The following is a 64,520-nucleotide window of genomic DNA, read 5'->3' on the forward strand; positions in this document are numbered from 1 at the left end:
GGGGCAGAGTGTGTGGCAGGGAAGAATATCTCTACAGTAGAGAAACCTGACAAACACTACTTTAACCAGGTGACCAAGGTCAACATCAATAGTCATAAATCATGCTAATAGTATATACCTATCATGATGTGACGAGAAGGGCACTTGACCTCTGTGACCTTCCTCCAAAAATCTATAACTTCAATCTGATCATGAGAAAAACATCACACAAATTCCAGCATAGGGACAAACTACAGTACAGCTGACTAATTTTCCTCAAAACTGTCAATGTCATCAAAACGAATAAAAGTCTGTAAAAATATCAGTAAAGAGGAGCCTAAGGAGACAATGATAATTAAATATAACATATCCTGGATAGAACCTGGAGCAGAAAATGTATAGTAGGTAAAAAAATTTAATCTGAATAATGTATGGAATTTATTTAATAATTGTCACTATTGGTTCATTAATTGTAACAAGTATAATTTGTTAACAATGTATATGATACACTTAATAGTAGGGGATATTAATAATAACAGAAACTGGGGGGGGAGGTATGAAACTCTACTATTTGCTCAAGTTTTCTATAAATCTAAAACCATTATAAAAAATAAATATATTGGGACACCTGGGTGGCTCAGTTGGTTAAGCGCCAACTCAGGCTCAGGTCATGATCTCATGGTTCATGAGTTTGAGCCCTACATTGGGCTCTGTGCTGACAGCTCACACAGAGTCTAGAGCCTGCTTTGGATTCTGTGTGTGTCTCTGCCCCTCTCCCACTCATGCTCCATCTCTCTCTCTTTCAAAAATAAATAATAAAACATTTAAAAATAAATAAATATATATTAATAAAAATTAAAGAGGAAATATTTACAAATATGTCTAGAACTTGCCTCAAAATCTAGATAGGGAATATGATAAAACAAGATTTTTGGCAATTTTTGAAGCTGGATAATACATTGGGTTCATTATACTGTTCCCCCTACTTCTGTTTATGTTTAAATATTTCATAATAGAAAGTTTAAGAAAAAAGAATGACTTAAATCTATATGCCCAGATATGGGAAAGAAAAAAAAGTCTGAGAGTAGGTTATAAAGAAGAAATGGGTTAGGAAAAGGAGTTTACTTTTCATCTTATATCCTTCTTACTGTTTATGTTTATACATGTGTGTTAAAAAATACAACATTAATTGGATAATTTGGCACACTTCCTACAGAAGGAAAGTCCATTTGAATGACAATTCCATTTTTAGTTGTTTCTCCCGTCTCAAGGTGTCTTTTTAAATTTCTTACACAGAATAACAGGCTTCCTTGTAATGAGCAGACTATAAATCCCATGAATTTCCTGCCTTCTGTTTTAGCAGTCTAACCGGTTTACCTCGTACGTGCCTGGAACAGTGTGGAATACAGACTCACTGAATTTAAAAAATTCAATCACACCTTGTTTCAGAAAAAAATTTGTTTTAAATATAATACATCATTTTTTGATACAATGAGAAAATAAATCTTCCTATCTGCCAGCCTAGCTTACTGCTTCATAAATTGGGATCCATGAAGGTGATGATGAAATATAGGAAGACATTTCCATAACTGAAAATGCCCAGTAAAAGTACATTTACAAAGAAGGGGCGCCTGGGTGGCTTAGTCGGTTAAGCGTCCGACTTTCACTTAGGTCATGATCTCATGGTTCGTGGGTTCGAGCCCCGCGTCGGGCTCTGTGCTGACTGCCAGCTCAGAGCCTGGAGCGTGTTTCAGAGTCTGTGGCTCCCTCTCTCTCTGACCCTCCCCTACTCATGCTGTCTCTCTCTCTCTCTCCTAGAAATAAATAAAACATTAAAAAAAAATAAAAAAAAAAAAAAAAAAAAAAAAGAGAAAGAAAGAGAAACAAAAAGAGANTTTCACTTAGGTCATGATCTCGCGGTTCGTGGGTTCGGGCCCCGCGTCGGGCTCAGTGCTGACTGCCAGCTCAGAGCCTGGAGCCTGTTTCAGTCTGTGACTCCCTCTCTCTCTGACCCTCCCCTGCTCATGCTGTCTCTCTCTCTCTCTCTCTCCTGGAAATAAAACATTTAAAAAAAAAAAAAAAAAAAACAACAAAAAAAAAAGAATAAAGCTGCTGAAGATAATTGAAGTACCAGGAGTTAGGGGTGCTTTTTGCTGTTGGTACTTGATGCTGTTCTTCTTGATTTGCTTTTGTCTGGAATTAGAGTAGCTGCTGTGGTAACTGCTCCCGTACTGCAGAGCCAAGGTTCGAAGCAGCTGTTGTACCATTGGAGCCCTTGAACTAGCCACACGCACCAGGATGAGACATCTGATTATTACTAAAAAATATCATGAGTAGCAAATAAAAAGATCTTTACCAAAAAAAAAAATTTTATAGTATCTGTCTATACAGTTCTCAATCTTATACTCACTGCTATTTTAAAAGAAAGAATCAGTGTAGGACCTGGTAAAGAAAATGAAATATTCTTGATTTTTGGCTACAACGCCACCTGAACCATGTTAGACGGATTGCAGAAGGCTGACTGAACACAGAACTTCCCTGCCTCTGAATACAGGTGTGAGACTCATCCCCAAGAAGAGATAGTTGTATACTGAAACGTGATTGGTAGATGGAACTTGCAAATTCTTCCCTTTATCCTTTTTTATCCTTTTTTTAAAAAATGTTTTTTCATTTTGGGGAGGTGGTGGAGGGGCAGAGAGGGGAGCAGAGGATCTGAAGCAGGCTCTGAGCTAACATCAGGGAGCCCGATGCAGGCTCGAACTCATGAGATCATGACCTGAGCTAAAGTCGGAGGTTCAACCGACTAAGCCACCCAGGCACCCCCCTCTTTATCCTTTATATACTGGATGATCTGGGGAATTTTTTTTAAGTTTTTTTATTTATTTTTGAGAAAGAGAGTGAGCACAAGCAGGGGAGGGGCAGAGAGAAAGAAGGAGACACAGAATCCTAATCAGGCTCCAGGCTCTGAGCTGTCAGCACAGAGCCTGACACAAGGCTTGAACTCACAATCTGTGAGATCATGACCTGAGCAGGTCAGAGACTTCACCATCTGAGCCACCCAGGTGCCCCCAGATATGTGGTGTATTTTAAGAACAAGGCTGCTCACTCTCCACAATAGCTAAAACATGGAAAGAGCCTAAGTGTCCATCAACTGACGAATGGATCAAGATGTGGTTTATCTATACCATGGAATACTACATGGCAATGAGAAAAAATGAAATCAGGCCATGTGTAGCAAAATGGATGGACCTTGAGGGTGTTATGCTGAGCGAAATAAGTCAGGCAGAGAAGGACAAATATCATATGTTTGCACATATAGGAGTATTAGGAGGAACTTAATGGAGGACCATGGGGGAGAAGGGGGGAAATGGTAGGGGAAAGGGAGAGAGGCAAACCATGAGAGACTCTTGAATGCTGACAAAAACTGAGGACTGATGGATGTGGGGGGGAGGGGGGATGGGCATGGAGGAGGACACTTGTGGGGATGAGCACTGAGTGTTATGTGGAAACTAATTTGACAATAAACTATTTGTAAAAAAAAAAAAAAAAAAGAACAAGCCTGCTTTGAAAAAATGTCTTAAAAATCGTTAAGACAGGGCAGCTGGCTATAAGTCAGTAGAACATGTGACTCTTGCTCTGAGGGTCATGAGTTCAAGCCCCACGTTGAGAGTAGAGTTTACTTTTTTTTTTAAATTTTTTTATTGTTTTATTTATTTCTAGGAGAGAGAGAGAGACAGCGTGAGCAGGGGAGGGTCAGAGAGAGAGGGAGTCACAGACTGGAAGAGGCTTCAGACTCTGAGCTGGCAGTCAGCACAGAGCTCGACGCGGGGCTCGAACCCACGAACCGCGAGATCATGACCTAAACGAAAGTCGGACGCTTAACCGACTAAGCCACCCAGGTGCCCCGACTAGAGTTTACTTTAAAAAATAAAATAAAATAATTTTAAAAATTGTAAGGCAAAGGTCAAGTTACCTCTTAAATGGGACACCCAGAAATAGGATACACAAGAATCAGCATACATAAATAATATTCTAGCTCTACCTAGTGGCCAACAGTGGGATTAACTCTGAAACTAGAAATTTGACAAATTTGCAAAGATGTGAGCATTATAACAGGAAGGGAGGAATGTCCATAAGGTAGGTTAAAGGGCAGTAGGTAAAACAAGTGTGGCCAAATGTTCAGTCTGGCAGTGCTTGTGTTTTTCACTATGCTCTTAAAAGACGACCAAGAAGAATTGACTGATTATTGCTCTAATGTACAATTTGGTCCCCAAATAAATATAAAGGAGAATTGGCTATTAGCAACGTAGAAGCATATTGACAGAAATAGTCTTTCACAGGAAACCCTTGCAAAGAGGAGGGTCTGGAATAGCAGAAAATCCTCATAGCCTAGATTGCCAAATAAAATACAAGATACCCAGTTTTATTTGAATTTTAGATAAATAATTTTTTATATAAGCATGTTTCAAATACCTAAAACTTGAGAAGTCCTTTTCAATGAATGAGAGTTTGGTAGAGGGGAGTGGGGACAGGAGGTGGGAGAAATGGGTGGGTGATCAAAAGGTACAAACCTCCAGTTATAAAATAAATAAATCATGGGGATCCAATACAGCATGGTGAATATAGGTAACAATACTGTACAGTATATTTGGAAGTTGCTGAGAGTAGATCTTAAAAGTCTTCATTACAAGGAAAAAAGTTATAACTACATGTGGACTTATTATACTAATTTTACAATATATACAAATATCAAATCATATTGTACACCTGAAGCTATTATGTCATTATATATCAATTACATCTCAATGCTTTTAATTTAAAAATGACAACACAATGTTATCAAATTGATGACAGACTTGCAGAAGATATTTGAAAACTTAAAAAAAAATTGCAAATAAAAACAAGATGGGGATCCCAATAGAAAAATGGACAAAGGAACATGATTAGGCAAATCACAGAAAGGGAAAATAAATGATTTACAAGTATATGAGATGATGGGGGACCTGGCTGGCTCAGTTAGTAGAGCATGAGTCTCTTAATCTCAAGGTTGTAAGTTCAAGCTGGGCATGGAGCCTACTTAAAAAAAAAAAAAACCAATGAAACACAAGTATATGAAACGATATACCTACCTGTTGAGAAGTGTAATATTAAAACAATAAGATGGAGAAAAAATCAGAAGAATGACACTACCTGACTTCAAGACTTTCTATAAAGCTACAGTAGTCAAGACAGTACAGCATTTGCAAAACAAAACAAAACAAAATGGACAAATAGATCAATAGAACAGAGTCCAGAAAAGAGTCCAAAAATAGACCCACACAAAATATAATCAACTTATTTTTGACAAAGGAGCAAAAGCAACACAATGAAAAAAAAGTTTTTTCAACAAATAGTTATGGAAAAACTGGACAACCACATAGCAAAAAAAAAAAGCATCACAGAGCTAAATAAAATGCAAAACTATAAAACTCATGAAGATAACATAGGATAAAATTTAAATGACCTTGGGTTTAGTGAAGACTTTTATTTATTTATTTTCATTGAGGTATAATTGACATACAACATTATATTAGTCTCAGGTATATAGCATGATTCAATATTTGTATACATTGCAAATTAATCACCATGGTAAGTCTAGTTACCACACAACAACAAAAAGGGTTTTTTTTCTTTTTCTTTTTGTGATAAGAACTTTTAAGATCTACTTTCTTACTTTTCTTAAGTTTCATACACGTAATACAATATTGTTAATTATAGTAACCATGCAATATATTACATCTCCATGGCTTATTTATTTTAAAACTAGAAGTTTGTACCTGTGGGTACCTTCACCCACTTTACTCACTCCCACCTTTTACCTTTGGTAACCAACAATCTGTTCTCTGTATCTGTGTTTGGTTTCTATTTGTTGTGTTTTTTAGATTCCACATACAAGTGAAATCATACAGTATTCATCTTTCTCTGACTTATTTCACTTGGCATAGTACTCTCAAGGTCCATCCATGTTGTCACAGTAGCAAGATTTCATTCTTTTTTATTGTTGAATAATATTCCATTGTGTACATTGGTGGTAACTTTTTAGATGCAATATCAGTGATGCAATCCATGAAAGAAATAGTTGATAAGCTGCTAGACTTCATTAAAATTTAAAATTTCCACTCTGTGAAATCTTTCATCTAGCATCTGCTATAAGAAAATATTTGCAAAAGATATATCTGATAAAGAGCTGTATCCAAACTATGTAAGGACTCTTAAAGGTCAACAATAAGAAAATTAACAGCCTGATTTAAAAATGGGCAAAACATCTGAACAGACACCTCACCAAAAAAGATATAAAGAGGACTGAGGTGCCGGGGTGCCTCAGGTGGATAAGCATTGTTCTCTTTTTTTTTTTCTTAATTTTTTTAATGTTTATTTTTGAGAGAGAGAGAGACAGAGCATGAACTAGGGAGGGGCAGAGAGAGAGGGAGACACAGAATCCAAAGCAGGCTCCAGGCTCTGAGCTATTAGCAAAGAGCCCAAAATGGGGCTCGAACTCATGATGCCACCCAGGCGCCCAAGCATCATTCTCTTGATTTCGGCACAGCTAATGATCCATGAGACCCATGTCAGGCTCGCACTGATAGCAAGGAGTGTGCCTGGGATTCTCTCCCTCTCTTTCTGCCCTCCCCTCCACTCATGCATGCTCTCTCTTTCTCTCAAAATAAATAAATAAATAATCTTTTTAAAAAAGAAGATATGGCAAATAAGTAGGGTGAGCTCAACCGTATGCCTCAGCAAGGCACTCATGTGGCTCAGAGACTCTGCCAGCCAGTGATTTCTGTGGATTCCAGCAGCAGGGAGAACAGGATTGAGGAGATGTGGGACCAATAATGCTGGTCCCCAGACGTCTGGAGAATGCGCCTTCCGCCTGCTGGGAACAGGAGTCCTGAAATTACAAATATGTCTGGAAGGCTGTAGTCCAAAGCCATTTTTGCTGGCTATAAGTGGAGTCTCCAGAGCCTGAGGGAGCACAGGCTCTTCTTAAAATTGAAGGTGTTATTCTCGAGATGAAACTGAATTCTATCTGGGCAAGAGATGTGCTCATGTGTACAAAGCAAAGAACACAGTGACTCCTGGTGGCGAGCCAAGTGAAGCCAGAGTGATCAAGGGAAGGTAACTCATGCTCATGGAAACAGTGGAGTAGTGGTTCGTGCCAAATTCTGAAGCAACCTTCCTGCTAAAGCCATTGGCCACAGAATCCGTGGGATGCTGTACCCCTCAAGGATTTAAACGAACTGAAAAGTACATAAATAAAGGTGTAGAAAAATAAATCAAAATTTAAAAAGAAGGTATACAGATGGCAAATAAGTATGTGAAAAGATGATTCACATCATTTTAATTAAGGAATTGACAATTAAAACAACAAAGAGGCATCACCACATATCTATTTAGAAGTCCAAAATCAAAAACACTGAGAACAACAAATGTTAGCAAGGATGTGGGGTAACAGGACTTTCATTCATTGCTGATGAGAATGCAAAGTGGTACATTCACTTTGAAAGACAGCTTGATAGTTTCTTACAAAAGTAAACATATTCTTACCATATGATCCAACAAATGCACTCCTTTGTATCTCCCCAAAGAAGTTGAAAACTTATGTCCACACAAAAGCCTACACACAGATATTTACAGCAATTTTATTCATAATTTCCAAAACTTGAAAGCAACCAAGATCTCCTTCAGTAAGAGAATGGATAAATAAATTGTGGTGTACCCAGACAATGGGATATTGCTCAGTGATAAAAAGAAACGAGCTATCAAGCCATGAAAAGACATGGAGGAAACTTAAATGTATATTACTACATGAAAGAAGCCAATCTGAAAAGACCACATAGTATATGATTCCAATCATTCTAGAAAAGGCAAAACTATGAGGCAGGAAAAAGATAAGTGGTGCTAAGAGATAAGGGGGAGAGAGGGTTGAATAGGCAGAGCACAGAGATTTTTAGGGCTATAAAACCATTATACTACAATGTATGATACTGTATGGTTGATACATGTCATTATCCTTTTGTCAAAACACCAAGAGTGAACCCTAATGCAAACTATGGACTTTCTCAGTAATAAAAATGTGTCAGAATAGTTTCATAAGGTATAACAAATGTACCTCTCTGATCGCTGGTAAAGATTTGATAGAAATACGGGGCGCCTGGGTGGCTTAGTCAGTTAAGTATCCGACTTTCACTCAGGTCAAGATCTCGCGGTTAGTGGGTTCGAGCCCTGCGTCGGGCTCTGTGCTGACTGCCAGCTCAGAGCCTGGAGCCTGTTTCAGAGTCTGTGTCTCCCTCTCTCTCTGACCCTCCCCTGCTCCGCTGTCTTTCTCTCTCTCTCCTAGAAATAAATTTAAAATATATATATATATATTAAAAAAAGATTTGATAGAAATAAGTGAGAGAGGGGCGCCTGGGTGGCTTAGTCGGTTAAGCGTCCGACTTTCGCTTAGGTCATGATCTCACGGTTCGTGGGTTCGAGCCCCGCGTCGGGCTCTGTGCTGACTGCCAGCTCAGAGCCTGGAGACTGTTTCAGAGTCTGTATCTCCCTCTCTCTTGGACCCTCCCCTGCTCACGCTGTCTCTCTCTCTCTCTCTCTCTCCTAGAAATAAAAAAAAAAAAAAACATTAAAAAAAATTTTTTAAAAGAAATAAGTGAGAGAACCTCAAAAGTACCACTCAGAGAGCTTGACCTGTATTCTCTAGAATTTGGTAATGAAGGGAGTGGTACCCATGCCTAAGTGGTCTTGAGGCAAGAAGCTAACTAGTTATTCTGACTCCTACAGGCAAGAAGTGTCTTCAGGAAAAACAGGCTACACTTCCACAGAAAAAGAAGCAAAAGTACTTGTTTCCTATGGGTTCCCTGAAGTAGAAGCATCCTTAGTGGTTTTGAAGACACCAGTAAAGCAACTCAAACTAGCCAGGTGAATGTGGTGGAAGCACAAGTCAGGCAAGAAAATAATAAAGAATTCGGGGCATCTGGGTGGCTCGGTCGGTTAAGTGTCCAACTCTTGATCTGGCCTCAGGTCATGATCTCATGGTTTGTGAGACTGACCCCACATCAGGCTCTGTGCTGACAGCATGGAGCCTAGCTGGAATTCTCTCTTTTGTCTCTCTCTGCCCCTCCACTGCTAGCTCGCTCTCTCTCTCTCTCTCTCTCTCTCTCAGAATAAATCAATAGGGGTGGCTCAGTCAGTTAAGCGTCCAACTTTGGCTCAGGTCATGATCTCACGGTTTGTGGGTTCGAGCCCTGCGTCAGGCTCTGTGCTGACAGCTAAGAGCCTGGAGCCTGCTTCAGATTCTGTGTCTCCCTCTCTCTCTGACCCTCCCTGCTCTCTCTCTCTCTCTCTCTCTCTCAGAAATAAATTTTAAAAAATTAAAAATTAAAAAACAGAGTAAATCAATAAACTTTAAAAAAAAGAGTTCCAGTTCAAGACATAAATCAAGTGCTTTTGAGAGATTGTTATATGCAAGCCCCCAAAATGATTAGACAGGATTTCTGTCTTTGCACTTTTGAGCCAATAGAAGATAAATAAGTATTCAAATAATTTTGATATAATATAATGCTGAGAAGGTTAGATTTTATACTGCAGGGACTTGATGCCACTGCTATTGAAGGATATAAGCTGTGGAAAGTGAATAAGATTTGGTGGAAATGTGGATGGATATGATGGAGACAAATATGGAGCCAGACAGAATACAAATATGGAGCTCAGATCACAGTATCAATTTCAAGCTCAAAGTGAGTGCTAGGGGACTGACCTAAGAAAGTGGGAGTAAGTATAGAAAAGAAGAGGCAATTCAGGTAAAATATGAGAAAGAGGTAAAACCCGGCTAAGCTTTAAGACTGGATAGATTTAGGGGTGCCTGGATGGCTCAGTCAATTAAGCATCCGACTTTGGCTCAGGTCATGATCTCACATCTCGTGAGTTCAAGCCCTGTGTCAGGCTCTGTGCTAACAACTCAGAGCCTGGAGCCTGTTTCAGAGTCTGTGTCTCTCTCTTTCTGTGTCCCTCCCTTGCTCATGCTCAGTCTCTCTCCTTCAAAAATAAATAAATATTTTAAAAAATTAATAAATAAAAAATAAACAAAGACTGGACAGATTTAGGAAATGAGGACCAAAAAAATAAAATAAATTAATAGGGGTGCCTGGGTGGCTCAGTTGGTTAACCATCTGACTTCGGCTCAAGTGACAATCTCACTGCCCTAAATTGGGCTCTATGCTGACAGCTTGGAGCCTGCTTCAAACTCTGTGTCTTCCTCTCTCTCTCTGTCCCTCCCATGCTCATGCTCTGTCTCCCTCTCTCTCAAATACAGAGAGTAAAACTTAAAAAAACATTTTTTTAATAAAATTTAAAAATATAGCAAACAAAATGAAGGACAACAAGAGTTGTTGTTGTTTTTGGTGGTGAAAGAAGAAAGGATTTACTGCAGAAAATACAAAAAGATTCCATTTTATTCATAACAGACTAGCAAAAAAACTAGACGTATCAAATTTTTATGAGCACGTAAAGAAACTGGAACCTTTATGCACTTTTGGTGTGCACAGACTGGCATGACTATTCTGGTGTACAATTTAGCAATATTTAGTGAAATTAAGTGTGAGAAGTACGAACATAACCTCCATCACAGAAAGCACATTACTAGCTAATTGCATGAGAAACTTCCCCACATATCCACAAGGGGGCATATATAAAGATGTTAATAGCATTGTTTGTGGAAGTAGGAACTAAAAACAATCTAAATGCCCATCATTAGGGGGAAACATAAGTAAAATGTGGTAAAACCACACAAAGCAGATGTCAAAAGCAATTAACTACAGATACGCCCAGATGATCTTTAGGACATGGTATTAGATTTTTTAAATAAGCTAGAATTAAATCGATAGCATAGTAACATTTGTGTAAATTTTACTCATCTATATACATAAAGCCATACAATATTTTTACAAGGTCTTACGACAGGCACATTTTAGTAGAAACCTGAAGAAATATGAAAATGGTGAGGAGTAAGAATCAATGTGAAGATCAGGGATGGGGGGTATATTCATATATATGAAAAGGAGAAGGTCTTTACAAGGACCTATGGTGCCCATGCATCCTCAACTGAGAAGAATCATGGCCTCAACATTTTCTGCTGAGGTCTAGGGGAAAAATTTAAACATCAGACAAACCTGCCTAACACATTTGTAAGGAAGTAGACAACAATTATATAAATACACAAGGAAGGAGGGAAGAAGGTAGAAAGGAAGGGGAGAAGGTACAAAGGAAACAAATGCATGCAAGACATCAAGATCCCTAAGTACAAGAAAACATAACTCTAGAGGAAAAAATAAGGAAATTCTTGACAATTAATTCAAATTATAGGAAAAAAATACCAATGTGCTTTTTTCTATAACTAGAAAAGTTGAAACTGAAGTTCATATGGAAAAATGAACATGTAAGAATAGTTAGTGAAATAGAAAAGACCATAAAAACACTGAAATGGAAGAACTCTGAGTGGGAACAAGCCCTACCAGATACTAAAATGTACTACGAAACTTCATAATTAAAAGAGTGTGGTATCACAACATGAACAGACAAACCAGGAAAATAGAATAGACTGTCCAGAAATAGGTACAACATATAGATATCTAGACTGTGATAAAATCATATTGCTGAGACAAAGATGGACTTTTCCTATCCATATATTAGGACAAGTGGATAGCCATTTACAAATAGAAAAAGCTAGATACATTCAAATAACAACAAAAGAATAAACTGCAAATGGATAAAAGATCTAATTTTTTTTTCTTTTTTCAGCCCTCAAAGATTTAAAAATTTTTAAATGTAACCACAAAAGTCCTAGAGGAAAACATGAGTGAATTCTTCTATAAGTTGTATATAGAAAAAACCTTCTAACCAGGACAAACAATTAATAACATTTATTTCATAAAAATAAGTAAATGTGGGGCACCTGGGTGGCTCAGTCAGTTGAGCATCCAACTTCAGGTCAGGTCATGATGTCACTGTTTGTGGGTTACAGCCCCCCTTGGGCTCTGTGCTGACAGCTTCAGATTCTGTGTCTCCCACTCTCTCTGCCCCTCTCCCACTCGCACTCTATCTCTCTCTCAAAAATGAATAAATGTTAAAAAAAACTTAAAAAAAATAAATGTGAGCATCAAAAGATAGCATAATATCAAAATTAAAAGGCAAATTGGAAGAAAATATTTGCAATATATATCATGTTCCCAAAAGAATGCTCTGATTCTTCCTCTGGAAAAGGAAGAAGATGGTAAAGGGGGGTGAAATTCAAAAGTCCTAACATCCCTAATATAGAAAAACTTTTAAAAATCAAGGAAATGGACCGGGGCACCTGGGTGGCTCAGTGGGTTAAGGATCTGACTTCAGCTCAGGTCATAATCTTGTGGTCTGTGGGTTCTAGCCCAATATCCAGCTCTGAGCTGACAGCTCAGAGCCTGGAGCCTGCTTTGGATTCTGTGTCTCCCTCTCTCTGCCCCTTGACCGCTTGTACTCTCTCTCCTTCTCTCTCTCAAAAATAAATAAACATTTAAAAAAGTTTTAATAAATAAAATTCAAGAAAAAAGAACCAAAAATCTGATAGAAAATGAGCAAAAGCATGAACAACTTACCAAAGAAAAATTTTAAAAAAGAAAAATTAAAATAACCTTTAAACATATCAAAACTGAAAAGATGCTCAATTGTACTCATAATAAATGCAAACTAAAAATACACTGAGATAGCATTTTTTTCAGGAACTCGTATTTATGATCAAAGTCATATTTGATGTCAACAAGATGCCAAAACTACAGAAAAAATTGCACACGCTGCAGTCTCAATGCAAACAGTCAAATGGAACCTAGTCATTAAAAAAGTAATTCAAATTACCCCAAAAAGCAACTGAACTTTTATTTACTTTTTTAAAGGTTTTATTTTTAAGTAATCTCTACACCCAATGTGTGGTTTGAACTCAGGACCCCAAGATTAAGAGTCGAATGCTCTTCTGACTGAGCCAGCCAGGCACCACAACTGAATTTTTAAAATATCTTTTTCTTTTTTAAATGTTTATTTATTTTGAGAGAGAGAGAGAGAAAAAAAAAAAAACACATGAGTGGGGGAGGGGCAGAGAAAGAGGAAGAAAATCCCAAGCAGGCTTCCAAGCTGTCAGCACAAAGTCTGATGCAGGGCTCAGTCCCATAACCCTAGGATCATGACTTGAGCCAAAATCAAGATTCAGACACTTAACCGACTCAGCCACTCAGGTGCCCCTAAAACATTTTTATACATCCAGCCAACAAATTGAAATAGTTAACAAGAAAAGATACACATCCAGAGGTCTGGCACTAATGTTTTAAAAAGGCAACTGCTTGTGCATTGCTATCAGTTTGAACCTCAATCTCTCTGTCAATCGGCTTCTTCACATTCATTATCAGAGGCTCTCTTAGCCACCTCTGGCAACACACACTTAACCACACGGCACGCACCCCTTGGACTTCCAGTTCTCCATCTTGTTGTCAGCATACAGCATGTGGCTGAATTCCTTGAGTTTTCTTTTCAGCATCTTCCACATAAAATGAAATAGAAGATTTCTCACAAATATTTAGCAGGTCTTTCTCGCCACCCCAGGAGCATGGGACAGGCCATTTCTTAAAAAAGTCAAAAGTATTGGGTGCCTGGGTGGCTCAGTCAATTAAGTGAACAACTCTTATTCGCAACTCAGGTCTTGATTTCAGGGTTATGAGTTCTTGCTCATTGGGCTCTTCAGTAGGGGTGAAGCCCACCTTAAAAAAAAAAATGGCATGATGGGGCGGCTGGGTGGCTTAGTCGGTTAAGCTTCCGACTTTCACTTAGGTCATGATCTCGCGGTTCGTGGGTTCGATTCCCGCGTCGGGCTCTGTGCTGACTGCCAGCTCAGAGCCTGGAGCCTGTTTCAGTCTGTGACTCCCTCTCTCTCTGACTCTCCTCTGCTCACACTGTCAATCTCTCTCTCCTAGAAATAAATAAAGCATTTTTTTTAAAAATGGCATGATAATACACTCAGAAGGTAAATACTGGGGCCAGGGGCCACCTGGGTGCTTCAGTCGGTTGAGTATCCAACTTTGGCTCAGGTCACAATCTCATGTTCATGAGTTTGAGCCCCGCATGGGCTCGCCACTGTCAGCACGGGGCCCTGCTTCAAATCCTCTGCCCCTCTGCCCCTCATGCTCTATCCTCTCTCAAAAATAAATATTTTCTAAATTCAAAAAAAGGGTGGGGGGAGTGCACCTGGGTGTCTCAGTCAGTTAAGCACTCAGCTTTGGCTCAGGTCATGATCTCACAGTCTGTGAGTTCGAGCTTGCATTGGGCTCTATGCTAACAGTTCAGAGCCTAAAGCCTGCTTCGGACTCTGTGTCTCTCTCTCTCTCTGCCCCTTCTACACTTGAGCTCAGTCTCACTCCCTCAAAAATAAATAAAAGTTAAAAAAAAAAATGTTTTTAATAGGGTAAAGGAGTCTCGGCCCAGTGGGGCAAAACTGAGCACCAAGTATCAAGGAAAGAAAGGGGTCACTTAGAACTTTGCATATTATCTGTGTATTTTTCCATTAATAAAACATTCTATTATCCCAACCTTCATTTACCTTAGATCACTCTGCTATACCCTTACAAAAACAAAGGGATATATGTTGAATCCCCTTCATTCTTCAAAACTCTTCTATCAGCTTCTGGCTCTGTGCTGGATGCACCTTATTCACTCTCCTCCCATCTCCACCCTGCTGTGTGTCCTGGAGGGCTGACCTGCATTGATAGCTATAATATATTACATATTCAAAGGACTGAATATATATTTATTCAAATTAATCCCTTATGAATCAATAAGAAAGACAAAGCAATAGAAAAGAGCAAAAGACATAAATAGTCATGTCAAAGAAAAGGAAAGACAAATAGCTTGTAAACATATAAAAAAATGTTCAACTTCAAAAACAAAAGGTCCTCAACTTCACTGGTAATCAAGAAAATGCAATTAAAACACAATGAAGCTTCATTTCATATCTACCTGTGATAAGTAAGGGAGATGATTCATTTTCAGAAATACCAAATAAAAGCTCTGCTGTCTAATTAACAATAGGTTTACAACCTATTAGAAATATGTATGAACCACCCTAACAATAGACTCCCAAATCCTTAGACACTTCACTTCCTGGTTCTTCTTCCCCTCTCCATTTCCCGGGGCTTGTTTTTCTCAGGCTTTGCAATGAGCATGCGCCAAAGAACTAAAGTCTCTGTGTCACCTCAAGGAACGCACATTTGTTCCAATCAGACTACTTTATGCCTTATGCAGATACAGGCAACTTCAGGGTAAAGCTGTAACCTCTGTAGTACTCAGCCAATGAGGAATCAGGGGAGCGACTTACACTAGGATATAAGTTGCCGCTGTACTGACCCGAGTGTGCCTGTGTATCAGTCACCTGCTCTTGCAAGGATGTTGATTAAAGCCTCCCTTCATGGTGCTCTGAGTCTCCACATCCCTCCTCTGATACCATATTGAAAGAAATTAAAAGTCTAATGAGACAAAATGATGATAGTTATGTGACCCAACATAAACTCTGAGACACTGCCTGTGGAAACACAAATTAGTACACCTATTTTGAGCATTTCCCAACTCATTTTAAGAGGCCTGTATTACCCTATTACTAATACCAAATGATAGTACCTAAGATCAATATCTGCCATAAATATAAATGCAATGTTGAGTTCCAGTTCAAGATGGCAAAGAAGAAAGACCCTGACCTCACTTCCTCCACAGATACAACAAATCGACACCAATAAATAGAGCAATTTCTCTTGAAGAAGAATTTAAGGCTGATTGAACAGCTTCTGCACAAAAGACATAGAGAATGGCAGGAGAGATGGTAACAAAGGGAACTCCCACCCCCAATGTTGAGAACTATGGCAAAGGGAATGAAGATACTGAGGTCCTGAGAGCAGACTTCTCTGCCCTGGGGCACAGGGAAAAAGCTGCAGTTTCAAAGGGCAACTAGAATATAAAGAAACGAGCCCTAGGACCTTGCCAAATGTCAGGGAGCTTCTGGAACTCTCTCCAGGTCAGAAGGGCTGATGAGCTCCAGAGTTTATGTTTCCCCTCCACCTTGACAGCACAGACAGAAATAGAGTCCTGGCACCATAGTTGGCCTGCCACCTCGATGAGCCCTGGGCCCCTAACCCCCACCAGTCCCAGTCCTTCCAGCAAGGCAGCTCCAGCGTGGAGCATACCAGAACTCCCCTAGTCAGTGCTCACTAGAGTTCCAGCCATCAGGACACGATGACACAGGTGCAAATCACCCAGGAACACTCCAGGCCTGTACCACTTGGGCTCCTGATAACTTGCCAGGGCACCCCGGAGCGAAGTACCCAGTAGCCAACATCTGCCTCAGCTCCAGCTGCTCCACCAGGTGCCCTCTGCCTGGGGCACCCTGAGACATACCAGCTTGTACCCACTTCCGCTTCAACTATCCCGCTAGGGTGCACTCTATGCAGGGAGCCCTGGGATTGCCTTACCCTGCGCTCCCTTCAGCTCCAGCCATCCCTCCTACGTGGCCCCAGAACGGAGTGTCCCAGGATTCCCAGCCAGTGTCAGGCAGCCAAAGTCACCATGCTCAACACTCTGAATAGGGGATGACCACATACAAGGCCATTCCTTCAAGTTTAGAAGCAGCTGTTTCATCTAATACATAGAAACAAACACCAAAAAAAGGCAAACAAAATGAGGAGACAGAGAAAAATATGCTCCAAAGGAAGCCAAGACAAAACCTCAGAAAAAAAATAAATGAAACAGAGATAACAATCTACCTGATAAAAAAATTCAAAGTAGTGGTCATAAAGAAACTCACCAGACTGGAGAGAAGAGTGAATGAATTCAGTGAGAACTTCAACAAAGAGATAGAAAATATAAAAAAGGACCAAAGAGAGTTGAAGAATACAGTTACTGAAATAAAAAATATACTATAGGGAATCAACAGTAGATTAGAGGATTAGTAATCTGGACAACAGAGTGATGGAAAGCACCTAAACTGAACAGCAAAAAGAAAAAAGAATTTTGGGGGGTGCTTCGGTGGCTCAGCTGGTTGAGCATCCGACTTTGGCTCAGGTCATGATTTCTTGGTTCATAAATTCAAGGCCCACATCCATTGGACTCACTGCTATCAGCGCATAGCCTGCTTTGGATCCTCTGTCCCCCACACTCTCCGCCCCTCTCCTGCTTGCCCTCTCTCAAACATAAATAAAACATTAAAAAAAAAAAAAAAAAAGAATAGTGAAGTTTAAAAGAAAAAATAATTTCTTTAAAAATGAGGGTCAGAAAAAAACAAAAATATAAATAAATAAATAAATAAATAAATAAATAAATAAATAAATAAAAATGAGGGTAGGTTGGGGCACTTGGGTGGCTCAATTAGTTGAGCATCTGACTCTTGATTTCAGCTCAGGTCATAATCTCGTGGTTCTTGAGTTTGAGCCTGGAATTGGACTCTGTGTTGTCAGTGTGGAGCTTGCTTGGAATTCTCTCCCTCCCCTTCCCTCTCTCTCTGCCCCTCCTCTGTTCTCTCTAAACAAATAAATAAACACACAAACAAACTTTTTAAAAGGTTTTTTTTTTTTTAATATTTGTTTATTTTGACAGAGAGACAGAAAGTGAAAGTTGGGTAGGGGCAGAGAGAGAGAGAGAGAGAGAGAGAGAGAGAACCCCAAACAGACTCCACACTGACAGCACTGAGACCAACTCGGGGCTCAATCCCAGAAATCATGAGATCATGACCTGAGCTGAAATCAAGAGTAGGACGTTCAGGGGGCGCCTGGGTGGCTTAGTCGGTTAAGCATCCGACTTTCACTTGGGTCATGATCTCGCGGTTCGTGGGTTCGAGCCCCGCGTCGGGCTCTGTGCTGACTGCCAGCTCAGAGCCTGGAGCCTGTTTCAGTCTGTGACTCCCTCTCTCTCTGACCCTCCCCTGCTCACGCTGTCTCTCTCTCCCTCCTAGAAATAAATAAAAATATTAAAAAAGAAAAAAAAAGCGTAGGACGTTCAGCCAACTGAGTCACCCAAGAACCTCCTTCAAAAAAACTTTTTAAGTGGGTAGGTTAAAGGACATCTTGGTCAACATCAAGTGAAGAATCATTTGCATTACAGAGGTCCCTGAAAGAGAAGAGAGAGAGGAAGGAGCAGAAAACTTATTTAAAAAAATAATAGCTGAAAACTTCCCTAACATGGGAAGGAAACAGGCATCTAGGTTCAAAAAACACAGAGAACTCTAAATAAGATGTGGACCAAAGAGGTCCACACCATGACACCAAATAATTAAAATGTCAAACATTAAATATAAAAGTTCCTCACCCAGAACTATGAAATGAAAAGCTCTGAGAGTAGACATGAAAATCCTCATTAAATAAGTGCTCCATGTGACTTTATGTTTACTAAAGAAGTACTTGATATTAGAATGATAGATTTTAAATTCCTTAAGGCTGCTTAATGTAGGTACCAGTTTATAATGAAATGTACATACGGTAGGGATGAGGAGTGATGGATAAGGAAGGAAGTGTGCTGAAGCTTTGATAGACCTAATAGTCTGGAAACTGGTTTTGAAAATGGCAGTTTTCCTGAGGGTAGAGAACGTAACAATCAGATAGGGTGACAGAGAGAAGGTAGAAGAACACACTGGTGACTGAGGTAGTTTAGGTTGTGGGTGCTTAACGTCTGTGGTTCATCACATAAGTTCTTCTGTGAAATAAACTGCATTTTGGTGATAGTTTTAAAAAACTACGATGAGAAATAAACTAGATAGACTGATATATAATATAAAATGTATTTAGGGGCTTCTGGGTGGCTGGGTTGACCAACTGGCTCTTGATTTCAGTTCAGGTCATGATTTCACAGTTTATGAGTTTAAGCCAGTGTGAGGATCTGCGTGGTCAGCACAGAGCCTGCTTGAGATTCTCTCTCTCCCTCTCTCTGCTCTTCTCCCCTCACATATGCACACTTTCTCTCTCAAAAATAAACATTTAAAAAAATATATATATAAAACATTTAAATTTGACTAATTCCTGGAGTGCCTGGCTGGCTCAGTGGGAAGAGTGTTTCTTTTTTCTTTCTTTTTTTTTTTTTTTTTAATGTTTATTCTGAGACAGAGACAGAGCATAAGCAGGGGAGGGGCAGAGAGAGAGACACAGAATCCGAAGCACAGCACAGAGCCTGACACGGAGCTCAAACCCAAAAGCCATGAGGTCACAACCTGAGCTGAAGTCAGACACTCAACTGACCATGCCACTCAGGCACCCCAAATGTGTTTAATTCTTGATCTCAGAGTTGTAAGTTTGGGCCTCCTGTTGGGTATAGATATTACTTCAATAAATTTTAAAAATAAATAAATAAATTTGACCAATTACTAATAGATAAATATTGAAATTTTCAGGACTGTGGTATCCTTTTAAAGCCAAAATATCTCATTACTCATTATTTTGGATAATTTTCATCGCCACCAACCACTCTCAAACCAATATATAACTTTAACTTAACAAGCTATAACCACCAGGTTAAACAATTCGAATAAACTGTTGATCTAATTTCTTAACATTGTTAGGTGGAAACTAGATATGAGCAGTGGAAAGAATGCAGGAGGCAGAGTCCCAAGTCCTTGAGGGGGGAATGACTAGACTTGAACAGGAGGAAAGGATGATGATTAATAGGTTATACATTAGAAGGTAAGGTCGGGGGGGACTCACAAAATCCTGACCTTGCAGCTTCCAAAACCTTGGGGCTAAGAGACCAAGAGCCACAGATGCAGAGCTTGCGCTCTCCTCTGAATCTCTGCCCCAGGGTAACCCCTACGTTCATTATCATTCATTTGCATTGTGGTTCAAACTCTCCCCCACCCCAGTGAGAAAGACTGCCATGACTGTCTGGTACAAACCTTGCAGGGTCAAAAACTGCCCCCACCGACCTGTAGCATGAGTCCCACAAATGATTGAAAGCAGCCTCCATTAGGGACCACCCCACTGTGCATCCCAGCCCTGGAGGACCCAACAAATAAAACCCAAAACAACCTAAGGGCAGTTGTGTCTTGAGGAACCTGTCTGCTGTCCCTTAGAAAGCGTACTGTTCGCTTTAATTAAACTGTTCTCTGCTTTCACTTTGAACATCAATCTTTAATTCTTTATTGCATTACTGCCAGGAGCCATGACACAACACTTTTCATGTTGACAACCTCAGTGTACATTAGCCTTAGAACTTCTCTCTTCAAAAGATAGATAAGGGTTTTTTTTTTTTAATTAAGTTTTATTTATTTTAAGAGAGCATAAGCAGGAGAGGAGCAGAGAGGAGGGTGGGGGGAGAGAGAATCAGCATGGAGCCTGACACAGGGCTCAATCTTAAGATGGTGAGATCATAACCTGAGCCAAAATCAGGAGTCAGATGCTTAACTGACTGAGCCACTCAACAGCCCCGAAGTAACTTTAAATATAGACAATATATAGTGAAGGTTTTCTACTCTATTAAAATTTGTCACCAATGTTAAGTTTATCTGTTAAAGAAAATGTATGTGATTTTTGACACTTTCCTAATTTCACAGAGCATGGTAATATCTCTCTTTTCTAGGGGCACCTGGGGGGCTCAGATGGTTAACTGGCTCAGGTCATGATCTCACAGATCATGAGTTCGAGCCCGGTGTTGGGCTCTGTGCTGACAGCTCAGAGCCTGGAACCTGCTTCAGATTCTGTGACTTCCATCTCTCTGCCCCTCCCTGCTCATACTCTGTCTCACTCTGTCTCTCAAGAAATAAATGTTAGAATTTTTTTTAATATCTCTTTTCTAAATTTAAATTTTTAATTAAGAGATAATCAGACCATTGAAATAAAGGTTTTTCGGGGAACCTGGGTGGCTCAGTTGGTTAAGTGTCCAACTCAGTTTTCGACTCAGGCCATGGTCCATTTGATTGAACCCTGTGGGCTTCGAGCTGTTAGTGGGAATTTTCTCTCTCTCTCTGCCCCTCACACACTCATGTGTACATGCCCACTCTCTCTCTCTCTCAAACTAAATAAACAAACATAAAATAAATAAAATAAAATAAAATAAAATAAAGGGTTTTTTACTGTCTGAAAAAAAGGAAGGGGGGGGACGCCTGTCTGGCTCAGTCAGTAGAACATGTGACTCTTGATCTTAGGGTCGTGACTTCAATCTCCATGTTGGGGATAGAGTTTACTTAAAAAAAAAATCTATGTTATCCACCCTGATATCAGACTAAAGAAGAAACACCACGCAATCATACCAATTGAAGCAGAAAAGGCATTTGATAAAATTCAAAATACATTCAAGACTTAAATAAAACAAAACAAAAAGCTCTCAGTGTGTTAAGAAAAGAAGAGATCTTCCTTAACCTGAGTATTACTTGATTTACAATAAAATGTATACATTTGGTCTCCATCCCCGTTTTGGTCCAGAGAGCTCCTAAAACCCTTAAAATTCCCTAAGAGATGAGAGTGATAAGAGTCTTTTGTCATGTTAATGAGGTGACTTCTGGATCCCATCACTGCTTAAGTTTAGAGGGTATTTTAGAGCGTTAAAAACATTCAGCCCCACCCCACTGACTTCTGGGGAAAGGAGAGGGCTGGAGGTTGAATCTTTTACCAATGCCCAAGGACTTAATCAATCCTGTCTATGCAATGTAGCCTCCATAAAACAACCAAAAGGACAGGGTTTGGAGAGCTTCCAGGTTGGTGGCCATGTGGAGATTCAGGGAGCAGGCTGGAAACTCTGTATCACTTCCCCATACCTTGCCCTATGCATCTGTTTCATCTGGCTGTTCCTAAATATATGTTTTATAATAAACCAGTAATCTACTAAATATTTTCCTGAGTTCCTGAGCTGCTTTAGTAAATATTATTGAACCTGGGGAGACGGCAGTAGGAACATCTAATTTATAATTTTTTTTAATGTTTTATTTATTTCTGAGAGAGAGAGTGTGTGAGCAAGGGAGGGTCAGAGAGAGAGGGAGATACAGAATCCAAAACAGACTCTAGACTCTGAGCTAGATGTCAGCACAGAGCCCGATGAGGGGCTCGAACCCACGAACCTTGAGATCATGACCTGAGCTGAAGTCAGACACTTAACCGACTGAGCCACCCAGGTGCCCTGGAACGTCTAATTTATAGCTAGTAGGTCAGAAGGGCAGGTAATCCAGACTTTCACTTGGCATGGCGGAGGGGATGCAGTCTTGTGTGGACTGAGCCCTTAACCTGTGGGATCTGATGCTACCTTTATATCTTTAGGTCAATACTGTCAGTGTCAGAATTTAGTTTAATGGGCACTTGGGTGGCTCAGTTGGGGCTCTGTGCCAATCAACTGAAGCCTGTTTGGGATCCTGTCTCCTTCTCTCTCTGCCCCTCCCCTACTCACACTCGTGCTCTCTCTCTCAAAAATAAATAAACACTAAAAGAAAAAATAACCAATAGCCAAAGTATGGAAAGAGCCCAAATGTCCATTGACAGATGTATACATTGACAGATGTATACACAATGGAGTATTACTCGGCAATCAAAAAGAATGAAATCTTGCCATTTGCAACAATGTGGAAGGAACTAGAGTGTATTATGTTAAGTGAAATTAGTCAGAGAAAGACAAGTATCATATGACTTCACTCATGTGGAATTTTAGATACAAAACATGAATATAAGGGAAGGGAAGCAAAAAATAATACAAAAACAGGGAGGAGAATAAAACATAAGAGACTCTTAAATACAGAGAACAAACTGAGGGTTACCTAAGGGGCTGTGGGTGGGGGGATGGACTAAACAGGCAAGGGGCATTAAGGAAGATATTTGCTTTTATAGGTCAGGAATGATTCACTGGAATCTACTCCTAAAATCATGATTGCACTATATCCCAACGAACTTGGATGTAAATTAAAAAATAAATAAATGAATAAAAATAAGATAAAATAAAAAGAATCTAGTTTAACTGTAGGACACCCGGGTGGGGTTGCAGAAGTGTGTGGTGTGGGGAAACCTACACACATTTCATAACGAGAAGAGGCAGAAGTAAAGCAGCTGCGGGAGAGTACTGCCAGTGCAGGAGACACACAGGAGTGGGGGTTTTTCCTAAGCAAGCTAATGAAAAGCATCGACAAAAACCTCCATCTAACATCATACTTAACGGTGAATGACTGAATGTGTCCCCTCTAAGTCAGATCCAAGGAAAGAGAGGGGCAGGAAGGAGGAATGACAAAGGAGCAAGAGATAACTTTTGGGGGTTTTGGAGATGTTCATTCTCTTGACGATGGTGATGGTTTCACTGGTGTATACACATAATATGTCAAAATTCATCCAAGTGTATACTTTTAGCATGCCATTTTTTTCATCATACCTGTTAAAATTTCTCAAAAACAAAACAAACAAACCACAATTGGATACCCCTATATATCTATTAAAAGGCTCGCCTTTTTAAAATAAATTTTCAGGGGCACCTGGATAGCACAGTCAGTTAAGTGCCTGCCTTCGGCTCAGGTCATAATCTCACAGTTCGTGAGTTTGAGCCCTACATCAGGCTCTGCGCTGTTAATGCAGAGCCTGCTTGAGATTTTTCTGTCCCTGCTCCCTCCCTCCAAAAAATAAATAAACTTTAAAAGATAAATAAACAAAATAATAACTGTTCATACTAAATCCTAGCAAGAAACATTAATGATTTATTTTTTTAATGTTTATTTACTTTTGAGAGAGAGACAGACAGGCAGAAAGACAGACAACATGAATAGGGAGGTACAGAGACAGAGAAGGAGACACAGAATCTAAAGCAGGCTCCAGGCTCTGAGCTGTCAGCACAGAGCCTGATGTGGGGATCGAACCCACAAACCACGAGATCATGACCTGAGCCGAAGTCAGACGCTTAAATGACTGAGCCACCCAGATGCCCCAGAAACATTAATGATTTATAATAGTAAAATGAGGACTAAGATATAAATAATAGCCCACATTCTTCTCTACACAAAATATCAATACCAAATAACAAAATTTCCCACCAAAGCCTGTAATAGGATGTTAAAATAGGACTTCTAATCTTTGTAGTTTTGTCTGAGCCTCCAAAGCTGAGAAAAATATATATAAAGTACTCTCACATTCAACAAGAGGAAGTTAGAACACCTATAGAGGGCTTGCAAAGCAGAAGGCTTGGCAAAAATCCAATTCTACCACCATTAGCCCATCACCCAATACCAGGCTATAGAAAGAAGGCTAAGATTTCAATGAGTGAGTAAGACTTTCTTTAAAGACTTGTGTCTGTTCCGTAGACAGATCTAGAGATATTTCCCCAACCCCTTCCCAAGCCAAGAGAGGGGTCTTCAGGAGAACTGCCAAGAGATTGTTTTCTGTGTCCTCTATACTTGATGGAACACAGAGACTGGTGGCTGAGTTTCAGATCTGCAAAAGTCTAAAGGCAAAGGGCCAGCCAGTTGCGCAGATGGCAAAACATGGAGAGAGGACTAGTGTAAAACGGAGAGGTGTTTCCCTGCCAGTGGGGCAAATATGTCTACGTCCTGTGGACCTAGAGCAAAAAGCCACCTTGAGTCAGCTCAAGTCACCCCACGAACTCCATTCCGGACTCTATGCAGTCCTCTTGTGGGTTCCCCAGAGATCCCTCAGCTGGGGCCCTTTGACTACAGGGGCCTGTCAAGGGTGATGCTCCTACTGCTGACCAGTGACCTCCTTCAACTTGGATTTTCTCATTAGGAAAGTGGGTAATAGTGATGTCCTATGGATTAATGAAGATAAAGATATGGAAGTGCTTTTTTATTATATATGTTTCATAGTTTAATCTTGTTGAATGGAGTAAGATGATTTATTAAATCAATCCAGACAAGTCTTTTCCAGTGTTATAAAATAGAGCAGCCAGTATGAAAAAAGCCAAAAAGATAATCCAAAGTAATCATTCATTTTGAAAAGTCAGGTTATCGGAGTGGAAAGGGGCCATACTGAGCAATTCATATCTTCTCACCACCCACAGGCCCTCCTGTTCCGTGGGCCCATCCCACGCACAAAACCACCATCCTAAATACAGAGGATGACACCTGACTATCTTCTACCCTTCACCACAGATGAACCTGGGACCTTTTCCCTCAAACTTTCTTAAACGTTCTTAAAGCTTCAAAAAGAAAGAGAGGGGACAGGCACCTACGTGGCTTAGTCAGTTAAGACTCTTGATTTTGGCTCAGGTCATGATCTCATGGTTCATGGGTTCAAACCCCACATCTGGCTCTGTGCTGACAGCTCAGAGCCTGGATGGATCCTGCTTCAGATTCTTTGTCTCACTCTCTATCCCTCCCCTATTCATTCTTTCTCTCTCTCTTAAAAATAAATACACCTTAAAAAAAATTTTTTTTTAAACAAAAAAACAGGGCACCTGGGTGGCTCAGTCAGTTAAGCATCTGACTTAGGCTCAGGTCACGATCTTGACATTTGTGACTTAGAGCCCCTCTGGGTTCTGTGCTGACAGCTCAGAGCCTGGAGCCTGCTTAATTCTGTGTCTCCCTCTTTCTCTGTCCCTCCCCCACTCACATTCTCTCTGCCCTTCCCCTGCTTGTGCACACACTCTCTCCCTCTCTCCTCTCTCTCTAATAAATAAGTAAACATTAAAAAAAAAATTTTAGGGGTGCCTGGGTGGCTCAGTTGGTTAAGTATCCAACTTCAGCTCAGGTCATGATCTTGCAGCTCGTGGGCTTGAGTCCTGCCCCTGGCTCTGGGCTGACAGCTCAGAGCCTGAAGTCTGTTTTGGATTCTGTCTCCCTCTCTCTCTGCCCCTCCCTTGCTCATGCTCTGTCTCTCTCTGTTTCTCCCTCAAAAATAAACATTTAAAAAATTTTTAATAAAAAATAAAAAAGAAAGAAAAACAAAATCCCATGAAATTAGGTCCAGCTTTTGATGACTGAAGTCAGGTTAGGATAACCTAGTGTCTCCAAAACTACCCCTGCAGAGATCACACTGTGGCTACAGGACCTGGCAGAACCAGGATAAAACAGATAACACGTCTTCCTCAATAGTTAACCGTACAATTGGATGTTTCTGATTTAGTTCGTATAAATCACACTCCAGATGCTTGCTTTCTGAAAATATTCCCTGAAATCCTGAAAATGCTCCCTGGCCACATCTTCATTTTTGTTTTCTCCCCAGAGTAAGGCTGCTGGGCAGGTGGCAAAGCAGACACTTACAAAAGTTTCTGGATTAAAGGAATTGATGGGAGCAGTGGGGAGGCCCGGCAGAGGGATTAGGGAGGAATCAAGATGTAAACAGTGATCCTAGCTGGAAGGGAGACAGAAACTGAATTCTGAGCGGTTGAGGAACCAGAGCTTCTTAGACAGCTCACCAACAGCTTAAAACCCCTGGATCACTTCCCCTGCTCTTAGCGTGGTCTGCAAAGCCCTGGGCCCACCTGCTTCCTCCCATTCCAGCCTTAACACCACCTGCTCCACTTTACTTCAGTCGAAGCCACTAGGCCCAAGCTTCGGGTCCCAAGGTCTCTACTGGGCGGTGCATCTCTTCCAGTCCCTTACACCTAACCAGGCTCACTGCTGACAGTTAACTTGGCTCTCACCCAGGATTGACTTACTCGGGGAAACTTCTCTGACACTCCTGTCCCAGTCCAGACCCAAGCACCCTCAAACTCCTCCAAAAACTTGGTGGCAAGGGAGCCCCACTCTCAGCGATGCCCTGGGTTCTGGAAGTCCCAGCCACACCTCCCAGGGAGCCCATAGTGAGAGGGAGTGGAGATCTCCTTGGGCGCTCCATGTGGTCCCAACCAGGAGCCTCTACACAAGCTAGGAATCTCCCCTTTCCCCGCTCCATGCAAAGAGTAAAACTGTTTCTTGTAATCCTCAAAATATATATACATAATTAAATGTGAATATATGAATCATGAGGAGGGGATATGACTGATGAGACTTGGTTTTCCCAATCTGTAAATGGTAACAATATTGAGAGAATTAGGGGAGTCACTAAATGCAAGAGCTTGATGGAGCTAGAGGCAGGTATGAAGGCCTTAATCAGCGATGGCTATTGTTAACCACCTTTGAACCAAAGGATTTCACTAGATTGGATTTTGTTCCTGTTCATCAACTCTGTTTTGTAAGCAATCCAGGCTTTCCTTGACTCTGCCCTAGATTTACCTCCTCTCCAAATCTCATCAGTGCTAATGTCTGACCTTCCCTAGGGCAGACCCCTCATCGCCATTACAATGAAAGCTGTTTTGCCTTTCTTAATGTTGTAATTTACCCTTGGTGGAAAACTGATCAAAAGCTTAAAACTAAAGGAGGGGAAAAGGTAGCTACCCCCAAAACAACCTTTTTTTTTTTTAATCTTCTGGTTATTCCAAAACTTTTCTTAAGAATTATCTCAAAGTTTTGTGTGTGTGTGTGTTTTTTTTTTTAAGGGCTAAAAATATCTTCGGTCCCTGGTGTGCATGGAGTCCAAGGCATATTCTCAAATTCCCAGATTTTGTTACTTTGACCCAGGTTAACCTAAAGATGTTTTCTACCCTTGGAAGCACACGCTCGGGACAAAACTTCCAGACTTCAAGTGTAAGGGCACTTTTTGTTGTCATTGTTGTTGTTTTTAATGTTTATTTTGAGAGGAGAGAATCCCAAGCAGGCCCTTGGTGGTCAGTGCAGAACCTCATGAGGGGCTGGATCTCACAAATCAGGACATCAGGCCTGGAGCCGAAGAAATCAAGAGTTCTGATGCTTAACCAACTGAGCCAACTTGCCCATAAGGGCAAGGACAGTTTTGTGTGTTTCATTCGCATTGCAGAATTTGGGTTCCCAACTCTCCAGTTTACATTTCCGCACACGTTCATTGCAAACTGATTGAAGGGTGCACTAGCCAACGGCAATTTGAGGGAACCACACCTGCTGGTCTATAAAGCAGACTCAAGACTACTAAATTCAGGAAGACTGCACCTTAACAGATCAGCAAAAAGAAAGTGTGCCAATCATCTCTGGGTAAGCTTGTGGAGAAACTGGCAATATTGCTGCTGGGGGTGAAATTACCCCTCTGGATGTCAATTTGGTAATATCTACCAAAATTACATATATTTTTTCCTCTCTGGACCAACAATTTTCCCTAGAATTTAGCCTAAAGTGTACTCGCAAACTGGCAAAACAATGACCTTCAAGTATTCACCAGACTTATGTAAAATTCAAAGATTGGGAACAACCCAAAAATCTTTTGATGGAGAACCAATTAAATGGAATAATGCCCGGGTATAAGGAATGAGGGAAATAATCTACATTTCTATTGTAATTGTATTAAAAAAACCAACACAACTCTGGGAGAGGACATAGATTTTTTATTTGGGGAGGGTAGATAAATGGATAATAATTTTATAATCCTATAAATGATAGGAGGGAGACCTTTCTATCATTTTGGGATTTTGATCCATATGACTGTAGTACCTATTAAAAACTGGCAAGTAAGTGTTAAATATTAGTGTTACTAAAGAAAATTCTGTTTATTCAAAGGTAACAACCAGTACTCTCCCCTTAGTCCATAGTTCTCATTACATTGCAACTGTTCACAGGTTTTCAAAAATATCCCACCCAATGCTGTTCCATTAAAAATGTGCCCAAAGCCATAGAGAACCACCATGAGGTGACCAGGATCCACTGGCAGCTCCTCCCCAGAGCCTGAGATGCCACTTGCTCACAGCCTACCTCATCCCAAATGAGCCCCTCCCCAGTCTATGGAGGCTTGGGCCCTGGTGTTGCCTCTGGTGCTGGCAACCAATGATTCTGCCATGACAGACCATAAGCTCTCCTTGCCTGCAAGGACCACACGGGCAAGGCAGACCCAGCTTTGTAAATAATCAAGCCCTCTTACCACGTGGAACTGCACCAGCTTCCCCTCCTGACACTTTAAATAGGAGGAAATTCATTTCTCTGTGTCTAGTTCTTCAAAATCAGAGGTACAATTGTTTTAACAATGATTTTTGGGGATGTGGGAAAGAGGAGACTGATTTTTCCTCCAAATGCTTGGGCAGGAGCTGCTTTCTGACCAGAGTATTGGTACAATTCTCAAGGTTGTAAGGGAGGATGTCAAAATGCCAATGATCTCTTGTTCTAGTCTCCAAATGAACTTCAACAGTGTGCCAAAATGCACCTTTGTTTTCCCGGTTACCCAAAAGGTGTATGGTGTGCTGAACACCCCAGAAAACAGCACGAGCATCCTGCGTTTCCTGAAGACAGAAAAACAATGCCCTTTACAAAGGACTTCCATGGTTTCTCCCATTGAGTCTTCAACAAAGAGAACCTTAAAGGATCGGGCTGGAGGCTGGAGGCCAGGAGGGGAGCAATCTAGTTCCAGTCCTGCAACGGATGAAGAGCAGCCTTCCTCCTGCATTCAGGAAGTATTTATTGAATGCCCATTGTATTGGGCATTGTTCTAAGACTTGACATTGTCTTGGCTTATTTAGTCCTCACTATGATCCATTGAGATAGTTATTATCCTCATATTACAGATGGGACACTGAAGCACAAAAGCCAACATGCTCATGGCTCCCAACCTAATAGGTAGCTGAAAAATTTCAAACCCAAGCAGTTTAGCTTGTATTGGTGTCTTCTAAAATCACCCTTAAACACTCTATACCACATACTGTCTGTTTGAAAAAAAAATCCCTCCCTTGCTCGAGTTTACATTCTAGTGGCAGAGAGGAAGAAAATGAGCAGCTAACACTGTCAGTCAGATTTATAAATGCCATGAAGAAAAATAAAGTAGGTTAAGTAGAGACTGTGAAGGAGAGGACTCTCCAGAGGTGAACATGGACCACCTGAGAGAAGGGAGCAGAACCATTTGAAAATGTGAGAAGTGTTCCAGGCACAAGAGAGAAGATGAAAGCCCTGAAGCGGTCCAAAATAGTTTGCTTGAGAGGCAGCAACAGGATAATAAACTAGATTATACAGGGCCTTACAGATCAGACTAAGGAGTTAGGGTTCTTGGATGGAAAACTATGGAGAATTCTGGAGTCCCCCCTTTTGAAGGAGGGGCCGTATAATTAATACTTTAAGAATTAAGACTGGCTGAAAGACAAAATGGTGGGGAGGGGGGGCACCTGGGTGCCTCAGTGGTTGAGGGTAGGACTTCAGCTCACTCAGGTCATGATCTCACGGTTTGTGGGTTTGAGGCCCACATCGGGCCCTGTGTTGACAGTCCAGAGCCTGGAGCCTGCTTCAGATTCTGTGTTTCCCTCTCTCTGTCCCTCTCCAACTTGTGCTCTGCCTTTCTCAAAAACAAATGTTAAAATATAATAAAAACCAGGGCGCCTGGGTGGCTTAGTCGGTTAAGCGTCCGACTTTCACTTAGGTCATGATCTCGCGGTTCGTGGGTTCGAGCCCCGCGTCGGGCTCTGTGCTGACTGACAGCTCAGAGCCTGGAGCCTGTTTCAGAGTCTGTGTCTCCCTCTCTCTCTCTGACCCTCCCCTGCTCACGCTGTCTCTCTCTCTCCTAGAAATAAATTTTAAAAAAATATTTAAAAAAAATTTTTTTAAATATAATAAAAACTAACTGGCTGAAGAACAGGTTGTGAGATAATGAAAAGAGAAACCACTGAAACCTCTTCTCCTCCAGGAGTCCTGGCAAGGGAGGGTGGCAGTGGAGACAGCAGGGCTGGACAAAATGCAGGTGCAGTAGAGGCTTCAATCTGGGGTATTTTTTTGAAGGTAAAGATGACTGGGCTTGCTCCTGGATTTCATGTCGGTGGTGAGGTATCAATGACAGCTCCTAGTTTGGGGCCGGAACCATTGGGATAAAATGGTGACAACATTCATTTACTGATAGTGAAGGGGGTGCAGTTATCTGATGCACACGCCACCTTTGTCTCTTATGGAGAACAGCTGACAGCTTTCTCTCCCATTATTAGTCAATCTCCCTTACTATGTGTGGTGCCTACTATAAGTACCCTACATATGTAAACAGCTAAACCTCACAACTTCATATGGAGTCAGATACTATTATCTTCAAATTAGATACTGAGGGGGTTGAACAACTTGACTAAGGTCAGAGGGCCAGAAATCTCCTTAAGTGCTTAAGATTCATTCAGATCTGTGAACTGCCAAGCTAATCTCTAGTAGGGAAAAGTGTAGTCCCCATTCTGACTGTCCCTCCACCCTCAGACTTGAGTCCCACCTATGGTAATGCTTTCATCTACCTTCCCCAATTTCACTTACCCTTTGGTGGGCAAGTGCAGTAATTTTGTGTTAAGTGTGGTGGAGAATCCCAGAGGCCCTTTTAAGAGGTCTGTATGGTTTTAGTTTTTCATATTCCTATCTGTAAAGCTAACTTTTATTCACATTCCAACCTAAATAACATTCAGCAGCAGACTAATTCAGAGAACTCAGCTAGTGGTCTATTAAGTTTACATGTATAGAAAAGTACTACATTGAAAACATACTGGCACTTCTATATTTGCTTTGAAGAATATTTTTCACTTTACACATGTTAACCTATTATAGTTATTTTAAAAAGAATCCAGGTCAGTTCCAGACAATATCACATTTCCCTTGAGATTGACTGGGTTTTGGTCAAAGCTGCATCTCAGCCTGACTCCTAGACCCCCCCCCCCTTTTTTTTTTACCCTAACCAAGTGTGCTCTTGGATCTTTCTAGCTTTAAAGGTTTTAATTAAGGGCCACCTTGGCTGTGATCTTATCTCCAATATCTTCAACCAAACACCAAGGAGCTATTTATTCAAGATTTTATTCTTTAATTAACAAATTTGGGCGGGGAGGGAGGAGGGTGGAGGGGGAGGCATGGGTGGCGATGATAGGACTCAGGGGCAAAGGCAGAGACCACAAACCAGCCGGTTTTTCTTTGCCAAGTTGGAGCAGACTTTAAACCAGGCCAGATCATTCTAGCTCTGGCCAGTCTACTCTCTAAATCCTGCTTCCAGGTAGTTGGTTGCAAACCGGCTTCACTTCATCCAAGGACCTAGATGCAGGGCTTTCATGGCATCCTCAAGCTTGAGCATCCCTGCACCAGAAAGCAACAGATGTGCATGAGGGGAGAGGGTAAAAGCCTGGGCCTCTTTCAAGGTTCATTTCTGGGATTTCCCAGCCTGGTGGTCTGCGCGGGGGATTCTTGGGACTTCTCAGAAGGTGGGGCCGCTGAGCCCATTCCGATATCCCCCAAGAAGCTAGGGGGAGTGTTGCAGGGAGGAGAAGAGCGGGGTTCAGGTCTCAGATAATCTTTCCTTACGAGGCCCGCCCCAAGCGGCCTCTCTTCGTAGTCTTAATCCAGGGTCTCTAGGACCAAGAGACGGCATTACTGAGGGCCACCCCGGTGGTGCCTGAGGTGCGGGTGATGGTTGCAAGTGGAAGAGAGGAAGGGAGGGTTGAGAAGGGGTACAAGAGAGGGAGTAAAATCACCCATGCGTCCCCAGGCCTCTCACCTCGTTCCTGGCGCTGGCGGTGCCGCTCAGCCATGGACTGGAGCATCCACTTGGCCCTAAGCTTGTACAAGTAAGAGCCATAAACCACGATCTCGGTGAGGCCCGAGGATTCCAGAACCTTTAGCTCAAGCATGACTTTGCTCACTTGCTCAATGTACGGGATTCGAGATCCACCTACGCCTGTTTGGGGAAGGAGATGAGCGCTCAGGACCACGGAGACCGAGACGCCTGGGTCAGGGCTGGGCTCACTTACCAAATATAGCTTCCAAGAGTCGTGTCTGGACCTGAAACACCTCTGGGTCTTTCAAGTCGTCAGGAGCTCTTACCCAGGGTGGAATATCTTTTCGTCTCGGCAATGTCCCCATCTGCAGTGTCTCAAAAGCAATCACACTCCAACCTAAGCTAGGCCTAAGAGTCTACCGTGGCCACCGTGCGCGCTGGAAGTTGAGCACCCGGGCGGGCCCCGCCCACGGCAAGCCCCGCCCCCTGGCTGGTGGCCGAGGCTCCCAGAGGCTCCCACTCACAACGCTCGGCTGGCCCGCCTGCGCTTGGGTCGTGCACGTGACCATCTCCGTCACCTTACTCCCTCCCCAGCACAGGTGGGCCCAGCGGCCTCCGAGTTTGTAAGGATTTCCACCTGCGTTGACCCCTTTCCTCCACACCACAATCTCTCGGCCTTGGGAGTGTGTGGGGGTGAGGGTGATGGCAACTCTTCCCCTGGGAACAAGTGGTTGGCCCTGAACCCCGGAAAGTCGAAACTCTGAGGTTTGAAGGTGCGAGAACCACACGGGAGCTGCCAAATCAAGTTTTTGCCTCCCACGTTCCAAAGGAAAGTTCCATTTCACCTGCCCTACAGGGGCCAAACTCTGAGTCTTCACTGAGACCCCTACAATTTCTGGGGACTCGAATAAGATTGCTGCCATTTAACAAATGAGAGAAGGAGATTCGGAAACTATTTATATTCAAGGAATGTGATGGAGGGCTCTAAACTGCCCCCTACGGTTCACATTCCTTGAAGCCCATGAGTCTGGAACTTTTAAATCTATCCAGATTTCAGAGCTCAGGTGTGCCGCACCTGGCCATTTTGGCCCAAACTGTATGGTCCAGACTTCTGGTTCTAAATAGTTTTATTTAGGGGCGTCGGGGTGGCTCAATCAGTTAAGCATCCACCTTTGGCTTAGGTCATGGGCTCCCTTTCCTGAGTTTGAGTCCCGCTTTGGGCTCTGGTCTGATAGTACGGAGCCTGTTTGGAATATTCTCTCTCTCTCTCTCTCTCTCTGTCTCCCCCTCCCCGCCCCCACCTTCCACCACTTGTGCATGCTTGCTCTCTCAAAATAAATAAATAAACTTAAAAAATAGTTTTATTCATTTAGAAAGCATATTGTTTGTAGTTGATGCACTGGATCCATCCCATGAAAGTGTGATTTCAGTGTTTCATAGCTTCATAGATGGGGAGATGAAGCTGACTTTTCCCAAACCATGTTCTGGCAACATCCAAGCCTATGAGCTATAATGTCTGTTTCTTAGGGCAGACTTCTTCATATTCAGTCAAAAACTGGGTTCTTGGGGCACCTGGGTGGCTCAGTTGGTTGAGTGCCCGACTCTTAGTATTGGCTCAGGTTGTAATCTCAGGGTTGGTGGGTTCAAGCCCCATGTCTGGCTCTGAGCTGACAGTGTGGTTGGTGCCTTCTTGGGATTCTCTCTCTTCCTCTTTCTCTGCCCCTCCCCTTCTCAAAATAAATAAATAACCTTTAAAAATGTGGGATTTTAGCAACCACCAATGTAATCCATTTATATAATTATCAGTGGCTAAAATTATCAAATATTTAACCTATTCACAAGGTCTGGCAGGAATGACAAAGGAGAGAATGTTCCTCTACAATATAGAGTTGGAGGATAGATGCCACCTCAACCAAAGACCAGAATTAGCGTCACCAAAAGGACAAATGGACTACTGGTTTGTCAATGTCATGAATACAAAAATGAAGACTTTTATTAATAAAGAGACAATGAAATGTAATGCATGATTCAAATCCTGAATCAAAGGCAGAGATAGAACATTTTAGAACAATGGTGACTGTTTTTTTTTTAAGATTTTATTTTTAGGGGCACCTGGGTGGCTCAGTCGGTTAAGTGTCTGACTTCAGCTCAGGTCATAATCTCACAGTTCATGGGTTGGAGCCCTGCATCCGGCTCTGTGCTGACAGCTCAAAGCCTGGAGCCTGCTTCAGATTCTGTCTTCCTCTTTCTCTGCCCTTCCCCCACTCATACTCTCTTTCTCAAAAATAAATAAACATTAAAAAATTTTTTTAATGATTTTATTTTTAACTAATATTAAACTAATGTTAACACCCAACATGGGGGGGGCTCAGACTCACAACCTTGAGATCAAGAGTTACATGCTCTACAGACTGAGCCAGCCAGATGCACCCAGTGGGGACATTTTAATATGGACTGTATTGTAAAGTATATTTGATTATATGTTCTATAACACAGAACTTCTAGAATGTGACAAGTTTTTTTTAATTTTTAATTTTTTAAGATATTTATTGATTTTGAGAGTTGGGGGGGGGAGAGAGAGAGAGAGGGAATGTGAGTAGGGAAGGGGCAGACAGGAAGAGAGAATACCAAGCAGGCTCCACCACTGTCAGTGCAGAGCTCAACACAGGGCTTCATCTCACAAATCCTGACATCATAACCTGAGCCAAAATCGAGTCTGACACTTAACCAACTAAGCCACCCAGGCATCCCAAGTATTTTTATTATATAAAGGAAAGTCCTATTTCTCATGAGAAATATGCTAAAATATGTAAAGTGAAGTGTTGATATCTACAATTTACTTACAAATATTTCAGCCCCCTGACAAAGAAACCCTATCATTTTCTATGTATATATAGAAAGATAGCCAATGTGACAAATATCAACATTTGATATTTGTGAGGACATTTGTGAGGACATACAGAATTCTTTTTACCTGTCGTTTTTATTTTTATTTTTTTAAGTAGCCTTCATGCCCAATTTAGAGCTTGAACTCATGATTCTGAGATTAAGAGTCACATGCTTTACTGACTGAGCCAGGGAGCCTCAGTTCAAAACCTGTGGTTTTGAATTTTAATAGAAGGGGGAGAAGTAATTGTGTGTTAGGTAGCTAATAAAAAGTAACACTATTGGGGGAAATAAAGTATAACCCATCTCTTCAGTGAGAATTTTCTTTTTTTTTTTTTTTTTTTTTTTTTTTTTTTTTTTTTTTTTTTTTTTTTTTTTTTTTTTTTTTTTTTTTTTTTTTTTTTTTTTTTTTTTTTAGTTCATGTCTTTTATTGACCCATATATAATTACTTGTCTTCGGGTTTGTTGAAGCAGTAGGTCAGACAACATTTGCCACAATAATGTCTATCAAAGTGGCTAGCCATAAAAACTCCAGCACCACATTCATCCGAAGGGCACTCCCGACGAAGGCGACTGATTTTGCCATTCTCATCCACCTTATAGTATTTCAGGACTGCCAGTTTAACCTTCTTTCTCTTACGCTTATTCTTCTTGGGAGTGGTGTAAGACTTCTTCTTCCTTTTCTTAGCACCACCACGAAGTCTCAACACCAGATGGTGAGTGGACTCCTTTTGAATGTTGTAGTCAGACAAAGTACGCCCATCTTCTAGTTGCTTGCCAGCAAAAATCAATCTCTGCTGATCAGGAGGAATTCCTTCCTTATCCTGAATCTTGGCCTTCACATTTTCTATTGTATCCGAGGGTTCGACCTCAAGAGTGATGGTCTTCCCCGTAAGAGTTTTCACGAAAATCTGCATCTTGGCGGCGGTTCCACCGCAGATGGCGGATCGGAAAGGCTTCAGTGAGAATTTTCTTATCATGCTTTCTAAATACTTTTCCATATCTGCCCCCACAACATTTCTTTGGCTGGAAGTTCAATATAGTATGTATGCACGTATGTATTTAAAAACTTCTATTTTTAGGTATGCCTGGGTGGTGCAATAAGTTAAGCATCCGACTCTTGATCTTGGCTCAGGTCATGATCTCACGGTTCGTGAGTTTGAGCCCCACATTTGGTTCTGCACTCTCTCTCTCTCTCAAAATAAATAAAAAGAAACTTTTTAAAAATTTCTAAAAGCTTCTATTTTTAAGCAATCTCCTTACCCAACATGGGGCTCAAACCCACAACCCCAAGATGAAGATTCTCCTGTTCCACTGACTAAGCTAGCCAGTCATCCCACCAATATAGTATTTAAAGAAGCAGACAGAGGGGCGCCTGGGTGGCTCAGTTCGTTAAGCATCCAACTTCAGCTCAGGTTATGATCTCATGGTTCATGGGTCTGAGCCCCGTGTCAGGCTCTGTGCTGATGGCTAGCTCAGAGCCTGGAGCCTGCTTCAGATTCTGGGTCTCCCTCTCTCTCTTCCCTGCTCACGCCATCTCTCTCTCTCTCTCTCTCTCTCTCTCTCTCTCTCTCTCTCTCTCTCAGAAATAAATAAAACATCTTAAGAATAAAGAAGCAGATAGAGAGGCACAGGAATTATGTCCAACTTGAGGGTATTAGAGATAAGTCTGCATAACTATACAAACTTACTTCAAACTTGTCAAACTGGACAGACTTAGAGGATAAACAACTAGGACTTAAACTGTTGGTTCAAAAAGTATGACCATGAAAAAATACTAATAATGACTAATGTCCCTTCTAAAGAGCTCATGCACAATTAAATCAGCACAGGTGTCACATCAGCAGCTTATAAGCACTGGCTTCCTCACTCCTATTAATGATTCCCCCACTGTCTGCCTGACCACTAGGATAAATGACCACAGAAGCCTTGTTGCTGTTTCATTTACCCATTTTGACTGCAGATTCATGAACTTCTGGTTTGGGGGCCTCGTTGGCAAGTGGTGTGATTTACTAAGGGGAGTTATATCCCTGTCCCCCACCCCTCCTCAGAAAGTATGCCACTACCAACTCCTTCTTGTGTGAGGGATACCTTTCTTAATTTTATTATCTCCAGGATGCAATTATTTACATGTCTCTCTTTAGCTTCCCAGTCTGGCCCAGAGCAACTTTTGTAAGTACACATGAAATGAAGACACGGAAAATTCACTCCTCAATTCCAAACATTATGTGTTTGCAGCTTTTCCTTCAAAGCAGGTGGGAAGCCCATCCAGAGGCTCTGAAATAGCCACCACAATCACACCCATCATAGGCCCTCTCTCACTCTGAGTACTTAGGCTGCTGGGTAGCAGAGTAAAAAGTAAGAGGTTTGCAGAGAGCTCATGGATGTCCTCCATCATAGGCCTCAGAGGCCAAGCAGGTAAGTGCCTGGTGCAGAGAATCAGAGGTGCCGGAGGCACCCAGGTCTTGATCCCTGAGCTTTCTGGAAACTCCCAGCACATTCTAGTCAGCTACACATGGACCAGAATCCAAAGGCTTCCAGCTACCCACCACTAGGCATGCCACTGTGATCCTTAGAGGAGATACCAGTGCCGATGTTGATGGCCATTCCTCACAAGGTTGTGCCTTCCAACCCAAGGACACACACTGGTGTTTATTTGGACCATCCAGGAATAGTCACAGGACCCCTCCACTTTGTCTAAGATGACCCTCAAGCAGGGCCTGACCTGACAGAAGACTTCAGAATCCTGGGGAAGCCGTAGCCGAAAAGGCAGTCCTCACAACACTCACACCCCTCTGCCCTTCTCAGGAAAAGGCTGCTATTGAAGGCCAGCATCTCTGTGGCCAGGGACCCTCGCCAGACCCCGGACATGAGATTTTACCAAAGTTTCCAGGAAATATTTCCTCAAGCCCAGAGTAGTCACCACAGCCCAGATAAGCTTGACCAGTCCATCTTCCCCTCTCTTTGCCCCCTTGGCTAAAATTTTAGCCCATCTCCTGGAGTTTTTCTACGGGTTGCACAGGGAAAGCATGGCCAACCCCAGGAACTTTGTGGTTGTGGCTAGAAACACATCCACACCAGAACTAACCTTCCATCAATCTGCTCTGGCTTCTTGGCTTCAGTCAAGAAGTCTTCTCTTAAATGTTTTGTAATGTTTACTTATTTTTGAGAGAGAGAGACATATGCAAGTGGGAGAAGGGCAGAGAGAGAAAGACAGAACCTCTCAGCTGTCAGCACAGAGCCCGATGTGGGGCTTAAACCCATGGACCAGACCGCAAGATCATGACCTGAGCCAAAGTCAGATGCTTAACCAGCAGAGCTACCCAGGTACCCCTATAATGTAACCTGATTTAAAAGGTAGAAGGAAGAAATGGTGTTGGTAAACCAAAACATACCTGTGGGGCATGAATAGGCCTTTGGAAATCAATGAGCAACCTCCAAAGAGTTTTGTACCTTCTAGGTCCATAGAAGTCTCAAGTCTAATCCCTCGCCACTTTCTCACCATCTCAGATGCTTCCCTGCCTTCAGAAGTACATAACCCCCTTTCATTGCATCTTGTCCTACATCAATTCTCTCCAAATTGATATACAGGGTTAATGCAATCCCTGTTAAAATTCCAGCAAGATTGTTTGTAGATATATACTGGACTATTTTAAAATTTATATGAAGGGCGCCTGGATGGCTCAGTTGGTTAAGCATCCGACTCTTGATTTCAGCTCAGGTTATGATCTGACTGGTCATGAGATCCAGCCCCTACAGTGGCTCTGCACTGACAGCATGGAGCCTGCTTGAGATTCTCTCTCCCCTTCTCTCTCTGCCCCTCCCCCATTCATGCACACACTCTCTCAAAATAAATAAACACTTAAAATTTATATGAAAGGGTGGCTAGTTGGTTGAGCATCCGACTCTTGGTTTCCACTCAGGTCATGATCTCAGGGTCATGGGATCAAGACTCACATTGGGCTCTGCATGGAATGTGGAACCTGTTTAAGATTCTCCCTCTGCCCCTCTCCCCTGCCCACTCTTGTTTTCTCTCTAAAATAAGAAATTAAAATAAAAAAATAAAAATTAATAAAATTCATATGAAAAGGCAAAGCAACCAGAATAGCTAAAACAATTTTGAAAAAAAAAAATGATTAGTCTGCCTAAATTGAACTATTACTATATAGCTATACTAATCAAGACTGTGTGGTATTGGTAGATCAAATGTAAAATGTATGGGCATAAAGTCTTTAGGGAAAAATACAGGAGTAATATTTTGGAACCTGGACTAATCGAAGAGTCCTTGGATTTGTCACCAAAAGCTTGATCCATAAAAGAAAATATTGATCGGTTGGATCTCATCTAAAGTAAAAACTTCTGTTAAAAATCTGTTAAGATAAAAAGGGTGGGTTCCTGGGTGGCTCAGTTGGTTGACTGTCAGAATTTTGGTTTTGGTTCAGGTCAAGATTTCACAGGTTTGTGGTTTGAGCCCCACTCAGGCTCTGTGCTGACAGCGTGAAGCCTACTTGGGATTCTCTCTCTCCCTCTCTCTTTGCCCCTCCCCTGCTCACTCTGTCTCTGTCTCTCTCAAGAATAAATAAATAAACTAAAAAAACAAAAAAAGATGAAAAAGCAAGCTATAACTGGGAGAAAACATTTGCAAACTACATATCTCACAAAGAATGAGTTGCAAAGTCAGTTAAGCTTCTAACTTAAGCCCAGGTCATGATCTCGAGGTTTGTCAGTTGGAGCCTCACATTGGGCTTTCTGCTGTCAGCACAGAGCCCCTTTGGATCCTCCACTCCCTCATTCACACACACTCTTTTTCTGTCTCAAAAATAAATAAACATTAAACAAAAAAAGAGGGGGCCTGGGTGGCTCAGTCGGTTAAGTGTCCAGCTTCAGCTCAGGTCATGATTTCACAGTTTGTGGGTTTGAGCCCCGCATCAGGCTCTGTGCTGACAGCTAGCTCAGAGCCTGGAGCCTGTTTCAGATTCTGTGTCTCCCTCTCTCTCTGACCCTCCCCTGCTCATGCTGTCTCTCTCTCTCTCTCAGAAATAAATAAAACATTTAAAAAATTTTTAAACAAAAAAAGAATATATAAGGGTGTCTGGGTGGCTCAGTTGGTTGGGCATCTGACTTCAGATCAGGTCATGATCTCACAGTTCATGAGTTTGACCCCCACATCTGGCTCTGTGCTGACAGCTCCCTCTCAGAGCCTGCTTCAGATCCTGTGTCTCCCTTTCTCTCTGTGTGCAACCCCTGCCCACTCATGCTGTCTCTCTCTAAAATGAATAAATGTTAAATATATATATATAAAGAACTCCCAAAAGTCAAAAGTAAAAAATAATACAAGTAGAAAATAAAAGGCATAAAGACATTTTCCATTTATGAATGGGATATAGCGATGCCTAATAAGCACATGAAAAGATGTTCCTCATCATTTGGTATTAGGGAAATGTAAATTAAAACCTAAATGAGATACCAAACACAACTATTGGAATGACTATAATTAAAAATAAAGACAACACTAAAGTAAAGCTTCAGAAAAACTAGATCACCTGTACATTGCTGATGGGAACTCTGAAGACAATCTGACAGTTCCCCAAAAATTAAACATAGTGTAACCATATGACCCAGCAATTACTATCCTAGGTATTCACCGAAGAGAAATGAAAACATATGTCCACAAAAAATCCTAACAGAAATGTGCAGAGGAGCCTTACATGTAATAGCCAAAAGCTGGGAAAAATACATGTCCTTCAACAAGTGAGTGGTTAAATAAACCGTGATATATTTTACCATAGAAGAGTACTCAATAGGGGTGCCTGGGTGGCTCAGTCAGTTAAGCCTCTGACTTTGGCTCAGGTCATGATCTCACAGCTTGTGGGCTCGAGCCCTGTGTCGGGCTCTGTGCTGATAGCTCAGAGCCTGGAGCCTGCTTTGGATCCTGTGTCTCCCTCTTTCTCTCTGTCCCTCTCCCATTCCCACTCTGTCTCTCTGTCTCTCAAAACTAAAAATAAAAATAAAAACATTAAAAAAATAGTTCTCAACAGTAAAAAGAAACAAAGTATTAATAGAAACAACTTGGATGGAGGTCCTTGGTGGCTCTGTGGGCTGAGCGTTTGATTCTTGATTTTTGTCTCAGGTCATGATCCCAGGGTCATAGGATCAAGCCCCACACTGGGCTCTGTGCTGAGCATGGAGCCTGCTTAGATTCTCTCTTCCTCTGCCCTTTTCCTCTGATCACTCTTGCTCTCTCTCTAAAATTAAAAAAAAAAAATTAATAATAAAAGTTATATGAAAAGGCAAAGGAACCAGAATAGCTAAAACAATTGGGAGGGGAAAAAAAAAGAATGATCAGCCCAGCTCCATGTGGAGCTTCATGCTGAATGTGGAGCCTGCTTTGGATTCTTTCTCTCCCTTTCTCTCTGCCCCTCCCCTGCTTTCTCCCTCCCCCTCTCTCTCAAAATAAATGAACATTTAAAAAAAAGAAAAAAGAAACAACCTGGATGAATCTCCATAGGATAATGGTGAGTGGGGGGAAAAAGGCCAATCCCAAAAGTTGACATACTATATAATACCATTTATATAACATTCCTGAAATAAAAAAATTATTGAAATGAAGAACAGATACATGTAAGTGGTTGCCAGAAATTAATGAGGGGTTGGGGACTGAAAGGATGTGGGTGTGGCTGTCTAAGGGCAAGACAGGGGATTCCTGTGATGGAAATGTTCTGTTTCTTGACTCCGCCAATGGTGATATACTGGTTGTGATAATGTACTAAAGGTTTGCAAGATGTTAGTATAGGAGGAAACTGAGGAAGAGTACATGGGACATCTCTGTATTTTTTTTTTTTTTTTTGCTCTCCGTATTTTTTTATTTCGACTGTAGGTGAATCTACACTTATCCCAAAATAAAAAAGTTTAAGTAAAAAAAATGGAATCAGAATTTAAAAATTTCAATATCTGTCTGAATTTCGGCCACAGTTGTGGGACCCTTCTCTAGCTTTCATTGTGCTCTGTTGGTAATGAAAGGTGCACAGTTAAGAGACTTAAAGAGAACATTATAGTACAAAATGATTAACAATATGGTCTTACACAAAGATCTTTTCCTGCTTACTGTCATTCCCATTAAAGTCTACTAGATATTATTTAAACGTTATCACTTCAGCTTTCTTATTGTCTAATTCTTTTTTTTTTTTTTTTTTTACAAATAGTTTATTGTCAACTTGGTTTCCATATAACACCCAGGGCTCATCCCCACAAGTGCCCTCCTCCATGTCCATCTCCCCCCCACAGACACACACCCATCAGTCCTCAGTTTGTTCTCAGTATTCAGAGTCTCTCATGGTTTGCCTCTCTCCCTCTCCCCCACTATTTCCCCCATTCTTCTCTCCCTTGGTCTTCCGTTAAGTTCCTCCTAATCCTCCTATATGTGCAAACATATGGTATTTGTCTTTCTCTGCCTGACTTACTTCGCTCAGCATAACACCCTCAAGTTCCATCCATGTTGCTACACATGGCCAGATTTCATTCTTTCTCATTGCCATGTAGTATTCCATAGTATAGATAAACCACATCTTCTTGATCCATTCGTCTGTTAATGGACACTTAGGCTCTTTCCATGTTTTGGCTATTGTTGAGAGTGCTGCTATGAACTCATTTGCTTTTCTTTTGTTGGAGAATGTTTATGTCCTTTTGCATTGTGTCTATTAAGTAGCAAATTATTGGATATTTTAATCCACTCAGGTTTAATTTTGGTTGAAAACTTTAAAAGCATCTGAGTGTGTTATTAGGGTAGGCTTTTCCATCACCTAAACACTCTCTACCCCTCAACATCTCTCACTAGCTATAAAAGTAAATACTCTCTTGACTAAAGAAGGTGGGATGGGAGTGACGCAGGGGGTTGAAGGGGGACAGATATCTTCCAAAAAGCTGAGGTCAGAGTTTTCCTGGGAGCAGCATTCCAGAGCAGCTGGTGGCTCCTTTTACCATTAGAAGAAATAATTTTAATTATTTACTTTTCAGGCCTATAACACAGTATATGGACACTGGAGCGAGATGCATCTATGTTGATAATTAGTTTGATTTATTTATTCACGTGTTTATTTACTTATTCATTCATTTGTTTACTTAATTTATGGGGGAAAGAGAGAGAGAGAGAGACAGAGAATGAGAATCTTAAGCAGGCTCCGCACTCAGTGTGGAGCCCAAAGAGGCACTTGATCCCAAGACTCTGGGATCATGACCTGAGCTAAAATCAAGAGTTGGACACTCAACCAACTGAGCCACTCAGGTACCCCACAACTTGTACTATTTAAAGTGGGATGTATGGAGGATGATAAAGCTTTCTTTACAGTGGACTTTGGGGTGTTATTTAATCTAGACCATACGAAGAGACACAAAGCAGGAGTAGAAAGGCCTAAAACAGAACAAAAGATGTAACTAGAAAATGCTCTTTTTCTTGTTGTTTTTAGGCAATTTAGTCTTTTAAAGTCAAGGTAATGAAGTAGAAGTATTTTTTTTCTTACATGTTCATACTCAAACATCACAACGGTTTTAAGACACTCTTAAGTTAACAAGGAACAAACACAAAATCAAGGTAGTTTCTGTGAACAGGAGTGATGTATTAAAGCTACATGATCAACCCTGGAAATCAGAAAATACAAAGTGATCTCATGTAGTGATTCTCAACTTTCTTGTGCGCAGAATCACCTGGATTGTGGAAAAAGCACTTTCAAGGGACTGAAGGCAAATCATTAGGTTAAGCAAGTCCTTGGTCTCAGAATAAATACCAAAAGGAGTAATGATACAAACTGTTCCTCAGGGAGGGGAAAAGACAAAACACACCAAGATAGGAAATTAGACTTTCACTCACTGTCTTACTTCTGTGAGCCTCAGATTCAGGAATAATAATCAGTACTACTCTCAAAATTGTTCTACAGATTGGGTCACATAGTGTGTAATAAGTGCTTCCCTAATTCATTCACACACAGCAACTATCATTATTTCATCATCATCATCACCATTATGTAATACAGAGGACATCCTTCTCCCACCCCCAATCCCACTCCCACATAGCTGTTATTATTTAAAAAATAACCACTGACTGATTTCAAGCTCATGGACTACTAGTACCATTTTTAAATTGGTACCATTTTTATTAGCTTCAAGTACTCATTAAGATTTCAGTACTTGGTTGAAATGACAATTTTTCTATCCAAACTAAGACAATGAATTCAAGGAAAAAGGGAAACTAAATCTTAAAAAGTGTATGTTGCTTCTAAAAGTATGCAGAACTCACTTAAAGGGCGGCCAGTAGAGAGAATACTGAAAAATCTCATGAGACTGCACTGGGGTTCCCACAAAAAAATTCTACTCATATCTCCCTCAGTAAATGCTGGGTGTAGACAAACCTACATGCTCAGAGCTTCTAACTAGAGAGCTTCTCTCTCTCCTCTACCTGCTCCTTCCCTGCTTACACATGTTGTGCACATGTGTTCTCTCTCTCTCTCTCTCTCTGAAAAATAAAAATATAAATATTAACAAAACTTCTAAGGCCAAATGTCCAACTATTGGACAGAATAAAAATATATTTCAAAATGCAAGGCCTCGAAATATGATTCTTCCTCAGAAAATAATAGAGGATTTACTCCCTCAAAATGAAAGGGAGTCTCTCTCAGAAGAGAAGTAAAATAATGAAACCATTGCCTCAAACATTACAAGTTTGGTGAGAGAATCCCTGGGTTCTCAGGCTGAATGCAGCCCAGGGTAAACTACCACTAAAGGTCCAAATTCCTTATCCCTTACCTGAACTCTCCCACCACCTTCCCTAAACCCATTCACTCCCCAGATGCAGAAACATTCCCAAGAATTTGGTTAAGGCAAGTAGTAAAGAGCAATGAAAAGGGTTCATCTTTTTACACTACAAACTCCTTTTTCAAGCTAACTTTTTAACCCAAGATAGACTCCAAAACTGAAGGGCCAATGAACAATAATGAAACAGCTGCCTATGTCATTATCATTTTAAAGTACTGTAGAATGAGCCAATCTATCTGACAGCCTTTGAAAATTATAGGAACTACAATATTTTAGGTAGGAACATTAGGCCAGAAAGGTGACAGCTATGAAATTTCTAAGTGAACTTCTTAACTCTAAGCCACCTTTACCTTGGTTCAGTAAAAGAAAACATTTTATTTCAAAAATCCCCTTGAAACTTGCTTTTGTTTTGTTGCTGTTGTTGTTCCCTAATGCTCTTAAGTTCCACCTGAAACTATCTATGTCTCATCTTACTGAACCTAGCACATTAGGCATCAGCATCTGTTGCCACAATTGCCTTCAATGCTTCCACTGCACGTTTCAGTCTTGTTATCAGCTTGCAAGTCTCTATTTCTTTGTTTAGCCTGAACTAATTGTGCCCACAACTCTGCCTCTAATTTTCTGCTGCCTTCCTGGAATCAGGCTAGCTCAGCCTCAGCTTCCTGGCAGCTAATCAGAATCAAAGTGGGAAAGATAAGCACAGCAGAAACCACAAGGATCCTCTTGAAGATGATTATCTATCAGCTTAATAATTTTTGCCCAAATGTTACTGCTACTACTATCAAATCTACTAAACAAACAAACAATAACAACAAAACCAAACAGTCACACGCACAAAGAAAGAAAGTCGTGGGATTCTGAGAGCCCAGGACCCAATACCAGAAAGGCTGTAGTAAACCACAGGATGATGGGCCTGCAAAGCAACTAACTTAGATTGGAGCAGGTAAGACTGAAGGAGCAATACTGTCAAGATGAAATGATAAAGTGCTTGCTGGGCTTGAAAGGACAGGAGAAAATTTACACAGTTGGGCAGTCTGGAGATAAAGGAGGAGCACATAGAAAAATAAGCATTTTTTTAAAGTTTATTTATTTTGAGAGAGAGAGAGAGATAGTGTAAGAGGGGGAAAGGCAAAGAGAGAGAGGGAAGGAGAGAGACCCCCAAACAGACTCTGTACTGACAGTGCTTCTTTCCTAGAAGGAAGCTCGAACACAGGAACCAAGAGAGAAGGAAACTCAAACCAAGAGACCATGACCTGAATTGAAATCAGACACTTAACTGACTGAGCCACCCAGGTGCCCAGAAGAGTAAGCATCTTAAAAAGAAAAAGGATGATTTGAACAAAAAAAAGCAATTAATAACACCCAGAAAAATAAAAATTTATCCAAGAAATCATATTGCAGCTATGAATATTGTTTACAAGGTCATAATAGTATAAACTTGAATACTCTAACAGAATCATATTACTGAGTTGGGGGCTGCGGGTACCAGGTCTGATATATACAGGTAGCCTGAGAGACGAGGGGAAGATGTTGGTGTATTTTTTCTTCTTTGGAACCCTGGGGGTGATTTCTGTGCATACAAAGGAGTGTTTAGAGATTTCTTTGAAAATTAGTATTTCCCAAAACTGTAAAAACCAAAGGCACCTGGGTGGCTCAGTTGGCTGGGTGGCTGACTCTAGGTTTCTGCTCAGGTCATAGCCTCACAGTGTGTTAGATCTACCCAGCGTGGGCTCTGTGCTGACAGTGTAGGAGACTGCTTGGGATTCTCTCTCCCCTGCTCACACATGCACTCTCTCTCTCTCTCAAAATGAATACACATTAAAAAAATTTTTGATTGTAAAAACCAAACCTTTAGTCCATCCTTCTTAAGCTTTCAAGTTTTTCTTTCAAAACTTGCTATCCTATTCTTAAGCCTAGAAAGTTTTAAGAGTTATGTTTAATGGGCTACTGAAGACACCAGGTCTCCTAGACAAATTTAATTAACTAAACAATCTCAAAAACAACAAGAAAAAAAACACAAAAAAATTCTCATACATGGTAAAGAGCATTGTAAAATACTTTAATAGCCTCAAATAACAAGAAATTCTCAATTACTAAATAATTCCTGTAAATAAAATAAAACTTCTGAATATATTGAAACTGAAGTTTTCCTCAGTGATCCAACACTGAATATAAACTAAGATTTCATCTTACAGTCACATATCTAAATCCATTACTTAATTATATATTTGATTTTTTTACTTATATATTTTAAATTGGAGTTCCAAAACTGTTTTCCTAATATAATAAATTTATCTAAAATATTACAGAAATATAAAATACTATGTATATGGTTCCTTTCTTTTTAAACCACTTTGAAGAATAAAGCACAATAAACTGCTTACGTTAAAATGTGTACAGGGGCGCCTGGGTGGTTCAGTCGGTTAAGCGTCCGACTTAGGATCAGGTCATTATCTCGCAGTTCATGGGTTTGAGCCCCAAGTCAGCCTCTGTGCTGACAGTTCAGAGCCTGGAGCCTGTTTCAGATTCTATGTCTGCCTCTCCTCTGCTCACACTCTGTCTCTCTCGGTCTCACTCTCAAAAATAAATAAAGATTAAAAATTAATAAATAAAATGTGTACAACTGACCAGTTTTGACATATAAACCACATCCAGTGAAACCATCACTGTCATCAAGATAATGCACACTTCCATCATCCCCAAGAGTTTCCAAATGCCTCTTTCCATTCCCTTCCTCCCTCCATTCTCTTCCCTGGGCAACTATTCCATGCCTTCTATCACAATAGATTAGTCCACATATTCTAGGATTTTATATAAATGAAAGATCACTTTTAAATATTAATACTCTAGATTTAATTGTCTTAAATATTTCCAATTCTAAAACTTCAATGATGTAAAAGATCTCTACACATGCATAATGACAATAACATGCAAAGAACTCTAAGTACTACCCCAACTAAGAAACAATATATTATCCTTTTTTTTTAATTTTTTTTTTATTTATTTCTAGGAGAGAGAGAGACAGCATGAGCAGGGGAGGGTCAGAGAGAGAGGGAGTCACAGACTGAAACAGGCTCCAGGCTCTGAGCTGGCAGTCAGCACAGGGCCCGACGCGGGGCTCGAACCCACGAACCGCGAGATCATGACCTAAGCGAAAGTCGGACGCTTAACCGACTAAGCCACCCAGGCGCCCCAGAAACAATATATTATCCTAATATCATTTGGTGCAAGAAAGACATTTCAGACTAGAGATTTTCATGGAACTACTTCTTGGACTGGATTCTTTTTGGCAATACTGATGGGACATTAAAATTCAATTTATAGTTGCTATATTAGTGAGTCCATAAACCTCCAGAGGGGATAGTTATGGAGTCCAGACGCTTGGGTGTCAGTTATACACTCCCTTAGTCAGTCTGCCTACACATGGAAGTTCATTTTCCATCCTGTGATTCTTTGACTGGATTTTGCCCTTCTTTGGCTCTTAGTTCATATTCTGCTTAGGTCTCAAGACTTTTGATGCTGTGAGACACATACAAATTTCTCATGCACTTCTCATGCACAACTCCCACAGAGGATACAAGGATGAACCTGAGTTCTGAGGATCTGTCACCGGTGGGCATGGGCATGACACCCCAACTACTGATTCGAGAGCTCTATAACTTTATGTTCCTGAGTAGCAATTGATGGGGAATGTTTTAAACTGGACAAAACAAAAAACAAGACATAGAAATATGTTACTTAGAGAATTAAGGCGTCCAAAAAATTTCAATGAATTCCCCTCTGGTGTCCAAAGCACATGGACCATTTGCTGCTGGGTGTGCTCAGCTGTCTCTGACAGGTTAAGGAAGAAGCTGGAAAATGTGATGACCTCTGAGGAGGGAACTCAGTAGTCAGGGTTCACGAGAAAGTGGGACTTTAGCCCTTGAACACCTTTTTAACTCCTTGAGCTTTTACTTCCTCAATGTATTTCATTAGGTTTTCCATGAAAAGGTCATTCCAACCCCTCAGGAATCCCGATCCCATTACAACCGTCTGAAAAGCACCTGTGTCTCCGCTAATATCAGTTGGCTTCTCTGAAAGGTATTGTCCAGATGTTGGATTTTCCTTACCTCTACGGGGCTGTCCTCACCTCCCCGAGACCTGCTTCCCATAAGAAGCCCCCACCCAGGCGCTCAGCCTCGGGCTGGCAGCGCCTGGGGAAATGGGCGGGTCCAGACCAATGGCCCCGCCTATAGCGCCCAGGTGCTCTACCCAGTGCAATCGCGCAATCTCGGGAAGAGGCCCAGGCGGATGGGGAGGGGCTTACCAAAAGCCCTTGAAATAAGGCCCTGGCGAGGCCACAACTGCCGCAGCTGGTACTAACCTTGACCTTCTTGGTTTGCAGCTGCACGGACACTAGCAGCAAGGCCTACTGCACCATGGCCACTCCTAAGCGGTTTCCGACGCTCGTGCAGCTGGAGCAACGAGAAGGGGCGCTATTCGAGGTGCAGGGTAACCTCACCAAGCGGCCCTATTGGTTCCACTCCGAGTACCTGAAGAGTCCGAAGGCAGTTCACCTCGAGGCGTGGCTGGTGGAGGCGATTTTCGGTGAGTGGGTCTTTCCCCCCAACTCCTACCCACCTGGCCCCCCAGGCTGGCCGCGTTCCAGAGCAAGCCTCTGCAGTGGCCCTAGCCCCAAACCAACGCTACCTCCCTCCACCCCGGCCTTCCTCTCCCAAACAAGTCCCGCCCCTCACAGCCTCTTTGCTTCCTGCACAGGTCCGGGAGGAGAGCACATACCACACGTCGAGTGTGTGTCACAGACCCTGCTTCACGTTAATCATTGGGACCCCGAGGGCGAGGCTGAGATCTTGATATTTGGTCGGCCCTATTACCAGAAAGATGTATCCAAGATGATCATGAATTTGGCTGACCATCATCGCCAACTCCGGTCACAAAGTATGAAACCGGGAATAGTGAGGGGTACCCTGGGCAGGCCATGGGTTCCTTGGTAGGGATCCTGATGCTTCCTGGATATCACGGGGCAGCGGTCTCATCCTCTCAGTCCAGGAGAGGGTTTCCTTCTTGCAAGGACTCTAGAAGGCCAAATTAACCATGCACTCTCAGGTTCCGAACCCTAATCTCCCAGCCAATTTGGATAAATCTTTTTGTGGAGAGGGTAGGGGACACAGGTAAGGTCTCCACACTGTTCTTCCAGGCTCAGAGAAGACCCCTGCCCAGGATGTAGCGACCCAACAGAACCCTGACGCTGTCCCTGAGGAGGATACACCGAGCTCTCCAAAGTCTGTCCGGGAGGCGGCGACTCAGGGGACCCGCGACACAGTTCCGGAGGTGGCGACCCAGAGCTCTCTGAAGTGTGTTCGGGAGGCGGCGACCCAGAGCTCTCCGAAGTGTGTCCGGGAGGCGGCGACCCAGCTGGGCCCCGACGCAGTCCGCGAGACGGCGACCCAAAGCTCTCCGAAGGCTGCCCGGGAGGCGGCCACCCAGCAGGACCCGAATGCAGTCGGTGAGGCGGCGACCCAGCAGGACCCCGACGCAGTCGGTGAGACGGCGACCCAGCAGGACCCCGACGCAGCCCGGGAGGCGGCGACCCAGCAGGACCCCGACGCAGCCCGGGAGGCGGCGACCCAGCAGGACCCCGACGCAGCCCGGGAGGCGGCGACCCAGCAGGACCCGAACGCAGTCGGTGAGACGGCGACCCAGCAGGACCCCGACGCAGCCCGGGAGGCGGCCTCTCCGCGCTCCCCCAGCGCAGTCGATGAGGCGGCGACGCAGAGCTCCCCGAACGCTACCCAGGGCCCGGTTACCAGGTTATGAAAGAACTCCCGGCCGCGGAGCAGGAGCCAGACAACGATCTTACTGGAGCTCTGTCCATTTAAGTCCTGCTTCTTGCTGCAGAAGCTGGGGAAAGAATGGTGTGGATAGTTCTTGGTCCCTGCCTCCGTTATCAAATGCTTGCAAACACCGATCTAAAGAATTCTAATAAAGAACTGAATTTCCCTAGCGTCTGTTAATTATCAGGTAAACGGAGAGGGAGAGACCATTCCTCCAGGAGCCAGTATCTGCCCTAGGCTGCTCTCTAGCTCTAGCTCTCTATAGAGGCAGGTGAGACGTCTTGTGTTCTTTAACCGCAAACATCTGGTTTTGCCTGTTAAGAGGTTTCTCCCGCCCATCGAGTCCGTCCTCCCTGGAAAATTTCTTGTATCTGTGGCGTTTCTACTCTCAGGTGATATGGGGTGAAAAAACTTGGTTCCAATACGGTCCTCCTGGCTGGGCATGTCGTCGCGCTGGAAGCAGCGAGTGACTTCCCAGCCTGGACAGCTGACGGTGAGGAAGGAGAAAATTGGGAGAAAGAGGCAGGACTGCTCTGCTGTGGTCCTTGTTTGGTCGAGGTCATCTGACCTTCACACCCTCAGTGAGGTTTACCGTGAGTGAGACACTAGCAGTACTAGAGACTCCTCCCCTAGTGCGCTGGTGCAGGTTGAAGGCTAGCCTTCTTTGCCACTTTTTAAAATTTAATGTTTATTTTTGAGAGAGACAGACCATGAGCGGGGAGGGCCAGAGAGGGAGACACAGAATCCGAAATAGGCTCCAGGCTCTGCGTTGCCAGCATAGAACCGGCAGGGCTGGAACCCACAAACCGGGAGATCATGACCTGAGCCGAAGTCTGATGCTCAACCAGCTGAGCCACCCAGGTGCTTTTTTTTTTTTAATTGAACTATATCTGACCTGTAACACTGTAAATTTAAGGTGTACAGGTTAATTTGAGATATTGTAATATGGTTGTCTTTGTAGTGATAATCAGCACCTTTATCATGTTTGGCTTCCTGCTCTACTCTAGAAGCTGGGCACCAGGGTGTAACTGGCAGAAGGAAGCAAACTGTGAACAGCTGGGTGCTTGGATAAATAAAACAACACACGTTAATCTTTGCTATAAAAATGTTCATTTAAAAGTTTCAAGGAAACCTAACTTTAAAGACTAAGGAGAAAAAGAAAAGACCAAGGGAGTGGTATATCTATCATATACTCTGGCCACCAGTAATAGATGACCACTCCAATTTTAAGCACTTAACCTTAGTAAGGGAAATAAAATGTAAAGTTGAATTTATAATAAGTTATTAACTATTTTTAGAAGAGGCAAAGTAAAGCCTAGGTGGAGTGAACTTCAAACACTTAAGACTCAAAACAATGCAGGCTCAAAGTTTCAATTGAATGAAGACTTAATGTATCTATTTAATCCAGAAGGGAAATATCAGTAAATACAGAACAAATGTTCAATTAAAAAACAAAACAAAACACCTATTAGGGGGTCCTGGGTGGTTCAGTTGGTTAACCAACTTCGGCTTGGGTCATTATCTCACAGTTTGTGAGTTCAAGCCCCATGTAAGGCTCTGTACTGACAGCTTGGAGCCTGGAGCCTGTTTCAGATTGTCTCCCTCTCTCTGCCCTTCCCCTGCTCACATTGCCTCTCAAAAAAATTTTTTTAACCTATTGGACTCCTCTCAAAGTAGGGCATGAAGCAGTGCCCCCTGAGTTTTCACCCAGCTGAAGGTCTCCAGAGCTGTCTATCTGCCCTTTTCAACCTATTCTCTTATAGGAAATCACTTTTAACACTTGTACTTATGTCCACATATGTCACTTTTCTATTTTTTTCAATACCTATCCCACTGTTCTATGTGGCTTTATAGAATGTTTCAATATGAGAGGACAAGCCTCTCGGTGTTGTATTGGCAGTCTTGGTCATTTGTTTTCCAGATAAAGGAACTTATTTAAAAACAGAAAATTGGTTGAGAGAAAAGATGTATATAGATGTCTTCCAAAAATACTGGGTTTGTTCTATTAAGGTACACTGGAGTGCTCCTTTCATTCTTTAAACTACATGTACATTATATACACCTCAAAGAGTATATTTTACCAACCTAAAAGATGATTAATTAGATGGGAAGGCTCTGGGAACTGAGACCCAAGGCAGTCAATGAAAAAAAGGTTGTAAATGAACAAAGGCAAAACTGCAGAAGTCTGGAAATGACAGGTTTGTACTTTTTTGCAGAAAAAACTATTGGCGGCTAGTAAAAAGATCAGTCTGTACAGTTTTTGAATAGGCTGACTAGAGGGATCAAGGAAAGAGAGTCCATTGTTGATAGATTCTGTAGCTAGATTAACTTTTGAGGTTAGCTGTAGACCTCACATCTCAAGGTTTTCCCACAGCTTCACTTTAGTTAAGCCAGGTTGGCACTATTTAGCACATCCAAATCTCTGTTTCACATTTTCAATCAAAATAGGGCCTTTTTATTTTTTTTTAGTTTTGAGAGAGAGCGCATGAGAGGAGACAGAGGATCCAAAGTGGGCTCTGTGCCGACAGCAGTGAGCCCGATGTGGGGCTCAAATTCACAAACTGAGAGATCATGACATGAGCTGAAGTCAGCCGCTCAGCCAACTGAGCTACCCAGATGTCCCAAAACAAGGCTTTTTAAAAATATCACTAAGAGTGGGACAAACAAGGGACTCCTGGGTGGCTCATTCGGTTAAGCATCCAACTCTTGATTTCAGCTCAGGTATGATCTCACGGCTCATTAGGATGAAAGGAGCCCTGTGTCAGGCTCTCGTGCTGACATCGTGGACCCTGTGTGAGATTAACACTCTGTCTCTCTCCCTCACACTCCCTCTCAAACTAACAACAACAACAAAAAGTCAATATGGGGCACCTAGGTGGCTCAGCAGCAAAGTAGGCTAGGCATCCAACTTTTGGTTGAGGCTCAGGTCATGATCTCATGGTTCATGAGTTCAAGCCCTGTGGTGGGCTTTGTGCTGATAGTGCAGAGCCTACTTGGAATCCTCTTTCTTTCTCTCTGGTTCTCTCTCAAAAAATAAACTTTAAAAAAAAAAAAACATTGTCTTGTCCCTTATTCTTTACAATTAACAAGTTTATTCTAATTCCTCTTAAAAAGAAAAACTATGAGAAATGAGTCTAAATTCAGGTGTGGAGGGAAAATGAAAGCAAGTGGGAAAGTATAATGAGTTTGGATCCTGGAAATCAATGTTTTGGTTCAAATCTCACCCATCCATCCATCCCAATGTCCTAGCTCTATGACCTTAGCAAGTCAATCATGTTCGAAGCATCCTATTTAGGTTCTTGGCACATAGACTGGTATGTGATATTAGCTAAGTATTGGAGCTTGTATTACCCTCAAATTCTGAAAAGTAGATGACAACTTTTTTATTACTTAATTTTTGTAATTTTTTTTGAGAGAGAGATGGAGCAAGTGGAGAGGGGGCAGAGAGAGAGAAAGACACAGAATCTGAAGCAGGCTCCAGGATCCAAGCTATCAGCACAGAGCCTGACATGGGACTCAAACTCATGAACTATGAGATCATGACCTGAGCCAAAGTTGGATGCTTAACTGACTGAACCACCCAGGTGCACCTATTTTATTTGATTTTTATTTTTAGTTATTAAAAGTTATGAAGGTAGTAAAAATACTGTATCAGCATATAGTGAAAGGCAACACAGAGAAAAACCATACTAAATGTGTGTTCGTTTGCTAGGGCTGCCTTAACAAAATAACAGCCTGTGTGGCTTAAATATTTTCTCAAAGATGTGGAGGCTGAAAGTCCAAAATCAATGTGTCCGCAGGATTGGTTTCTTCTGAGGCCTCTTTCCTTAGTTGGCAGATGGCTGCCATTTTGCTGTCTTCTCACATGGTCTTTTCTCCATGCATGCACCTATCTGTGTGCATATTTCTTCTTCTCAGAAAGACCCCAGTCATATTGGGTTAAGGGCCTACCCATAGGATCTCATTTCACCTTTTATCTAATTTTTTTTTTAAACGTTTATTTTTGAGACAAAGAGAGAGCACGAGCTGGGGAGGGGCAGAAAAAGAGGGAGACATAGAATCCAAAACAGGCTCCAGGCTCTGAGCTGTCAGCACAGAGCCCGATGCAGGGCTCAAACCCACAGAAGAAGGACTGTGAGATTATGACCTGAGCCAAAGTCGGACACTCAATGGACTGAGCCACACAGGTGCCCCAAATTCTGGATAACTTTTAGACAATTAGAGTATTTTAAGCATAATCTTCCTCCAAATAACAGTAAAAAATGTTCAATGGTTTTGTAAATATCCTACTAGAAATAACCTGTAGGGTTTTTTAAATCAAATTTCTGCAGACGGATAAATGCCGGAGTACCTATGCTTAAAAGTAAGGGGGTGGGATGAGGAGGAGTGGAAATCAGACAGAAAACAATAACCAGTTTAACTAAATAAAATGAAATTTTTCACATACAAAAAATTTGAGAAACAAAGGGGTGGAAAATACTGTTATAATGGGCCATTATTTGTTACAAAAGCTCATAAAGATAGGAATTTTTATTATCTTCAGAGTTGAAAGCAGTAAGAATATAGGAATGAATAAAAAATAAAGCATTTTTACAAAAACATGAAGTAGAAAAATGTTCACTATCACTTGTAATCAAAGCAGCACATTTTAAATTTTTTAATGTTTACCTATTTTTGAGATAGCACGCGTGAGGACACACACGAGTGGGGGACGGACAGAGAGAGAGAGAGGGAGACAGAGGATCCCAAGCAGGTTCTGCCCTGACTGCAAAAAGCTGGATGCGGGGCTGGAACTCACACTGAGATCATGACCTGAGCAGAAGTCAGAGGCTTAACCGATTGAGCCACCAGAACTCCCCCAAAGCAGCACATTTTAAAAGACTTGTGTATGTGTGTGTTTACAACCCTTGCAAACAGCTAGAATCCGTTACTGCTAAGGGGTAAAGAAATTGCAGGAGTTCAATCAATGCCAACTCCGAAGCCACAGAGCTCTCCACAACCTCTCCCCCAAAGAATCCTGCTTCCTGAAAGTGGAGGCAGCGCGAGGTTGGAGCTGTTTCACACAAAGGAGTCCTGGCATGGTGATGCGTAATGGAAAAACAACCCAGCTCATGCAGGACACCTGTGCAGGCCTCGCAGGAAAAGGAGACAGCTGGCTTGGCGGCAGGATGCCTTTCCAACAGTCAAGCTGCCTAGGACCTGACTGTCCTCTGGTGAATCACAAGGCCAACAGAATAAAGAACCGATCGCTTCAGGCTTCATGTTGAAACACCTACCCACGTACAGGGAAGCAGGCTCCACTCCAAGAAGAAAGTGCAGAGTAGGTGCTGCCCAGGGGCCAAACCACAAGCTTCAAAGTGAGAGCCTCAGAGGAGAAGCATTGGTATTACCTGTGAGCTAATTAGAAATGCAAATTCATGGGCCTGTGCTGAGGGGTCTGACTGTGGCCATAAAACCATACAAGGGTTAGTAGATTCAAAATTATAGAAGCACAGGAAAAAATAAAAAACCACTAGTATCAGCCTTTTACCCAACTCTCACATCAAGACATGAATGAACTGAGTCAATCTTTTATATATTTGCTTAATTTTAAGTGAGCAAAGATCTGTATAGCATTGGACAAAAAGGAATTTCAGTTCATTTCTGGAATGGCACTACAAACTCACTTTTGCATCATCATAATCAAAGCCCTACCCATCAAGACACAGGAAAAAAAGAACACAGAGATTTATGCATACGTGCTTCTCTTGAACTTTAGCAGCAGAAGCAGGACTGTTCTCACCATGCTCCTGAAAATACTTATGCAGCATGATTTTCAGGAGTCTGGGGACCTGATGCGTGGGTCTTCAAGAACTCCTCAAGTTGTCTCATCTTCTCAGCTGGAGAAGGAAAAATGCTCACTGTTCCAAAGTACTCCGCATTGAGGGGGCTGGGGGAAGAGGGAAGGTGCTAGCAGCACCATTTCTCAGGTGGGGACTCTGAACCTGAGATCTGGACCCAGTGGTAAAACCAAGCTGAGGCTGCGTGGGCAGCGAGGGGGCTGAACATCTCAGATTTGCTTTCCCAAGGTCCTACTTGCACTCCTCTCACACAGGGATGCCCAGAACACTAGAGGCATGCAGAACACTGGGTTTAGGAAACTGCAAAAGGTTTTCCTAAGGCAATAAAGGCTGGAAGAGAGGAGGTATGGCCAGGTGGTTCACCGGTGGCTCCTTCCACATTCAGGTTTTCAAAGACCCTCACCTCGGGCACGATGTTTCCGATGCCAGGTTGCCAGGCTCAGGAGCACGCTCTTCACCCGATTCTGTACACGCGGCTGTCCGAAGACGGTTATTTCAACCAAGTCCCCAGAGTTAACTATGTCCACCGTCAGCAGGACTTGGCTCATCCACTCTATTTCTGGAATGATGGCTCGGTCTGGGCCTAAAGAGCAAAAGAGTAACTTTGAAGGGAAACATGGCGCAACAGGGTCAGGAGGAGCTAGATTTGAAGGGAAGCGTGGGAAGGTGGGCATCTTGGCGTCCAACGCGGCCTGCAAATTCAGCAGACTGTCGAGCGAGCGCTGCTCTGCAGGGTCTCTTTCGGAGTGGAGGGGGTTACAGCCCCCCACACCTAGGGTGGCTCACCGAAGATGGAGTCAGCCAGCCATGCCTCGAGGTAAAACACCAGCGGGTCTCTCAGGTCCTGCACGGGAAACCACCACGGCCGGGTGCGAATCCGCGGTGGTGGAAGTGGTGACCTCAGCACTCTGTCCATGGAAGGGGCTGGCGTCCATCGGTCCCCCTGGGCCTCAGCAGCACCTGCGTCGTCTGCCATGCTACGTCCGGCAGCCCCCGCAGACCTCCGGCGAGGCCCGAAGCCTGCGCCCCCCCCCCCTCCCGCTCCCCTTTAAGTTTCCGGCCAACCCCGCCTCTTCCTGCGACTCCGCACACGGGTTCCGGATGAGCCCATCCAATTGGCACCCGGCACCCCTGCCTGGAAGCGCTGAGGGGCCCCCCACCCGACTTCCTGCTGGACTTTGAACTAGCGTTAGAGTTCCAGCCGGCTCTCAGCAGCTTTCCGTGGTCGTCTCCGCTGAGTAAGGTATCACTTAGCTTCTAAGGCCCCTGCCCCAGCACGTAACTGGTTCACGGTGCGGTTTGAATCGGCAGCCTCATTGCCCCAAGTCACCTTCGTGCGAGGTTAAGGTTTCTGTTAACCTTCCAGGGGTAAGTAGGTAGATCAGGCCGAGGGCCGGCTCATCGACTCTATACTCCACTTTCTTCTGCTCCCTGTTGTGTCCCGACTCTCAGGTTGATTAGTACTTCAAAATTATTCAAGGAAGTGTGTCGTGTGTTAAAACATAAACGTTAGGGGCGCCTGGGTGGCTCAGCAGGTTAAGCATCCGGCTTCGGCTCAGGTCATGATCTCACGGTTCGTGGGTTCGAGCCCCCCGTCGGGCTCTGTGCTGACAGCTCAGCGCCTGGAGCCTGTTTCAGATTCTGTGTCTCCCTCTCTCTTTGACCCTCCCCTGCTCACACTGTCTCTCTCTCTCTCTGAAATAAATGGAACATTAAAAAAAATTAAAAAAAAAACACATAAACGTTAGAGATGTGCGTGGGTGGCTCAGGTTAAGCCTCGGACTCTCGGTTTTCACTCAGCTCATGATCTCATGGTTTGTGAGTTTGAGCCCCGCATTGGGCTCTGCGCAGAATCTGCTTGGGAGTCTTTGTCTCTCTGTCTCCTTCTTTGTCTCTCTTTATATATATCTCTCTGCCTCCCTCTCTCTCTCTCTCTCTCTCTCTCTCTGCTCCTCCCCTGCTCACACAGTCTCCGTCTCCAAATAATTAAACTTAAAAAAATAATAAAAATTTTAAAAATAGAAACATTTTTATGTTTGGTCATTACAGAGAGATGGTCATTACAGAAAATGTAGAAACTATAGATAAATCCCGTTTAATTACCACATCCTAAAACAACTAGTGTTGGTGCAATTCTCTTCCCAATATTCTTAATTTTAGTTAAAATTTTAAATTATGAAAGATTTCACACATTCAAAAAGTTATATAACAAATACCTATATAACAACCCCCACCACTGCCCCATTTAACAAGATGTTAACATTTTCCCACATTTGCCTCACCTCTCTTCTTTAAAATAGCTATCAGTTAGGGGCACCTGGGTGGCTCAGGTCATGATCTCCAGGTTCGTGGGTGCCAGCCTCACATAGGGCTCTCTGCTGTGAGTACAGAGCCCACTTGGAATCACCTGTCCCCTTCTCTCTTTGCCCTTCCCCTTCTCTCTCTCTCTCTCTCTCAAAATAAATAAACTTTAAAAAAACATTAAAGGGATGCTTCGTTGGCTCAAATGATTGAGTGTCTGGCTTCAGCCAGGTCATGATCTCATGGTTTGAGTTGGAGCCCCACATCAGGCTTGTGACAGCTCAGAGCTGCTTCAGATTCTGTCTCCCTCTCTCTGTGCCCTTCCCCTGCCCATGCTCGCTCTCTCTCTCTCTCTCAAAAATAAATTAACAATACTGAGGACTGACAGGTGTGAGGGGGGGTGATGGGCATGGAGGAGGGCACTTGTGATGATGAGCACTGGGTGTTATATGGAAACCAACTTGACAGTAAACTGTAAAAAAATTTTTAAAAATTAAAAAATTTTTAAAAAAATTAACATTGGGGCTCTTGGGTGGCTCAGTCGGTTGCGCTGCTGACTTCCGCTCAGGTCATGATCTCACGGTTCATGGGTTTGAGCCCTGTCTGGCTCTGTGCTGACAGCCAGCTCAGAGCCTGGAGCCTGTTTCAGATTCTGTATCTCCCTCTCTCTCTGGCCCTCCCCTGCTCACGCTGTCTCTCTCTCTCTCTCTCTCACTGAAATAACTAAAATATTAAAAAGATAAATTAATTAACATAAAAAAATTTAAACATTAAAAAATGTTATTCAATAGGTATTGCTTAAAGCACCTTTCCTTTCCTTTCCCACAGGAAATCATTGTCCTGACGCTTATATCTCATGCATATTCTTATACTTTTTCTAATGCATTTCTAGAAATCTTGTTTGGTAGTTCTAGAATAGATATCATATGCTATATAAACTATTTTGTTCTTAAAATTAGCTATGATGTGTTTGTTTTAAAAATCTTTTTAATGGAACATTTTGATAATTTACAAAAGGTTGATGGTTTTAATGTCCTGAATTCCCTCATCCCCATCATCTGGGCTTCAACAGTTATCAAATAATCTCTATGAGAGGAAATATTGACTCTAACTTTAATTTAACTTAAAAAATCAACACCATATATGAACATTGTAAACGAAAACCTCTCAAGGACATAAAATAATTTATGAAAGTTTTCCCTTTCAAGTATTCTCCCTTAAAATCTTACTAATCTTTTTTAAATTGTGTGTATTGTGAATGTCTTCTTCTATTTTAAATTGTTGTTTCATGTTAAGGTGTGTTTTGATAAGTAAAATTTTAAATTTTAATATAGTCAGACTTGTAAGTCTTTATAGTAAGTGCATTCCATGTCTTGCTTAAGAAATCCTTCCTTGCCCTGAGGTCTAAAGGGAATTTCTACTAAGAATGCTAAAGTTTCTGTCTTAACATGTAAATCTTTGAATCATCTGGGGTTAATTTTTTAAACTTGGGCATAAAGGATATAACTTCATCTTTTCATAAACTGGTAATTTTTTCCTTCAGCTATTGTTTTGAGGATGCATCCAACCTAAGGCCACTTCAAATGATTCCCTTGAAAATTTTCAGACTCCTACATATAGCCACAAGGCTGGTTTGTGATGATTATTAGGTCAAGACATACTTGAGAAAGGTAAGGTCTAGCCACTGTCCTTTGCTAATCCCATCTAGATGGCAAAGTTTATTTCTGATTTAGTTTTATTTTGGAAGTAGAGTCATTTGGGATCTTAGCTTTTTGCAGAAACTCCATATTAAGTTTCCTGTGTTCAGCAAGCTTTGGGTTTTATTTGCTGACCTTATGCCAGCTTCAAACAGAACTTTTTGGGATTTAGCAGAATCTGCCAACAACAAATCACTCTATTATCTCCAGGCCTTCTTGACTGAACTTTGGCAGGGAGGGGGCATGATTTGAATACTGCTCCAACATGTTCTAGCTCTGTAGCTGACCGCAAGTTAGGCTCTCCGCACCCAAAAAGTAAAAAAAAAAAAAAAAAAAAAAAATACTACCGAAAAGACTTTTGTAGATCTCATGGTTTCATTTTCCTGGCTTAGCCTTGGAGGAACCAGTCTGGGGAGCTTTGGGTTCAGACAGTAAAGTATGTGAGTGAATTAATTTTGTAAATTCTCATTGAGAAGCTTTGTTCTTCATAACTTCACTTCTTGCAGCTTTCAGCTCTTAAGAAATCTCTACACAAAAGGGGTGCCTGGGTGGCTTAGTCGGTTAAGCGTCCAACTTTCACTTAGATCATGATCTCGCGGTTCGTGGGTTCGAGCCCCGCGTCGGGCTCTGTGCTGACTGCCAGCTCAGAGCCTGGAGCCTATTTCGGAGTCTGTGTCTCCCTCTCTCTCTGACCCTCCCCTGCTCACACTGTCTCTCTCTCTCTCCTAGAAATAAATAAAAATATTTTAAAAAAAAAGAAAGAAAGAAATCTCTACAATGAAAAATGGTACAAAGCCTAATGAAGACACCACCCTGATTATTTTTGCATCAAATAGTAATCAAAATGTATGTCACAGATAGGAAAAATGATTGAAATGAGGAAAACAAACTAGTAAGGAGAGGATATTTAACAAATCACAGTCAGACTAGGAGCAATCATGCAGAAAAATATTATAATAAAGGCCTAATAGTTCTAATATAGGACATTTTTCTAATGTTTAGAAGCATTTACAAATGCTTCTAGTAGTTATACACTAGGTCTCTTGGATGGATGAATATGGAGACATTATACCACACCACTAAATAATACTCAAAGTAGGAAATGAAAATCATCACTGATAGGCTATTCAGAAGAGAAGAATAATTTACAAAGTATATTTTTATTTTTTTTTATTTTTTTATTTTTGTTTTTTGTTTTTTTTATTTCTAGGAGAGAGAGAGAGACAGCGTGAGCAAGGGAGGGTCAGAGAGAGAGGGAGTCACAGACTGAAACAGGCTCCAGGCTCTGAGCTGGCAGTCAGCACAGAGCCCAGCGCCGGGCTCGAACCCACGAACCACGAGATCGTGACCTAAGCAAAAGTCGGACGCTTAACCGACTAAGCCACCCAGGCACCCCTTACAAAGTATATTTTTAAAACAGTATGGAAAATGTACATCCAGAAAAATCTAGTTTTTAGTACCCTCTTGTTTCTCCTGTCTTCTCCTTCACAATATAGTTGACTGTCATTCATTTTTGGATTATCCTTCCATTGAAACAAATGTATATACAAGTATCTGGGAATTTTTGCTTTTACTTTTTATATTACTTGTATTTTATTGTATTCCTTTCCCACCAACTTATTATTTTGAAAAACTTAAACCTATGCATATAAACAGATGTATGATATCTGCCATTACAATATTACACAGAGTAGGTTCCCATTCCTTTTGTGTGTCATTTTCTTGTTCTGTCTCTGTCTGTGTCTTGGACCTTCTCTTTGTCCTTTAGTGTTCTGATGGAGTGCCTGTGTAATTTTCTTTTATCCATTATGTTGATTAGTCGGTGTGCCGTCTCCATCTGAAAACACGGACTCTTTCAGTTTTGGGAAGTTTTCTGAACTATGTCTGGCAATTTCCTCCTTAGCATTTTCTGTATTGTTTTCTGAAATCTGTTAGTTGATTACTACATTCTATGATGGATCTTCTAGACTCTTCCCATATTTTTCTTATATTTTCTTTCCTCTTTGATAAACCTCTTTTAGTCTTTGAATATTCTTTTTATGATCTGTTTTTTCATGAATTAATGTTTTATCTTTCAGGAGATATGAATGCCTTGTCAGATTTTTTTCTGTTTACTACATTGTTTATTTTTCTTTTCTCTCTTCTTTGTTAGAGATTTTGTGGAAACATTGCTCATTATATATGGTTGTACCCATTTGAAAATTTTTTTTTAATGTTTATTTTTGAGACAGAGACAGAGAGAGCACACACAGGCATGCACGCTCAAGAATGTGGGGGAGGGGCAAGGAGAGAGGGAGACACGGAACCTGAAGCAGGCTCCCGGTTCTGAGCTGTCAGCACAGAGCCCAACGTGGGGCTCAAACTTATGAACCATGAGATCATGACCTGAGCCGAAGTCAGACACTCAACCGACTGTTCCCATTTTAGAGTTGATCTCTAAAAACACTTGATTGGCAGCTTTGTGATCAGGAGTTTACTCAAGGCCTTCACTGTAAAAATAAGCTATCTCAATAGTTTGGAGGGCAAATTAAAACATTACTGACCCATCACCATTCCCTGTCTCTAGAATGGGGAGTTGTTCCTAAGAATTGCTTGCATAGGAAACTCAGTAGGCAAGCCCTTCTTTCTCAGTATCAGGGTTTTATGTTTGTGTTTCTTGAACTAATCAGTTTTACCTGAGAATTATCCACATTTCTGCCTAGAAGATGTAAACCTGTGTCCCAGGATTATGTGAGCCAGCAGGGACAGAGGAGTTATATTACTCTCCTTGTGAGCTGTTGCACCTCTTAGCTCTAATAGCATCTGGTGGCCAGAGTCCAGAACCTTTCTGGATCTACCAATCTTTTTCAGACAGGCCTTCTCTCGGTGTCGGGAACAGAATGGTGGGAGGGGGGCTAATCCTTCTGCCTCTTATATAAACTTTCAACTAATTCTTCTACCTTGTCCTTCTCATTTCTGAGGTAGAATGAGATTCTACAGCTTTCTCTGGTCATATCTTTTTTTAACAAATTTTTTTTGTTTATTTTTTCAAGGAGAAAGAGAGAGAATTCCAAGCAGGCTCCACACTGTCAGCACAGAGCCTGATGTGGGACTTGAACTCACAAACTTTGAGATCATGACCTGAGCCAAAATCAAGAGTTGGACGCTTACCTGAATGAGCCACATAGGTGCCCCAGCTTTCTCTGGTCTTAACTGAATACCTCACTGTCATCTACTTTCTAGCTTCTAGTTTTTGGGGGTTTTTTTGTTTGTTTTTTGCTTCCTTCATCCTGCCCATTCTTTATTCTTATGCATTTATGTCTTTCAGTAATCTATTTCCTGTCATTTTAGAGGGACTTTTGCAGAGTGAGTGATGAATGCTTTTTCAGCCTGTCAATTTTTGAGGTCTTTCATATTTAGTGTTTTTAATTTTCCTTCGTACTTGATGAATAGTTTGTGTATTGAATTTAAATTATAAATAATATCTAAATTATATTTTATATGTGAAGCTTAATGATACATGTTCAGATATGCACTCTAGAGTTATGTTAAATGCATTCAGTCTTTATTTTTTTTTTTTTAAGGTTTTTTTTTTATTTATTTCTAGAGAGAGAGAGTGAGCAGGGGAGGGTCAGAGAGAGAGGGAGTCACAGACTGAAACAGGCTCCAGGCTCTGAGCTGGCAGTCAGCACAGAGCCCGACGCGGGGCTCGAACCCACGAACCGCGAGATC

The 64,520-nt window shown here is 41.9% G+C and overlaps 4 protein-coding genes across 4 annotated transcripts; 1 reads left to right on the forward strand and 3 right to left on the reverse strand.

Moving 5' to 3' along the window:
* Positions 1-31,789: 31,789 nt before the first annotated feature.
* On the reverse strand, positions 31,790-32,867 carry DPPA5 (developmental pluripotency associated 5). The gene is made up of 3 exons (XM_039248915.1): positions 32,701-32,867; positions 32,448-32,627; positions 31,790-32,029 (listed from the first exon to the last, which is right to left on the reverse strand). Exons 1-3 carry the CDS (start codon positions 32,810-32,812, stop codon positions 31,971-31,973), a joined length of 351 nt encoding a protein of 116 aa, XP_039104846.1. The 5' UTR covers positions 32,813-32,867; the 3' UTR covers positions 31,790-31,970.
* Positions 32,868-35,749: 2,882 nt separating this feature from the next.
* LOC120242943 (ubiquitin-40S ribosomal protein S27a-like) lies at positions 35,750-36,283 on the reverse strand. Its single transcript, XM_039248931.1, has one exon. The coding sequence runs from the start codon at positions 36,248-36,250 to the stop codon at positions 35,780-35,782; it is 471 nt and encodes a 156-aa protein (XP_039104862.1). The 5' UTR covers positions 36,251-36,283; the 3' UTR covers positions 35,750-35,779.
* Positions 36,284-49,555: 13,272 nt separating this feature from the next.
* KHDC3L (KH domain containing 3 like, subcortical maternal complex member) lies at positions 49,556-50,954 on the forward strand. Its single transcript, XM_039248920.1, has 3 exons — positions 49,556-49,724; positions 49,896-50,075; positions 50,335-50,954. The coding sequence occupies exons 1-3, from the start codon at positions 49,556-49,558 to the stop codon at positions 50,952-50,954; spliced, it is 969 nt and encodes a 322-aa protein (XP_039104851.1).
* A 5,604-nt stretch (positions 50,955-56,558) lies between these two features.
* LOC120242931 (oocyte expressed protein) lies at positions 56,559-57,847 on the reverse strand. The gene is made up of 3 exons (XM_039248917.1): positions 57,598-57,847; positions 57,215-57,394; positions 56,559-56,850 (listed from the first exon to the last, which is right to left on the reverse strand). The coding sequence occupies exons 1-3, from the start codon at positions 57,785-57,787 to the stop codon at positions 56,771-56,773; spliced, it is 450 nt and encodes a 149-aa protein (XP_039104848.1). The 5' UTR covers positions 57,788-57,847; the 3' UTR covers positions 56,559-56,770.
* Positions 57,848-64,520: the final 6,673 nt, after the last annotated feature.

This window comes from Hyaena hyaena, unplaced genomic scaffold, assembly GCF_003009895.1.
Source record: "Hyaena hyaena isolate Hyena2069 unplaced genomic scaffold, ASM300989v1 scaffold_322, whole genome shotgun sequence".
In the NCBI taxonomy this organism is placed as follows: Eukaryota; Metazoa; Chordata; class Mammalia; order Carnivora; family Hyaenidae; genus Hyaena; species Hyaena hyaena.

Excerpts from the sequence above, each read along its gene's own strand:
- KHDC3L (XM_039248920.1), top strand. The coding sequence starts at position 49,556 with ATGGCCACTCCTAAGCGGTTTCCGACGCTCGTGCAGCTGGAGCAACGA. Across the intron at positions 49,725-49,895 it reads GCTGGTGGAGGCGATTTTCG|GTCCGGGAGGAGAGCACATA; the intron begins GTGAGTGGGTCT and ends CTTCCTGCACAG. Across the intron at positions 50,076-50,334 it reads TCGCCAACTCCGGTCACAAA|GCTCAGAGAAGACCCCTGCC; the intron begins GTATGAAACCGG and ends CTGTTCTTCCAG.
- DPPA5 (XM_039248915.1), bottom strand. The coding sequence starts at position 32,812 with ATGGGGACATTGCCGAGACGAAAAGATATTCCACCCTGGGTAAGAGCT. Across the intron at positions 32,628-32,700 it reads ACTCTTGGAAGCTATATTTG|GCGTAGGTGGATCTCGAATC; the intron begins GTAAGTGAGCCC and ends TTCCCCAAACAG. Across the intron at positions 32,030-32,447 it reads CCGCCAGCGCCAGGAACGAG|GGATGCTCAAGCTTGAGGAT; the intron begins GTGAGAGGCCTG and ends TTTCTGGTGCAG.
- LOC120242931 (XM_039248917.1), bottom strand. The coding sequence starts at position 57,787 with ATGGCAGACGACGCAGGTGCTGCTGAGGCCCAGGGGGACCGATGGACG. Across the intron at positions 57,395-57,597 it reads GCTGGCTGACTCCATCTTCG|GCCCAGACCGAGCCATCATT; the intron begins GTGAGCCACCCT and ends TTTGCTCTTTAG. Across the intron at positions 56,851-57,214 it reads TCGGAAACATCGTGCCCGAG|CTGAGAAGATGAGACAACTT; the intron begins GTGAGGGTCTTT and ends TTCCTTCTCCAG.
- LOC120242943 (XM_039248931.1), bottom strand. The coding sequence starts at position 36,250 with ATGCAGATTTTCGTGAAAACTCTTACGGGGAAGACCATCACTCTTGAG.